This window comes from Cornus florida, unplaced genomic scaffold, assembly GCF_030987335.1.
Source record: "Cornus florida cultivar Cherokee Brave unplaced genomic scaffold, ASM3098733v1 CherokeeBrave_3.0.0_Hap2_Chr10, whole genome shotgun sequence".
Taxonomy (NCBI): Eukaryota; Viridiplantae; Streptophyta; class Magnoliopsida; order Cornales; family Cornaceae; genus Cornus; species Cornus florida.
The window spans coordinates 107902049-107958484 of record NW_026775580.1 but is presented as its reverse complement, the minus strand read 5'-3'; the positions used below and the strand labels follow the sequence as shown (position 1 = coordinate 107958484).

The 56436-nt window shown below is 34.2% G+C and overlaps 2 protein-coding genes across 3 annotated transcripts; both read right to left on the bottom strand.

Moving 5' to 3' along the window:
• Positions 1-10018: 10018 nt before the first annotated feature.
• Positions 10019-47911, bottom strand: LOC132276887 (L-arabinokinase-like). Of its 2 annotated transcripts, XM_059778523.1 has the most exons (30): positions 46818-47911; positions 46540-46671; positions 42633-42740; positions 41955-42023; positions 41684-41767; positions 41410-41486; positions 39342-39408; positions 37781-37838; positions 37519-37586; positions 37371-37433; positions 36828-36881; positions 36618-36720; positions 36420-36529; positions 36202-36321; positions 32721-32777; positions 29926-30086; positions 29642-29792; positions 27663-27746; positions 27053-27178; positions 24502-24632; positions 24341-24422; positions 23620-23707; positions 16330-16373; positions 16121-16216; positions 15954-16030; positions 14107-14325; positions 13689-13854; positions 11949-12020; positions 11367-11570; positions 10019-10317 (listed from the first exon to the last, which is right to left on the bottom strand). In XM_059778523.1, the coding sequence occupies exons 2-30, from the start codon at positions 46645-46647 to the stop codon at positions 10198-10200; spliced, it is 2967 nt and encodes a 988-aa protein (XP_059634506.1). In that variant the 5' UTR covers positions 46648-46671; positions 46818-47911; the 3' UTR covers positions 10019-10197. The 2 variants fall into 2 exon arrangements, with proteins under 2 accessions (XP_059634506.1, XP_059634505.1); XM_059778522.1 differs by lacking the exon at positions 46818-47911 and having other exon boundaries at positions 46540-46811.
• A 3947-nt stretch (positions 47912-51858) lies between these two features.
• On the bottom strand, positions 51859-55861 carry LOC132279760 (methyl-CpG-binding domain-containing protein 2-like). The gene is made up of 4 exons (XM_059781799.1): positions 54941-55861; positions 53850-53903; positions 53316-53503; positions 51859-52500 (listed from the first exon to the last, which is right to left on the bottom strand). Exons 1-4 carry the CDS (start codon positions 55846-55848, stop codon positions 52271-52273), a joined length of 1380 nt encoding a protein of 459 aa, XP_059637782.1. The 5' UTR covers positions 55849-55861; the 3' UTR covers positions 51859-52270.
• Positions 55862-56436: the final 575 nt, after the last annotated feature.

Genomic DNA, 56436 nt, shown 5'->3' with positions numbered 1-56436 from the left:
ACCCTTAAACTTTTTTTTTTTTATTTACAAATTAACGGATGCATTATGTATGAATCCATACGACAAACACGGCTTGAACACAAACACATAAGCACGTGTGGTAGTTATGATATAGAGAATGTATATGCCAGTACAGTAGTATTGATTTCCAGCTTAATTGCTACAAACGTACCATTGATATGGAGTGTCTAGTTGTAATAGACATCTCCGATTGGTATATAGGTGTGCAGTATGCTCAAGATAGCATACCATTCGAATTTTGAAGTACGTACGTGGTGGTCAATGCGATCAGAAAATCAGACAGATTTGCTCTGATAACACACTTTTTTCGGTAGTTGCAGTGATGTCCCCATCAGTATATTATCACACTACCAGTAGTATGTTCAAACTCCAAAGAAAAATTAATGATTTAATTTTAAGGCTGTCAAAGAAAAAAAAATAATATTATTTTAACCACCCATTTGACTAGATGAAGATGCATACTGTATATTTTGGACAAAAAGGTATTTAGCAAATAGATATATTGGTTCTTTTTAAATACTGTACAATAATAAATAATTTACATCAAAAGTGAATAAATTTGATATAGATCTTTTGTTCCTATTATTAACAGGTGATGTTTTTGAAGTATGTCCTTTTACTGAATTTCCAAAAAATGTAAAAAAGGGTCGACTAAAGGATTTTATTTTTTTCTGTAAAACGACAAAAAAAAAAAAATCAGAAAAGTTAACACAAAGATCCATAATTTTACAACAAAAAGCTAACAGCCTAACACAGAGACCAAAATTTCAAATAATTACTATTTGAAATTATAAAATACGAGACTCTCAAATCAATAAATTTTAATAATTTAAACTTGAGCTAATTTATGAAAAAAAAAAAAAAAACTATTGCTCTTCGTTAATATTTTGCATATTTTTTTATATTAAGAAACAACACTTGTATGTGAAAATATAATAAATACAGTAAAAGAATTTACGAAAATAACATTAGTCCGTTCTCTTATGCATCACATAAGTGACTTAAAGATTAAAAAAAGAATAGCTTTCACGATTAAAATAACAACTAATTACTTTTAATGACCCACCAAAGTATATATATATATTTTCAAAAAAAGACACTTTATTAATTTTGTTTATCACTAAAAAGTTACTACTACTTTTTTTCTAGTCAATCAAACTCATTTTTATGTTTCTCTTTTTAAGAAAATGAAGGGCCCATTAATTTTACTTTCCGGAAAAAAATAAAAAATAAAAAATAAAAATATTGAAGGGCCCACCCATTTTCAAACCCATGCGGCCATGACTCATTCACGTACTAAAGTAGAATTCTATCAATCTAAACATTATTTTAGACTACAAAATTTCATTTTAAAATGCAAAATAACATGGTTTAGGTATATATTCATTACTAATTATCATAAAAATAATTTGATAATTGTAAATCATGTCTAAATTACAACATCTTCACAACCATGGGACCAAATTCTCACTTGAAACAACATTTATATAATTTTTAACTCCCCAATCCCTAAAAATAATATTTTTTATTACCTCCATGTGCATTTGAAGCAAAGGTTACAAAGCGTCACACACACACACACACACACATCGGTTGGGCATTATAAATATACAGGGACCTTGAACGTTGTCCATTAGATAATATTCAATTTTATTTTTTTTTAAAGAAGAAAAATCATACCATCTAAGTTAATTATATATATATATATATGAAATTTTATTAAAAAGAAAAGAAATGATATAATTGGTTATGAGGGAAAAGAAAAAATAACAAAACATGTATTTATATTTGGATAAATTATGAAAGAAAAGAAAAGAAAAGAAATAATAATATTTTTGTTTGGAAAAAGTAAAGAAAGAAAAAGAAAGAAAATATTTAAACTAATTTACTATAATTTACTATCATCCCCTTTATTAAGGTGAGACGCTGTCATATAAATAATTTTTTTTTATTAAAATCTTGAGATTTATTTTGATTGTTGTGAAAGTGTTACTTAAGTTGGTATCATTTCTCTTCAAATCTTTGGCTCATAGAAGAATATATAGCAAATAAGAGATTTGGCAAGAGGGATAAACTAACCCTCAAAATTCTTTATTCTCCCATCCCATCCCTCCATTTATTTATTTTATTCTTCTTTCAATTTCATCAATCCAAGCAAAGTTTTAAAAAAATAGCAAAGCCGTCAAATTTCATCAATCCCAACAAAGTATAAAAAAACTAATAAAGTCGTCACCATGATCGACAAAATATTGAAATTAGGGGCTCAGGTTCATGATTCTTATGTCACCAAATCACTAAACTTTTGACATTCCATCATTAAATAAATATAAATTAGAGACAATAATACATCTTAAGTCTCCAAAAACGTCGGAGATTAATTTCATCCCTCTATCTAACTTTTGTAATTCTATAATGGCCATCACATTATCAAAAGAGCTCGACGTAAATATGAATTCCTCATTATTCCGACAAGAGAAAATCGAGCTAGGTGATTAATCATTCAAACGATCATTTTTTTCCAAAACATACCAAACATGTTTGGTAAACAAAATATATAGTACATTTTTACTTTAAACATGGGATGGAAATGCATAGGAATCTTAGAGTACTGTAATGTGGAGTTGTAATAATATTTTGAATGAGTTTAATTGACTTAACCAACAGGCCAGTGGCCTAGCGGTATCAAGTCCCTACTTTTCAAAGAGAAATCAAAGATTCGAGCCTCCGTGAAGACATGTGTGTGTGAGTACTCAACTAAGAAAAAAAAAAGTTTGATTGACTTATTTTAGACTACAAAATTTCATTTTAAAATGCAACATTTTTTTTTTTAAATGCAAAATAACACGGTTAAGGAGGTATAATAATATTTTGTAAACTATATATTCATTAGTTATCTTAAAAATAATTTGATAATTGTAGATCATCTATAAAGTACAACATCTTTACAACCATGGAACTAAATTCTCACTTGAAACAACATTTCTTTCTTTCTTTTTTCTTTTTTTTTTTTATTCCCCAATCCCTAAAAATAATATTTTTTATTACCTCCATGTGCATTTGAAGCAAACGTTACAAAGCGTCACACACATAGATATCAACACTCTCTCTCTCACACACACACACACACAAATATATCAGTTGGGCATTATAAATATACAGGGATGATCAATGTTTCCATGTTATATCCAACAAAGCTTGCAAGGCTGTACTTGTATTAATGCATTGTGTAGATTGAGCCAATCAATTATTTGGACCTCCTTTTAATTACAAGCCATGACGGTGCCTACAAACTAAATTGTTCATTAAATAAAATTAGTCACTATCATATCTTTAATTCATGAAATTATTCGTCCAATCCATGGTCAATAATCATATATTATTACATGGTAAGGCTAATGATGTGTTCGATCAAGAAAAGTGATTATTGAATGTTGAAAGAAAAAAAAAAAAACCATACCAATCACATTAAACGGGTTATCTATATATACATTGTGTACGTGAATAAATTTCATTCTCGCAGCAAGATATCAGTTTTATATATATAATATCACTCACAATGTTGTTCTAGCAAGACTCCTCGATAATATTCAATCTTTTTTTTTTTTAAGAAGATATATCATACTATCTGAGTTGATTATATATATATATATATATATATATATATAAATATAAATTTTTCTTGTAATGAAAGACTGATTATAAGAAGTGCCATGTTAGGATTATAAGGCTTCCTCTGGATAAAATGAGGAAAAAGAAAGGAAATGATATAATAATCGGTTACTAGGGAAAAGAAAAACTAACAATACCATATATTTATGTTTGGATAAATTATGAAAAAAAATAAAAGAAAAAATAACATTGTTGTTTGAAAAAAAAGTAAAGAAGATAAAAAGAAAGAAACTATTTAAACTAATTTACTATCATACCAATTAAAATGTTGTAATTTATTTTGATTGTTGTGAAAGTGTTGCTTACTATCATTTCTCTTCAAAATTTTCAGCTCTTAGAAGAACATATAGCAAAGAAGAGATTTGGCAAGAGGGATGGAGCAACCCTCAAAATCATTTATTCTCTTTTCACGTTAACAAATCAAATATGAAAATCACCATCTTTCCATTTCTTTTATTTTATTGTTCTTTCAGTTTCATCAATCCAAACAAAGTTTAAAAAAACATAATAATAAAGTCGTCAAATTTCATCAATCCCAACAAAGTCTAAAAAAAAGTAATAAAGCGGTCAATTTTCAACAATCACAACAAAGTCTAAACATAACTAATAAAGTCGTTGCCGATAGAAAATATTGAAATTAGGGCCTCAAGTTCCTAATTCTCATGTCACCAAATCACTAACTTTTTGACATTCCTACATAAAATAAGTATAAATTAGAGACAATAATATATCCTAAGTCACCTAAAACGTTTGAGATTAATTTTATCTCTCAATAACTTTTGTAATTCTATAATGGGACGATCACATTATTAAAAGAACTCTATCTAAATATGAATTCCTCATCATTCCGACAAGAAAAAATCGGTGATTAATCATTCAAATGATCATGTTTATCCATAGCATACCAAATATGTTTGGTTAACAAAATATATAGTACATTTTTACTTTAAACATGGGATGGAAATATAAGGTACCAAAAGAAAAAAATATATGCTGTAATGAGGAGTTGTTGTATATATAATGTTAGTATATTGCAAATGTGTTACACTGTCATGTACTAACAATTAGTTTATGGTTTATTCCATTAAACATCTTACATCAACACACTCTTTTCGTTGACCTTTGATTGTCGTTTTCTCTTAAGTAAATTTGTGGAATCAGTTTCTTTTGTTTACTTTTGTTCCGGTTTAATAATCCTTTCACACCTTGCACATTCTTATGCAAAAGTAAAGAGTGGCTAATACAAACATTATATATATATATATATATATATTTTAATGACAAAAATGTTAGTATTGATTAGTGGAAGATGGGCCCGGAAGGACAATCATATCGCTTTTGCTACAATGACGTTTGCACTGATAAGATTTATATTACTGACTACATATTTATGAAGTTTACTGATCTTATCATTAATTTTCACAAAAAAATATAAACTTTTCTTAGCGATATATATATTATTAATTTTACTTTGTCTTGGTGATTTTTTATTTTATTTTAATTAAGGTAAGGTACTCGTTTTTTTTTTTTGAACTATGTTCAAATTTATAAATAACTTTCTTAAATTATATTTTGTGCATAATCCGCTGAACTATCACATTTTGTAAATAACTCTCTTAAATTATATTCTGCGCATAATTATTCTGGACTATCACATTTTATTACAAAATGCCTCAATGTTTAGATTATTTTTCATTAAGACCATAATGTCCTTTCTTACTGAATTACGCTTCAACTATTTTTCTTGTTTAAATAAATTATAAAAAAATTTCATACTAAATTGATGACATATTCTCCATTAAATTTGCATAAATTTACCTTTAATTTTTAAAATAAAAATATTAAGTAGAAAATTTTAAAACAATTTAAGTAATTTTTTAATATTTCATTAATTTATTGCATGAAAAAGAAGGTATTTTATATTTAAGTAATTTATTAATCTTTCATGAATATATTGTATTAAAAAGAAGGGTTTTTTATTTTTATTTTTTATAATATAATAAGTTTTATTACAAATTGTAATTTTTTAATAACAAGTTAATCATTTTAGAAATTGTAGTCTATTTATTTTGTTTCCATTTTTGTGTTAATTGATACTAATAATAAAACAAAGGTAAATAGTATAATTAATATTTATATAAGAGAAAAGATAATAAAAACAATTTAATAAGAAATGATAATTTATTGAGAAAGGGTAAATAGTCTTTTGTGATGGGTTTGTTCTTAATTGTAACAAATTAATAGTTCAGGGGTGCAATTTTTAGTTTCGGGAATTATTTGTAAAAGAATAATAGTTCAAGGAGATTTTTTTACACAATCATTTTAATTATTTTAAGTGATTTTCTTTTTGAAATTTTTTTACCATCTAGTAAAACCAATGACTTTGATACAAAAGGAACTCAAATAATTTACAAGTTCCAAAGCATTATGCATTGAGTTTGAGATAAAGTTGAAAGGAAGAAGCAACACACACATATAGATAAAAATTATTGGAATATTGTACAAAAAAAGATGAATAAAAAATAGGTATTGGACAAGTGAGGACATGAGTACAATCTCCCAGAATAGGTTCATAATTAGTTGGTGTGTCCAATTCAATTGACATCATTTTAGCAACTTGAGTCCAACTTGTGGGTACAGACTGATTGAATACAGCTGAGTTTGGGTACACAAGGGCCCTTTGAAGATCACACACACAGTCTCATACTTCATATATGCCACTACTACTCTATGCCCTCACTTGGCCTTTTATTTCCTGAATTTCCACATTGATATTTGTTGGAACTGGCACTGCCTCAACCACCCATTTAATATATATATAGTTATTTTTATGTAACACTGCACATGCGTAGGTCCATCAACCTTTAAATCTTATTGATATTGACAAACTCAATGTCGCGACGATAGTCTAAGTGATAATACAATTCAAGTTTTGATAAAAAATTCACACACTCATTTTGCTTTTATGAGGATTTACAACTCTCAGGCTTTCATTTTGAATGACGAGAAAGTATTACTAAATTATAAGCCTAGTTTTATATTTTTACAGTGGCTTAGGGGAAAAAAAATACAAAAAAAAGAGTATTGTTATGATTCTGATACAATCACTATAACATGTACTAATAAAACAAGTATGTGTGTGTGTGTGTGTATATATATATATATATATATATATGCATATGTTATCATGAATCCAAGAATTAGGGTTTGAAGAACCAAAGCGAATGATTTTCCTTTGCTTTTGAAACATCTGTTTACTTTGAGTACCTACAGGGGAACACTGTGCTTAAATGTTTCCCTCCAGGAATAATCTAAATTTAAATGGATTTTTAGTTCTTTTGTAGTATTATTTTGCATAAACTAAATAATCAAATAGTAACTTGATGAAACGGAATAAAATTAATGATGCAATACCATCATTTCAATGACGTTTTGGGATATAATGAGGGTATATTCTCAATTTATTGGTTTTATATTCTTAATTAATTGTGTTTTTATCTCCTATATAGAATATTCGGACCGAGTTATTATATAGAAATTGGAGAACAGGGGTCAAGTCCAGTCGTTACTGAAGATCCATTCATGGTTGAACGCGTGTCCATTGTTTTGGCCGACATCTCAATCTCTGAATGGCCCATTAAGATTCTATCCATTTCATTGATGCATTTTACAATGGAAGTAAAAAGGCAAAAGGAAAAAAAAAAAAAACTGAAAAGTAACTTTGTGAAAAGCAAATTCCTTTTGTTTGTGGTTCTAGCAATAGCAGAGAAAGTGGAGGGAAAAGGTAAGAGGAAAAGGAAAATCATTTTCCTCAGAATGAGATTATTCACACACACACACACACACTTTATAATTAGGAAAGCGCATTGAGCAACCTCAATGCATGCTATGTGCAGAACAAAATTCCACCTTTCAATCATGTTCCACCAATGCACTTGGATGATGATGTTCATTCACTCAAATTTTTTTTTTTTTTTTTCTTTTTCTCTCACATATCAGTTAGTGGAGGAATCAAATCCGAGTCAAAGACAATTATTTATTTTTTCAATTTTTTCTTATTAAATTATAGGATTTGAACTCGGCTAATTATTTACTGTAACACTTTTTCGAAAAGAAATTTTACCCGTATCAAATACTGACAAAAATTTTTGTTAGACATTATTATAAGAGGATAGAAATTTTACCTTTATCTAATACAAATAAAAATTCTTGTTGAGTAAATTGCTTCCATCTTCTTCGATACAAAAGATAAGGACTATAATTGTTGTTGGACGATATTTATTACTGTGACAAAAATAGGGATATTTGTAGAATAACTCAAAATAAAAAATGAACAAGCACATTCTAAACCTTAATTTATTTGCAGTGGAGTCAGACCATATATGGTCACCCTGACATGATTGAAAGGAAAGGAAAGGAAGCCACACACATAGAGGAATGTCTTTGGGTTGGCATTTACTAAGAGGATAAGCCAAACAGCATTAAATGCAAAAACACTTTGCCAACTCAAAGTTTATCCTTCGATTCAATGCCACAAGCCAGCTCATTACACCCATCCAATAATGCATGTGCCACTGATCTAGACAACCCCTAATTTAATGATAATGATAATAATAATAATAATAATAATAATTTAGAAAAATGGTGGGGTACCCTATGAATTAAGGGTCCTTGAGAAGTCAGGTCTATTAATTATATGGATTGGGCCTCTGATTTCCTCATTTTGAGATCCAAAACAGGGTGAGTTACATTAACTCTGTCTTGAGTTGTCTCTGTATACAACCTACAATAATGATAATGTGTGATGCAGACACATGGAAAATAACAATAGTCATCCATAATTGGATGGTCCAACTTCAATGCTCGGGCGTTGATCATGTGGAATGTCCTGGTCAAGCAAGCTAAAGTGAGTTTGATGTATCAACATTTATATATATATATATATATATATATAATGTTACGATGGTGGCAAGAATTATCCTTATGCAATGAATCATAAGGATAGAAGAAGTACAGATGTTAAAGCTTTGGAGACCATATAACCTTTTTGGGGAAAGGTATTGGGCCATAGTCTATAGAGCTCTGTAAAGAATAGGATGTTCCTAAAACCTACGTTATCATACCCTATATAAAGTCCCTTTGAAAAAGTGTTTGGATTCTAGGATTAAGTCCCTTTGAAAAAGTGTTTGGATTCTAGGATTTGGGACCAGTGTTTTGTTTGAATAACCACAAATTAGAAGTGGAGTCAACTCAGTGCTTGGGTGATTCTAATAGATATGACAGCAATTTGGATGGTGACAAATTTTAGGGTTTTGGTCATTGTTGTTGTACCATAATGGTTACGCATCTAAAGAGAGGGATGGGATTAAAGTTCGATACCTAACAATGGTCCAAATATATTTTAAAAGAATATATAATGGATTTGAAAATATTCACCATTTTAAAGTAGATAATTTGGAATAAAAACTAGAGCAAATGAAGCAACCCATGTAACAAAATAAAAACACACGCGCACACACGGTGCATATAAATAATTATTTAAAGATCATTTACAAATTGAGTTTAATTAGAATATTAAACAAATTCATGAATAATTCAGGAATTCTAAATTAAACTGTGAATTTGAAGTTCAAACATTTTATGCTAAAAAACAAGGATATTTTGAAATATTTGATAATTTTTGTCAATACAGAGTGACAATTTTGGACCTGTGTCCAACATAAAGACAGACAATTTTTGCAGGCTAGTCTCCCTAAGTTTCAAAGCCTAAATCTATCTATTGTAAGGCCCAAAACTATAAACCTTGTAAGTTATATATATATATATACATACACATATTTTCTGCTGTCTAACATATTGCTACTCAAAGAATAAACCTTAATTGAGAAATAGTGATGCTTCATAAATTACTTGATAGTCACAACTACAAACATGATGTACGTGATATGCTGCATTTAATCCAGGTAAAGGGAAGAATCTTAACAATCAACTTTTGTTCAACACAGTCCATTCTGTTCAGCGGTCGTAGCTATACAAGTTTTGCAAGAATCTTACAGCGTACCTACAAACAAATAAATAAATAAAGGGGAAAAAAAAAAGGAAGCTGAAAAAGAAGAAAAGAGTAAAAAGATGAAGGCAGTCAAGAAGGTTAAATGCAGATGTGTTCAGTGAAGGAGGGGGTTTAAATGGAAAGCCTTCGTTAGGGTTTGGGACAAAGTCGGTATTTTGTTTGGATTAACATCTTTTGGTGGAGTTGGATTTTTGGATATGTTCAACAACATGCTACCAAAATAAATCTCAACTGTTAATGAGTCTCCAAAACACAAAGTAAAAAAAGGAATAAATAGATGATTTTATTGAATGATGCTGAGTAGTGACAAAGAGTTTTGGATTTACATTGGATTTATTCCTCTTTTTCCAACTTGCATATGTTAAGAGCAACAAAAACATTAAATATTTAACATTTTATTACTCTACTTACATCACCTTAAAAGCAAAGATGCAAAATCAGTTTTGAAGCGTCCGCCGACGACGAATTTTTAGATATCCGAACTTTCCAGCACCTGGAGAAGAACCCTCAAATAAAAATGGCAAATAGCCGGTGGCTTCTTTGTATCTCCGCAGAATCTGGAGATCAAAAATCAAAGCTATTTGAGAATTTTGAAACGGAAAATATAATGACAAAAGAAAATTTTATTTAATTATTACTGCTACGTACTAATAGAGATGATGATCATAACTACCTCAAACTATAATATTACAAGAAACATCCTTTATTTAAAAATAATAACAATGTCCCGTTGAATAAGAGTGTCATTTGTCAACATGCTATTTACTTATAAATGAAGAATGCAGACATGCAAATTGCAGCTTCTCAAATCACATTTGGTAATCAGAACGAAGGGTTTTCGTGCATCCCATAGCTATTCGATTTTATAAAAGGTTAACATGGTTTCATTCCTCATGGAGATAACTTGAAATTTGACTAAGAATTCACTACTTTCTATTTCCCATTTCAACATTGAAGATGCATCAATGTCTTACCAACCATCTAACCCTTGTCCAAGTAATAGAGGGAATGCCAATAAAACGCAGATTAAGAACACATGATTAGCTAGATGGATTAATGGTGTAAGAGTCAATGTAATATGCTGCATTTAATCCAGGTAAAGAGAATAATTCTTAAATGGAGGGCAATATAGTGAGATATGAAAATAATTTCCAGTCATTCCAATATACACAACAAAAAGAGTTTTACTGATCATCAGCAACTTCAATCAGGGTTTTTGAAAAGGCAAAAGAGAAAATAAAAAAAATAAAAAACAAAGAAAAAAAGGAGAAGGAAAGGAAAAGTAAAGAGTGCACTAATCCAACGGTTCTAACATATTGTGAATTCATGATTTCAATAAAAGTTAGCATCTGTATGCAAAGAAGAAATCCAATACTAGAAAAAGCAAAATGCTATTTTTTTCCATACAAATATGGTTTATTCATACAAAATTCCATTTTTTAAAATTTAGAATATAAAAAAATATTAGACTACTAAAATTAATAACAGTAATAAAGGGCAAGGGAACCACTATTACTGACCCTGTACACCAAGGGAAAGCAAAAAAAAAAAAAATCTTTTTCTCTCATCTATTTTGACTCGAGTAATTAAAATTTATGAAAGCTACCTCAAAAATTTGTTCACTGCTTTTCAGACAATTCCTTCCAATAACACCAACTGTTCCACCAGAACCGCCACCTGTAATCTTTGCCCCATACAAAGTTCCATTTGCAGCTTTAGACAATTTAGAGTGCTGCATTTCTTGCACCAACTCTACCAACCTATCTGTCCCATCTGAGCCAAGACCACAAGCACTGTAGCTGTAATGACACTGCAAGATAATGGTCACATTAGTGAGAGTTAACATTTAAATGGGTGCTAAATTCAAGAAAACCTTGACCCCAGCTACTTAAGGTGGGCCATATAAATATTATTTCTTTTCTTTCTTTTTATTTTTATTTTTTTAATTAAGAAAATTCCTTTCCCACCAATCAGCTCTACCAATGCCATTAGGTATCAACATATTTAGAAAGTAGTTTATAATCAGTTAGTTTCCACATAAATAGATAAAGCTGAGAACCACACAACTAGATGAACACAAAGTTATGGTGAACAATGGGGATTTACAAAGAGTACTAGTTTCCTTCAGTAACTGCAAGTTTACATGGCATTCTTTCTTCAGAAACACCCGAAGGAAAGTAGCAAATACCTGATACATGAGTTCTCCAAGAGCAGAAAGTTGATCCTCTGAGGAAGAAGCAGTCAATAATGCTTTAAAAGCCTACACAGCAAGTTACTCAGATTTAAGTAAAAGGCTACCAATATCAGAACACATCGCAAGACTCATGACAAAATTCGTGATTAAGGTGGTGTCCTTGCAGGGTATAAGGCAAATACAAAGGCAATGATGTAGAATATAACCACATCTGGAGGACTTGAACTACAGAATGTTCCTTGACTGCCTCGCTAGAGTATAAAATAAATAAATAAATAAAAAATACTTAATGCCTAGCTATAGGTTCTGAAGATGACATTTAGAGTTTCACAAGTACCAATCATTAATGATTTCAACTCATTAGCATGTTTCTGGTTCAATATGGTAGCAATTTATACCTAGTGGCCAGTAAATTTTATCATTGGAGACACTTGATTTGTGAATGTGGTGATTTACAGTTGATTTATAGCAAATTAGCAATATGGCCAGACCTGTCTAACAAGTAAAATGTGAGGCAACAACATACAAACAAAAATGTTTTAGACAAAAGAATGTTCTACGAAACAGTTACAAGGCATAAGTACTAGGAAATAGAAACTATACATGAGCGCATTCAGAAAACTCTGTCAGTAGCCTAGAACAACAGTTTTTCAATAGTGTTCAGTCTGGTCCTGTCAGAGTTGCTACTGATAGAATAGCATGTATTTTGGTCAGAGTTGCTGCAGATAAAAAATGTACAACCCAAACCCATCCTCTTCATAACAAAATAGAAAACCAAATACTGAACCTCACCCATTTGTTAGAGAGGTTACATCAAAGCTAGAGTTTTAGAAACCAGACTTGGTATTATAGATGAAAGGAGCCAGTTTATTGGCCGACCATCAAATTGAGCAGGGACATCACAACAATTGGATTGAAAAACATTGTAAATTTTCCAATGGAACCATAAAACTTCAAACCCAAACCTCTGGTGTGGGGACATTGCTCTGGCTCGTAGGTTCCCTCTGGGACATTGCTCTACCCAAATTCATATTAAAATCGGAATTTCTTTTAAAACTTGAATTTCTAATCCTGAAGAAATTTTATTCTTTGTTCTCATCAATTTATTTTATTTTTTCAAAATAAAAATTCCAAATTAGATCTCGACAAAAATGATATTCCAAATACATCAACAATTTTTGTATTATGTTCGGATGAATGTATATTGTACGAAGTCAAAAATAGATAATGGTCGGATAATTTTTTGACTTGAGAATATGTCAAAAGTGATACCAACTGTATTTCATTTCAATGTTACCAAAACCATCTATTATATTACAAGAAATAAATAATAATTAAACCAAACAAAAAATTAAACAGGACTCTTACAGTGCATAGCACGGATTCATGAAATTGATTACATTTTCTTAATTCACATAAGATGGTGTAGAATGCATTCATTGCAAGAAATGTTTCAAAGGTGCATTGAAATTTCATAAAGCAATTTTTCACAGGAACAAAAGATTAACATCTGAGTTCTGTGCAGCCATTAACAAAAAAGGGTGATGAATTGCATTATTGAAAGTATTTGTGACATATCTATCATATAGAGGTCTGCTTGAAAACCCATAGCTAGACGGAACATTCACACGAGAGAGAGAGAGAGACGCACAAACTCGTGAAGTAGATATATATATTATGTATCAAATAAAAGTTTGAGGCTTCAAACATATTATTGGCTATCGATTTACTAACCTGGACACGGAAGTTCTCATAAATAGGATGCCTAGTGGATGCACTCACTGCATAGTTGCGCTTCTTATCAATTACCGTGACTGAATCATTGTGATCAATATACCTTTCCAAGAATTTTTCGCCAAGAAATGATTCTGGAAGCTTCTTTGCATAACAACCTTCGTATCTGAAATATGAGAAAAAAAAGCAGTAGGAAAATGACCCTTAATTGCATTTATGTTGACAAAACATTAAATTTGATACCAGGTTGGGGAAAAATTAAGATAGGAGAGATTCTGTTGCATCAACCTTTGCAGTTTGACAGTTTTCATTCATCTCACTTCAAATAATTTTACATGTTGATATGAAATCATCCAGAAAGGTGGCAAAATAACTACTGAAAAAAAATAGTTTGCAGACTGGAGAAGAACAACAATACCTATGTGGTGAGAGGTTGCATAAGTAATCTAATGAAGCTTCAGTTTCAAGTAGTTCACGGCCTTCCGCGTCCATTTCGTCAGAGTTTATCGCGTTCACTTGCTGCTGAGAGCTATTATTTGACAATGAGCTGGACAACAGCTCAGATGCGGCAGACTTCATTATCTTCCTACCCATGAAGGCACCTATTCTTACTGATCCATAATCTGCACCGCCAACACTGAAGTGCACCCAGAAGAATGCTTGGATGAGTTAGACGGTATATATATGGAGCATTACTACAGTTTGAACTGCAGAAAGGAAGGGAAACCAAAATAAAACCACTAAGTAACCATAAACCGTATAAGAGTTTAGATGTAGACTTCATGTTCAACCTTCACTAAAGGTTAAGGTTCACAGACAAGCATGGTTTATAAACCTCACGGAAGAGGATTTGTTAGGCAAGGGAAGGTGAAAGATTATAAGGTTCTACTTGAGGGAAGGCCTTAGCGCAACGGTAAGGTACTACTGTGACCTAGAGGTCAGGGGTTCGAAACAGGAAACAGCCTTTCCACATGTAGAGGTAAAAAGGCTGAGTACAGCAAACCCTCCCCAGACTCTGCAGTGGCAGGAGCCTTGTGCACTGGGCTAGCCCTTTTTAGTTTCTTTCGGTGGTTGCAATAGACACTAAAAAAGATGTGAAATCTCAGGACCATGTTTGGCAGGTTACGAGGCAGTCCAGATGTGCTCACTCTGTGTTTGTTTTATTAAATTATTATACTCTTGTTCTTTAAAGGAATTTCCATTCTCTCGCTGCATTGCAGCTCTTTACCCCTTTGATAAAATTGTTTTATAAGAAAGAAGTGTTCATCCAGATTGCAATATCCTCAGATAAGATTTAAGCAAAATGGCACAAAAATTAGAGCTTTATGGGAGCTTCAACCATTAAAAAGGTAAATGATGCTGACTGCTCATTGAATACTATTCAATACTTATGATGGTGTTCATGGATATAAGTGATATGCATTGAAGTATTGGCCCACCCTGGTATATCCAATTGTTATGCTTGCATCTAAGCGTTAGATTTGAACGAGAATTCGGTTCAATATTGTTGATACTCGGCACCAGCTTTCTAACTGAAGTTTCATCTTCCATTTTCTCTGCCAATTGAAAATGTTAAATCACTTTGTAACTAAGGCCCAGAAAGTTAAATTTTCCCCATTTTAAAAGTAAAATTTGACTTCCTTGGTATTGTTAGATAGGAGGCGCAGGATTTAATAATATAGCAATATAGGAGACAATCATAGGAGTGCAAATGTTTGAACAATTTTAATCAATGGAAAGTACAAAACGGAACAATGCTCTCGTCATTTCTTCTTCTACAGTTCTATTGATTGTGACATTTCACTCCTATCAATCTTCCTAGCCCCTCCTTTCCACTTATGACTAATTGAAATGCATAAAGTGTAGTTTCAAAATGCCGGACTCAAATATGCAGTGTTTACTGTTTACTGACTCGCTTACTGTTTGTTGAAAACAACCATATATTGTAAAACTAATTTACAAATTATATAAAAAAGTTTCACACCAACAAAAAATGTAAAATAAGTTCTCTCTCTCTTTATGCTAAACCTAACTAGCAACTTTTATTTTCCTTGTAACATTAGAACATGTAATCTGCATTGCATGCTATAAACTACAACTAACAGCCCATTTTCAAACACCTTTCTAGCTTATTCCCCTTGTAGACACACTGACTCAACTTCCTTAACTATAATATTTAAAGCACGGTAACTTAATGTTGTCACGAGATTTCATAATGAATATCAATAAAAAGCAAAGTCGCAAACAAAAACAGAGAAATCATACCTGTGTCGTATTCCTGAATCAATTCCCCAAAATCGTATGTGGGAAGGGATTTCCACAAGTCCTAATACCTCTGCAGGCTGCACAGAGATACAAGAAAATTGCACCTTTAACCTCATACATGTTAACCTATCTTGAATGGGACCTTCAGGATCTGGGATTATGCTTACCTGGCACACCATTGCAAGAAGTTTATTTGCTTCACCACATGCTGAAGCCATCTGGTCCATCACACCACAAGGAGCTCCAACAATGTGATTCTCTACCTATAGCAAGTTATTGTAAGATAATGCTATTCCAGTAACTGGCACGTGGATTTTAAGAATGAAAACCAAAATCAGGAAAGAGGAAACGGAAAAGGGTGGTTCCAGAAGTATGCCTTTTGGCAAAGCAAAGCAAGATCTCTAGGGGCAATGTTCAACCCTGCAAGTACAGAGGTAAATAATTAGAAGCATAATTGCTTAAAGCAACAGTGAAACATGCTTTTATACTTGGAGAAATTAATCGAGCCATGGTTAATAATTTAATGAGTAAGATTCCAGTGTATCAGAAATGAAGTAAGATTTATTTGACAATGCATAAAAACCAAAATGTAGTGAAATACAAAGTAAAATCAAAAGACAAATCAGTAAAGTGTTATCCTATTCAATTGTGTTTGCTTCAAGCTTTTCAATTTGCCATTCAGCATTGTTAAATTTGCAGTTAAATCATATACTGACTTCTCCCTTTCCAATAGAAGTTACATCACATCATCCACTCATCATTGCATCACCTTAAAATTCAACAATGTCATTTCTCATTGATCTTCATTAGATATTACATAACCATGGTGGCCATCTTCAACAATTTTCTCTCATCTTGTTGTCAAATGACACTACCCCCAACTTCTGAGACATACATTATTATATTAAATATACCTTCCCTTCTCTTTGCTATCATCCATCATAACAATGCTTCATAGCCATCACCTGTTGCTCCATACACATGGCTAGTATTGGTTTTTCATTTTCTGCTCTTGTATAGTCTGCATGTAAAGTGGCTGCACCAACCCTTCTTTAGCACGGCTGGTCTTATACAATAATTATACAGCATACCAAAAGCACTCTTCTACTTCATCCACCAAACTCTAATTTTTTTGGCTAACAACCCACTTAATCTCTCCCTCATCATAGATAACTATACCAAGAATATCACTATCTATATTGTGGTGAAATGAATTCAATTATATTGAATCTGTTAATTTTTACAAGAGCCTCTGTTGGGCTATATATAAGAAATTACAGAGAAAAATCAGCAACAAATTAAATTTTGAAAACCTTATAATCAGGAATCCCTGATTCTCTATCAATCAAATCCCTAAACTCTAGGAAACAAATATTTACACAATTCTAGTGCTAACCTACCACTAATCAAGGAGACTAACTCATATTTTTCCACACTCGTCAACCATTCCCAGCTTGGAAATAATTTCTTGGAAGATAACACGGTTGAGCCCCTTTGTAAGAACATCTGCCATTTGACCTCCCGTGGGAACGTATGGTGTGCAAATTAATCCGCTTTCTAGTTTTTCCTTGATAAAATGCCTGTCTATCTCGATGTGCTTAGTTCGGTCGTGTTGCACTGGATTATGTGCAATGTTGATTGCTGATTTATTGTCACAATAGAGTCTCATTGGCCCACTCCATTTAATCTTCAAGTCTTCCAGTATAATCTTCAGCCATAACAACTCACAGGCACCTTGTGCCATTGCTCTAAACTCGGCTTCTGCACTTGACCGGGCTACAACATTTTGCTTCTTGCTTCGCCATGTTACCAAATTGCCTCCAAGGAATGTATAATAACCTGAAGTAGACCTCCAATCCATAGGGGACCCTGCGTAATCTGCATCTGTGTAGGCTTCAAGGACAAGCTCAGATTTTCTCTTGAACATTATCCCCTTCCCAGGATTAGCTTTCAAGTAATGAAGCACACGGTAGGCAGCTTGAAGATGAATCTCCTTAGGGTCATGCATGAATTGGCTGATGACGCTAACATAATATTCTATGTCCAGCCGGGTGTGGGCAAGATAAATGAGTTTTCCAACTAATCCCTGGTGCATCTCTCTATCTACTGCTTGATCTCCAATAGCCTCTCCAAGTCTATGGATCGGCTCTATAGGTGTTGCAGTTGGTTTGCTTGTGAGCATTCCTATTTCCTTAAGAAGACGGATGACATACTTTTTCTGCGAGATGAAAATACCTTGTCTAGAATGAGCCACTTCTATCCCTAGAAAATACTTCAATCTCCCCAAATCTTTTATCTCGAATTCTTTGATCAAACATTGTTTCAAGGCTTGCTTCTCCTTCTCATATTTCCAGTCATAATTATGTCGACTATTAAGGCCGTGACTTTCCCTGAAAGTGAGTGTTTGATGAAAAGAGTGTGATCTCCCTGACTCTGCTTATATCCTGTAGCTAACGTCACCTTAGTAAATCTCCCAAACCAGGCACGGGGCGATTGTTTTAAACCGTATAAGGCATTCCTTAACTTGCATACCTTGTTCCCTTTAACTCCTCCAAATCCTGGCGGGTCCTGGCGGGATGCTCATATAGATTTCTTCTTCCAGGTCACCATGTAGAAAGGCGTTCTTCACATCGTACTGCTGTAATTCCCAATTAAAATTGGCTGCTAATGACAACAAGATCCTCACAGTGTTCATTTTTTCAACTAGAGCGAAGGTCTCTTGGTAATCAACTCCATATGTCTGAGTGTACCCCTTAGCAACTAGCCTTGCTTTGTAGAGCTCTAATGATCCATCAACCTTATATTTCAAGGCAAAAGCCCACTTACACCCTACTGCCTTCTTTTCTTTAGGTAGATCAACCACCTCCCAAGTCCCATTTTTTTCCAATGCGTCCATCTCAACTCTCATTGCTTTCCTCCATTCTTCATTGGATAATGCCTCAGATAAAGTGTTTGGAATAGAGATTTCATTTAGACTCGTGAGAAAACTTCTATAGGCTGGTGAGAATTTCTTTAAGGATACATAATGAGATAGAGGGTATAATGGTCATTTGGTACACTACAGTTCCTTTCCTCAAGGCTATGGGCAAATCTTGGTCAGTTATTTGAGGTCCAGGAAGCTGGTGTTCTATAAGTGGAGTAGGTTCAGATACCGTTACCCCATTCTCAGGAGTCAGGTTGGAGGTTTGGGCCTACACCGGATCAGGAGCTGGACCTTGCTTCCTGGAGTACACCTTTCCTTTCCTATACCGTACGTGATTGATCAAGAGTCATATTATCCGTCACAGGAGACACAACAGGAGACATAGGTGACAAAACAGGAGATTCAGGCTCAGGTACTGAGTTTGATTGAGTGTTTGATACAGGTAAGAGAGATGGTGAACAAGGCGAAGACGGTAAAACGAGCTGGAAAAAATCCTTATCTTCCATGATAAACGACTCCCCTTGAAGATAAGGTTCAATAAAATACAGTTTCCCTTCCGCAAATGTGACATCAGCTGAGAGATAAAGTTTCCTTGTAGGAGGATGAAAACATTTGTTACCTTTTTGTGTGGACGAGTATCCTACAAACACACACTTAATGGCTCTAGGATCTAATTTGCCCCGGTTGTTGCTATGGACATGAACAAATGAAGTGCACCCAAATATCCTAGGGGTAAGGTTGTTTATGGCACTAAGGTCAGGGTAGAATTTAGAAAGGGCTTCCATTGGACTTCTTGACCCTAAAACCCATGAAGAAAGTCTGTTTATGATATAAGCAGATGTAAGTATTGCTTCCCCCCAATAGTGTTTTGGTACATTTTGATGAAACAAGAGTGCTCTAGTAGTGTTTAGGAGATGACCGTTTTTCCTTTCGGCTACTCCGTTTTGTTGTGGAGTATTAATGCAAGATGACTCATGAATAATTCCTTCCTTTTAAAAGAAGGGTGACCAGACTTGATTGAAGTAATCCCTCGCATTATCAGACCTAAACTTCTTTATTTTGGTACCAAACTGATTGCAGATGGAAATGGAGAAAGATATTACTCACATCTGATTTGTTTTTGAGTAAAAATATCTAAGAGACTCTAGTGCAATCATCGATAAAGGACACAAACCACCGTGAACCAAAAACATTTGGGACTGTGGAGGGTCCCCATATATCACTGTGAAGTAAATAGAAAGGGGAGGAACTTCTTTTATTGCTAATGGGAAAAGCTACACGAGTGTGTTTTGCATACTCACAAATATCACAATGAAATGTCCCAATATTTAATCCCTTAAACAAAGAAGGAAACATGATTTTTAGAATTGCAAAAGAAGGATGTCCGAGACGAAAATGATGCAACCATATGACATCTTTATTGGAAGAAGAGAGAAACGAAGAGGATAAATTTGTCCTTATCATACTCGGAAGGCGCGGTGTCTCAAGGTAGTAAAGTCTTTCCTTTTCCTTAGCACGTCCAATCCTCCTCCCCGAATCTTGCTCCTGAAATTCACAGTAAAAAGGATAAAACGTAACATGACAATGTAAGCCTCTAGTAAGCTCTTGAAAGGACACAAGGTTGGCGGACAATTTAGGAACATGTAGAACATTTTTAAGAACAAGACTAGGGGCGATATGGATATCTCCTACACCAGCAACCGTAGTTGTGGTTCCATCAACAACAGTGATTTTCCTATTGCTAGGACATGGGGTATAAGTGCTGAACTGGTTTGAGGCATGTGTCATGTGGTCTGTGGCTCCCGAGTTTATGATCCACGAATCCACAAACAATTTATCAGAAACATTTAATCCAAAGGAGAATAAAGACTCACCTGAGAGGGCTAAAGAACAAACACCAGAAGATGGTTTCTCAAGGGTTCCCAGCAGGTTTCTTAACTTCTCTATTTCTTCACCGTCGAATCCTCCATATTCTTTTGCCTGGTCCTGACCCACCTGTGAGGTCATATGGGCTTGTCGTTGCTGCTGTCCTCCTTTGTTTCCCCATTCTCGGCTAGATGTGGGTGGTTTCCCGTGTAATTTCCAGCAACGATCCCTGGTATGTCGCAACTTTTTACAGTATGTACACCAAAGATTATCTCGGTTTGCCCCCTTTGATAATTCCGCCTTTCCATGTTCAGCATTTTGCAGTTGTTCTAGAGTGAAACCTCGTTTGTTGTCACCAGAGACTACGAGTGCTGAGCTGTCAATTGAATGAGGTCCAAGCATGATTCCTCTCCGACTCTCTTCAGCCCGAATCAATGAAATCACCTCATTAAGAGATGGTACCTCCTCCTTGCCCAAAATTTGAATTCTGACTTGATCAAATTCAGAGTTTAGGCCAGCGAGAAAATCATAAACTTGATCTTTTTCAATGAATTTTTTGATAATTACAGTGCATTCGCTGCACTTCAAATCAATCATCCGGTAGTAATCCAGTTCTTGCCACTGGTTTTGCAGAAAATTGGCACACTCAGTCACGGACTTGTTCCCCTGTTTTGTAGACGCTGTCTTTGTCTTGATCTTGTATACTTGCGCCGCATCACGAACCTTGGAGTAAGTCTAGTTGAGAGTGTCCCAGATGGCCTTCGCAGTTGGTAGGAACATGCATGTATCGTTGATTTCGGGTGTCATGGAATTCCACAACCAGGACATGACCATTAAGTCCTCCTCGTCCCACGCTTCGAAACCTGCATCACCTTTCTTTGGTCCCATTCCTAGCAAGTGACTTAATTTCCCTTTTCCTTTCAGAAAAGTTCGAACCAATTGAGACCATTTCAAGTAATTTCTTCCATTAAGTCGATATGCCGGTTGAATATTCTACAGTTCACTTGTGGAGCGCTGAACCTGCTCTTCCTCGGGTGTTGGGAAGGTTAAACAGTAGTTTCTGACATTCTTCAACAATCGGCTATGAAGACCGAAAAAAAGGGTTATACGACAATTGGCAAAAGAAATTGCCAAAGAATGACTGCGATGAAGGCAAGTCACAGAGAAAATTGGCTATGAAAGCCTGAATAGAAAAAAAAAAAAAAAAAAAAAAAAAAAGAAGACCGCTGAATTTTTTTTCCACAAAATCCAAGCCTTACGGCTCTTATGCCATGTGGTGAAATGAATTCAATTATATTGAATCTGTTAATTTTTACAAGAGCCTCTGTTGGTCAATATATAAGAAATTACAGTGAGAAAAATTAGCAACAAACTAAATTTTGAAAACCTTATAATCAGGAATCCCTGATTCTCTATCAATCAAATCCCTAAACTCTAGGAAACAAATATTTACACAATTCTAGTGCTAACCTACCACTAATCAAGGAGACTAACTCGTATTTTTCCACATATATCTCTTTGCCGCCGATCTTAACTACTTTCTCAATATTATTTTTTATTTTTACTGGGATTACATTGCATATATTCATTCATAGACCTACCAATTTTAAACCACCTTTGATTCTAAAGCATCTCTTTTTCATACTAATCAACAGGGACTCCTAACTTTAATTCTAGCTATCAAAACTTTATGAATAGCTACACCACAGCATCTCTTCTCAAGACATGTCCAAATATGATTTGTCTTTATTGGAAGGGTGAAAGTTTGGTATTGATCCAAGTAGAGATAGCATTTCTCTTCTGGATGATCAAGGAGTTCTCAAGAATCCAAAAATTCAGAGATATAGGTAGGAATTTATGAAACAAACAACAATTATTCAAATGTTTCAGGAGTCCATTGCTGAGAAAAGGCTAAGGAAACCTTGAACTAAACACCTACAGTGATGAATATGAGTGCAACTGAAATCCCTGGGGAATACATGCATATTGATAAAAACATTCACTAAAGCTCAATCACTGCCCGGATGAAACCACATGGCCAAAAGAAACCATAACCGGGAATAGGAGAGCTTGTCCCACTCATGAGTAAATTAGTGGCAGCTTCATTACACCGTAAATCCTTCTAGTCATATCCTGATAATAGGCAGAGAATAAACTGAACAGTCTTGAGCTATAAAGACAGTTATTCAAGCATTAGCACCGTATAAAAAAATTCATCCTAGAGTGACATCCCCACCCAAAAGTTAAGGCAATAATGTGAACAAGAGATGGTGCACGCGCATATTGGTAGCTGTAAAATATTCAATTTTACATTTAGTATAATTTTTTATTTATTTATAAATAATGGATAAGAATGAAATTTCAATACACAAAATTAAAAATTTGAGATGATGATGATATTATTGTGTCCCTTTTCCATTTGAAAATAATTTGTTCCTACCACTGCTGTCTCTAAGGATCTATTACTCAAAAAATTTCAATTGTCTTTCCAGGTTCTGCAACTTATTATTTGATTGTGTTTCTGCTAACTGATGTTGTGAGACTTTTTAACTTCATTGCCAATCCTTTTATTCTTTCAAGCTAAAGCCAAGTGTATTAGGCTTCTGTGATGGATGTTCAATCATAAATATAATCAAATGCCATTATCATACTATGTACTATTTATACTGCAGATGCAAAGCACACAAATTGTACATCAGTGAATAATTGACCTAAACTACAAAGATAAACTAAAGAAATCAAATTACGAGCTTGAAGGTTATACATCCATGAATTAACATTTAGAAGAGAAGTATGGCGATAGTGAACAGCTAAAGCTGACATATCGAGAATGTAAAATTTAAATGGATAGAAATTTAACATCTGAAAAATGTGTACCATGAGCAGAAGCAATGGCAGACATGGTGGCAACTTCAATTGCTGCAGAAGAAGATACACCTTTCCCCTCTGGAACCGCAGAAGAAACCTGGATGTTCAAGTTAATACATTGCATTAAGATGTTGCTAATCAATATTGAAAACCTTTGTGGAGGTTACACATTCATTCACTACGCTGGAAATCATAAAATTTCAAAGAGACAAAAATCATAGAGGTATCCAATACAAGGCAGCAGGTGGTGAAAATGATAGGGAGGTCTGAAGTGCCAAGAAAAAAAATAGTCGAGCTTTGTATTTCATGGTCTATGCTCCAACTGCCAGGTAAAAGATTCAGCGTATGTGCTAAGGAAAATTTTTGAACCTCCGAATCATACTGAAGACTCTACACAATCAACCATCATAAGGAATAATCTATTAATTATGTAACAGGCCAAGGGCACTAAAACATACAATGTTTTTTTAACTAAAACAAAATTTCAAAATAACTTCTACAGGAGAAGTTCGACTTGTATAAAGCTCTCTATTTAATCTCATGGAAACATATACAACAACAACAACAAACAAGCCTTTTTCCCAACTACTCGGGGATGGCTACATGAATCCTATGTTTGCATTCCACTCTATCTAAGGCCATATCCTAGTCAATCTCATGGAAACATATAAATGAGAAATTTTACATAAAGAAAGCATAAGATAAAATGAGAAAATAAAGAGAACCATACCAGTATGCTGATGCTATCCTCAAAATGGAATCCTAACTCAGTCATTAATACTAGAATCGTTCCAGCAATATATGCTGCCCACCTAAGAATGAGCCATATATATAACAACTTGTATATGTCACACTGAGAACCAAGAAATCCAAAAATAGGAAAAAGCTTACTTCTGGGATGGGTCTCGGGCAAAGTACTCTTGTGCCATCTTATATGATATTGGATGACCACCATCCATTAAATCTGACAAATCCATGTCAAATGTTGGTGCGCGATTACCTAACTCGGACCCAAATGATACCTGAGATGACCGAGTTGAAAATAACTTAGGTTGGAATTTGGTAATATAACGAGTACTATTTATGAGTATATGTGAATATATATGACAAATATAAATGAGTTCATGTGTGCTAAAGTCCAAGATCATAGATTAAGCCACAGAGTCATACTTGAAGCAGAAATAGAACAATCTTGTGGAGTATAGAACGAATTAGGAGTTCTTATAGTCCTCTATATCTTTATTTCTATAGCTCTACATCCTTCATTAATATGCTACAAAAAATTGTGTTTTCAAAAAGAAAATACTAAAAGCAATAAAAAAACTGTAATCTATTAAACCAATACATCCAGCATGTAAAATTTTCTCATATCAGAACAAAAGCAAGGAGAATGACGATGATGACGCTGAAGCCGTTGATGATGATCTGAACAAGCCGTGTAGAAGAGGAGTTCACTAGTTTGAGAAGTGGTAGATATGCAGTTACTATGAACCCTATAAATGTGATAATATTCTATGTATGAACTAATTTGAATTAGTTGAGCACAAACAGAGTGATATAAGATACACAATTATAAAAAATGTCTATAACTTTTAGAATTTCTGGCCATTTTCTCAAGCCTGTATTTTAATGGGAACAAAATTCAACTTTTTGGAAAGATTAAATACGAGTGAGGAAGAAGTAAAGAGAGAGACAACTAAAACCTCAATAGTGGAAAGCAAAAACCAAACTATCTAAATTAATTGGCAGCAATTCACTTTTGAGCTTGAAGATCTAGGTACCAAATCAGAGTAACAACCCAAGAACTTCGACCTTTCAAAAAAAAAAAAAAAAACCCAAGAACTTCGAAACATCGGTGATATAATTTTGACTTCTCTGTTCTAAAGCTATTCTAAAACACAACAACATAGCAACTTCGCCTCATCAGCCCTCTCAAAAATAGTCTTTGAGAAGACAAATGAGACTTGCTTCATGCTTTATGCCTTTATGGTAATCCCACAACCACTAAGTTGATTTCAGTTTACTTGAGACCATCAAAATGAAGCTTCACAAGGTCTGGGGAAGGAGTTTCTCGAGGGAGTGAATGAAAAGAGTGATGAGGACAGCCTCCCATTCTCTGGCAGTACATTTAAAAGATATATGTCAATAGATATTAGAAACTGAAGGTCAACAAGGGATTGACAATGTGATCTTGTTCTTGATGGTAACTACAAATTGAAGTTCCTCTACCCCTAGAAGATCAGATTGGTAGCACTACTCTAGAACCACAAAAGCCCAAAAACTAACTCAGAAAGGTCAATGTATACTCAAGTAATCCATCCCATGTTTTAAAGATGATTGCCTACAAGGCATAGCCACAATGTTACTAGAAGGGTCATAAAAGTTGCTAGTCAGTGTGAATACAAATGCAAGAACAAAGAGAATTCAGAGTTGTGGAACATAGTTCTTGTCTTCCCTACATTTGCGAACTTCCTTCAGATGAAGTTCTGACCATAGAAAAAAGAAAGAATGGATCTTGTGGAAGAATTTCTTGCAGAAGCAGATGATTGTATGGGTTTATTAGTTCAGGAAACCTGCCGCATCCAATAACATAAAGTGACCATGGACATGATAGCTCAGTTAATTTAGTACAGACTAATACAATTCTGTAAAAGCTTCTACTAATAGGATAATATGATAATGAAACCCTACTAACCAACAATTTGAGAGCTCAATTTAATATAATCTCAGCAGTTTATCAAAAACATTAATAAAACAAAAGAAAAATACTATATACTCCAAATGGTTATGTATAAAGTACCAAGAATGGTAATTTATGGCACTTTCTCGTAGTAAATTCAACACTGATGCTACACATACTGCAGCCCTCAAAGCTCCAGCAACCAATAACGCCGCAGCAGGCAAAAAAGCGTAAATAGGATGGGATAGTGTCCTTAATTTTGCAACTAACTAGGTATTAATCCTTTTATTTAAAGGAGTGCAGATTGAGAATATTAACCAAATCACGAAAAGAAAAAAAGTTAGCATATTATATCTAAAGAGTTATGGGGCAAAAAAAATTTTGTTTAAGCATCGGTTCAAACATAGCATTCCAACTATTGAGTGATAAAGCTGTCAGCTAGTCAGACCCTGGCCACCATTTTAGATTCCTTTAAGAATTTTACTCATTCTTCTTTGATTTCAACATTACAGTGTAAATCTCATAGTATAAGCTTCATTCTATTATTGTTGAATTCACAACATGCTCTTCATATTATCAAGTTTATGAAAAGTAAAACAGGCTTAACACCAAACCAAAGATAACAACAGTACGATGACAAATTATGCTAAAGAACCTACTTCAAGATCATGCTCTTCGCACTTTGCAACTAGGCACTAAAACTTAATAAGAAATTCCGTCAATAGGGAATACTATCAAATGAAATCCATGAACTTTACATACAATTTGAAGAACAGGAGTTGGTCCTTGTGCTTCAGTATGCTGCCTAGCCTTTGCATGCTTCCACAACTTCTGCTTGCTTGGATGAGTCCTCTGAACAGCAACATGGCACGCTTCTCTGATGGGCATCTTTGGAGGGAAAAAAGGAATGCACAAAAATGATCAGAATAGTGCAAAGGAAGTACATATAGTGCTTCATGAAATAACAAATGCTCTGTTTGGAACTAAGGATGAAAATTGTAAGGAAAGGTTGGAAGGATGGGATTCCTAGTGAAAGAAAGGGGCTTTCCTTTTTTTTGTTTATGGTTGAGTATCATCGACCTTTACATATTAAAAGAATTGTTTTCTTTGAAAGGCATATATACAGGAAAAGGTTTAACCCTTTGCTTCCTCCTTTCCTCTCCTTCTGGGAGGACAGAATACATAACTCAGAAGGGAAGGGCCTACACTGCTACCTTCCCTTCCCCATGCCTTTCCATCTTACCAAACCAGGAAATTCTATCCCACCTTCATCCCACTCGATTCTCCTACTGAACCAGCCACCAAGGGAAAGCGCAGTTGAAGAAAGCACCTATATGGACAAAAAAAATGAACCAGGAAAGAAAAGAAAAACCTGCAGAACAAGACTTCCTGAATAGTCTGCAATCCCTCCCATTACATCTAACCTCCCCGGTGCTCTTGCTATGAAAATCTCCTCCTGCAAAACCAGGTATGACAAGAAATGAATATTGAGAGCGCAAAAATTAATTAAATGCAGTAGTAAGGAGACTAAATAAGATCATGACGAAACATCCAAAGGAGAATCATGTTGAAATTTTGCATAGATCCCATATAACAAAATACTTTTCTCTAAGCAAAATGTATTCTACAGTAGGCCACGTTTTCATTTTGCATTCTCGAAAGGAAGCAATATATTAAATTCCTTTTTTCTTCACTTTTTGTTCAATCAAATCAAGGACCACCCTCACCAATCCCCTATTGGTGTGGCTATTGAAATTTAATTTTTTTAGTAGAGGCAGATTTGGAAAAATAAAATCTAAAACCCAATTCAGATTGAGGAAGAGGACAAGGTTCATCAGAACCTGCCACCACCTTAATTGGTGGACCAAGAACATGTTGTGAACTTCCCAACTCTTACACCCTTTGTCACACAGCGAAAACAAATAGAGGGTAAACCCTCAAACATCTGTCAAAGGAGTACAACTGAGAGTCTGGGGCCATGTTATTTCACTTTAAAACTCCTTTTGGTTTGACATATGATGGAGCCATATGAAAGAAGTATGATGTCAGGTGTTCACTTTTAGGATAAACAAATCTAAAAGAATACTATCATAAATTGTGTGTGTGACGAAGGCAAGGATGATGATGATAATATGTGTGTGTATTTACGTATACAAATACATAAATACATTATATATATATATATATATATATATATATATATATATATATGGGACAGGTATCTTACAACTAATCGGGATTAGGGATGGGTTGGGACCCTATTGTGGTGGAAGGGGGATCAGGGTGGGGGTTCAGCTACATGTGGTGGGTCAGGATGGGAACATTTGGTATCAAACCTGGCCTCCAGACATTCCTACTTGTGTGGCTGGAGGACTGGGAAAAAGTTCCATAACAGTTTTGATAATCATTATTGAAAATTTCCGCAAATTTTGATCAGGAAAAAAACCACTCCTCGTATCAGCCAATAATGGAACACTTGATAATTCCACCATGCTATATTTTTAAAAAAGTTTGAGACAAAATAGATATAATACATGGACTCAAATACATGTATCAGGTATGTATATATTATATCCCCAAATCCAAGAACATAATGATATGGCTAAAGGTTCACTTATTTTATAGGATAAAATGGTATATCCCATAGTCATATCCAAGTGTGCATCTAACACAGCTGCATGTTACATTTTCAAACATTTGATTATTTTATGTGAGTGTAGCTTTCAAATTGTAAACATCAGACAGTAATAGAATCTAGAAGTGCGTGCAAGCTCCCTTCCCCATTATGATTATTTCTCATTTTTAAGAATTGACTCGAATTTACTAAAACTTTAATTGTTTAAGAATGACAATAAGTTTTCCTTCAGCAAAGAAGGATAGTATACTTCCTGAGATCAATTGAGATGTGGCAAGAAATTCACATCGAAAGGTTTGAGAAAATCGCATTAACAAAATAGAGATTCAGATGGTTTCCATATGTAAAAATCGCTATAACAAAGTAGAAGTACACAGGATAGTGCTGTTGTAAAAAATGCTATGTGGTGCGGTTCTATATTATAACTTATACAATGACAGGTGTCTGTAATGGAATTTAACAACATTTTCACTATAGTTAAATGAATCTTCACATTTAAAAAGAAAACCTTTTAAAGTGTAAGAGATCTCCAGCTTATCTACGCATACTCATTCCATCTCCATTATAGTTCTAAGGCAAGCAAACCGTGGATATATTGGAATTTAAACATGAAAATTCAAATCATTTGATCTGATCTTTTCATTTAAACAGGCCTTGTATAATGAGTAAGACCCATTCAATAACATATCTTATTTAACTAGTTCAACTAAAAATACCTCCCAGTTGAACAGCGCACCAGCAGCCATGTGCTCCCGCATTTGGTGCTTACTGTGGTCAGAATCTAGTTCTGCCAAGCTCTTTAAGAAACTCATTGTATCTGAGAGACCCTGAAGATCTCCATGAAGAATTTCAAAGTCTACAGTGCATCTGCAAAAATAATTAAATAAAAAAGAAACAGAGAATGAGAATTTTCACACAACTTTGAATGAATATAGAAAACAGAAACAAAACAATAGCCCATAAGAAGAGCAAAGAATATAAATAGAAATAAAGAACTCACTCTTCTGTAAGAGTGCTTTTTCCAATTGTTTCATCAGTATGAAAACCAAGTTCATTTTGTGCAAGACTATACCAATCCGGCACAAAAGCATCTCTACCAGGAGCTCTTTGCAGTTGATAACCAAGTATGATTGCATCCCGCAACCTCCTTGCTCCACTAATCTACATCCAGAAAGAGATATGCAAATGAAACCTTAACTGAATAACCTATTTTCAAGAATGCAGTGTTTAGAACTTGATATAGATGACATCACGATGTTTCCTTATAGGTAGCAAAATTAGTGTCAACTGATTTATCAAGTAAATGCTAAGACTTATAAACAAAGAAGGGGCAGTGAATTGCTTAAATATTGATTATGTAAAATAACACCAGGCTACCATCTACTTTAGTGGCAGCACATCAGAAGTCTTATAATTTTTCAATAAAAAGCTGTGAACAAAGGAGATGCAAAATCTTTTCCATGTATCATGTTTGATACACACCCCCACAAAAATTAGACAGCATTTGGATAAAACCTTGGAAGTTATTTTATTACTTTCTGAAGAGAAAGTAAAAGAAGGCATATCGTTGTTTTTCTTGATGCAGAAAATGATAGCCACTAACAACTGAAATTTTTACTTTCCCTTGCACTAGTTGCAGCACTGTCAACGACAAATCAACTTTCAGGCCATAAAAAATAAAAAATAAAACCTGATACCAGAACAATAAATAGTGACATCACCAGGACAAACTCCACCAGCAATCTATCAATGGCAAAACATAATTACAGAAACCATTTCCTCCACCAAACACAATCCTACCCCTTCCAGTGCCCATTGACGCCACTACAGCTGCATTATCCACCACCTCCATTACAACCAGCCTTACCTGCTACAAAACCCAACAAGGCCATGAATAACACCTTCACCACTCTCCATTTCCGCGGCAGCATATCATCTATCACCAATATTATATCATCATCATCATCCTTGCCATAATCCCATATGAATGGGGCCGGCCACATGAATTTTCTCTGTCCAAGCTACTCTATTACATGCCATTGCACCTACCAGATTTAACTTTTTAAAGTCATTTTGAATAAACCTCATCCCATGTTATTTTAGGTCACCCTCCCTGTCTTTTACCTTCTATTACAACTAGTCTTCCTTGTTTGACAGGCGCGTCTCTAGGTCTCCGATGTGTGTCCAAACCATTAATAAGCCTACTATCTCGGAATTTCTCACCAATGGGCGCTACACCTAATTTTTCTCGCACACTTTCTATAGTGCCCCTACCTTTCCTAGTTGCTCCACTCAGCCACCTTAACATTCTCATTTCTACTACATGAAGACGTTGTTCGTGTTTCTTTTTTAGGGCCCAACACTCCACGCCATACAACATAGTTGGTCTAATAACGGTCCTATAATTGTCCTTTCTAACTTATGTGTAATTCTCTTATCACATAAAATCCCACTAGCTTGTCTCCGTGTTGTCCAACCCGCTCCAATTCTACTAGTTACATCACTATCTATCTCGCCAACTTTTTGTATTATCAATTCTAGATAAGGAAAGTGGTTATTTTGAGTAATATTTTGGTTTTGGAGTGCTATCATTATATTCTCAATGTCCAATTTTTTTTTATCAAATTTACAGTCCATATAATCAATTTTAGTTCGACTAATTCTCAAATCTTTTGAATCTAGAGCATTTCTCCACGTTTCTAGCTTTATTTCTAAGTTCTTTTTGGATGTATCCAAGAGCACTACATCATCGGCAAACATCATGCACCATGGAATCTCGTTTTTGGAGTTCAATTGTCATTTCATCTAAAGATTATTGCAAATAAATATGGGCTTAACACCGATCCTTGGCACAATCCTACATGTATGGAAAACTTGCTAGTGTCACCACACGTAGTATGTACTTTAGTTTTTTCTTCATATACAAATCTTGGATACTTTTAATGGTTTGTAAGGGAATTTGTTTTCTTTGTAAGCCCACCAAATTATATCTCTTGGATCCTTATTGTACCCTTTTTCTAAGTCTATAAAAACCATATGTAAGTCTTGTTGCTTACTCCTACATCCTTCAACTAATTGTTTAAGAAGGTATATAGCCCACATTGTTGATCTCCTTGGCATGAATCCGAATTGGTTATCAAACATTGTGGATTCTTTCCTTAGTCTTTGTTCTATTACAGTTTCCTTCCTTAGTTGCCACAAGTTTTGTAGCACCACTATTATATCCCAATCATTATATTATGCTCATGCCAGCTTCCCAATTTTTATTGACATGGTATTTCATAGGGGCACTTTACTAACATGTTAAATAAGTTCTAGACAAATTTGATCTAAACAAAAAGGAGTATATATACTTTCTTGCTGATAAGAGTTTCAAAAGTTGATAGGCACACAATATGGTTGAGACTTCTATAAATTTGAAATTTACATCATAGTGGCATGTTGACAAGCAGAATCCCATGTCCAAAATTGGGGATGTGAGTTAATATTTGAAATAAAGCTTCTCTAATAGCAATATGGACTTATAATAAAATGCTAACCAAAAATTATAAACACTTCATGGTTCACAGATAGATGATAAGCAAAAATACTTGACAAGTCACAAATAGTTACTAAAATTTTTCATCTCAATCATGAGAGCAAATTTGCAGTTTTAACTTGGCTAATAAGAGAACCCGAATGAGTACCTTATGAAAAGTTTTGTAGGAGAGATAAACCACCGACAAAGACACAAGCACATGCACACAATGAAGATTATGAAATATTTAATGAGTTAGTAGTACAAAAAATATTCACCTGATCGAAGCCATGATTTTTTCCACTGGCTGTATCCTGAAGTACGCGAGCAGCCATCTGAAATTTAAAGAGTTAGCAAAAAGCGTATTTTATCAATAAAGACATGGATGGAAATAGATAGGCGGAGGACTTATTATCAATCTATAATGCAATGAGAAACAAAATGCTGAAGACCACAGGAACATCAGAAATACAAGTTTTAAGAGAGAGAAAATTAAGGGCTTCAATTTTCTGATAACAGGGCAGAAGGGATTCTAGAATTTTTTTTTGTGTGTGAATGTAGTAGCTTCAGTTTCCGTTGTACTTAGATGAGGACAACCGAAAGAAACAGCCAAATCAATGTATAAGCAAAAGCCCTAAAAAATCTCTTAGGACATTAAATAAGAGATCCTATCAACAGCAATTGCTAAAGGAATTATAGAAATGGATCTAAATGTCATTTGGCACATTATTCAAAACATAAGCTCTAATGGTTGTTGTCTAAATATCAAGTGCAGCAAGGCATTGAGGATTTTTTTCGGTGCAAGATAATATTTATCTCCAATCTGATTGGAAAGTCATTGATAAGCCAAATATGCATCTCTCATTCAACGAAGAATGATTCCTTTGCATCAAAAGCACAGAGAGAAGTTGCAATGCATTGACGGGATCAGGAAATTTGAAAGCCTATTGATACTGACATAATTCATTTCAATTTATCTGGTCCTTCAGGATATTGACACATTAGCATATTAAATCCCAAAAGTGCCAAGGAGAATACAAAGCAATTAAAGGAAGACTAAGTTCAATATACCATCTGCCTTCATAGAGAAGATTTCATATCTACTTCAGAAATTACCCTTCTAGAATTGAAAAAGGGAAAGAAAAACAAACTGAAGTTTTTGGCAAGCCAAAACAAGGCTTTATATAAAGATAACAGCTGCCATATTTAGGGTTTTAGGTTTTAGAGGCCAGAAATGCTGTGACCAAATTATGTTCAATACTACATTTGGAGTAATAGACTATGGGATTAGGTAAACTCAAAGTCAAAGTATTCAATAATTTAAATCAAAACCAACAACAAATTCCAGAATAGTGAAATAGGGAACATTAAAACTACCGATTTGCTCATTTATATCATATGAATTGCATAGTAATTTTTCACCAATCAAATTGTAAAATTTCACCTACCAAAAAAAGAAGTAAAATTTCCCAATATCTAAAAACCTAAATAAGGAAGAGGAATATAAGAAAGATGGAGGAGAAGAAGAAATGAAAAGAAATATGAAAATAACAAGAGAAAAGAAGAAGAGGGTGGGTTTGGGTTTGTTGAGTAGGAGCTTTCGTTGCAAGTAGTCCGTTAAATGAGTTTAGGGGTTTTGAAGGGCTTTGCTGTCCTCATAACCAAACAAGCAATAATGGATGGAATGGAGCAATGCTATCCATCCACGTAAGCTCTAATGTCTTATGATAGATAGATATGCTATGGTTTGATTCCGTGACACATTGTCTGTCATGTATTAGTATTATACACTCTCACTCGTCTTATGAGAATTGTCACTTGTGGGTTTTGCCTTCCTCTCTATCCATATCCATATACATATCCATATGGTCAGTACGATTATGTAGTACCCAATAAAGCTTTCCACTGTTTGTTTGGAATGAAAGTGTTTGTTTATGGAGGCTCCTCTATTTCCTTAGAATAGGAGGAATTTACATTTTCATTCTTAATCAAAGCAAGGTTAAATTTTCAGTCCGCAAACTCAATTAGATTGGGAACATCAAAACCAAATCCGAAATAAGAAAATCAGCATCTTCACTGGGTTTCTTTTTCTTTATCAGCATCTTCTCCAGAGAAAATCGGCAGTCCATTAGTACAACAGGAAGGAAGAATAAGGAGGAGAAAGGGGCTTACTAGTGAGTCAGACTCATCCAGTGGGTTCCTCTCCTCTGCCACAAGAATGGTTTGTTTACACAAGTAAGAAAATGAGCGGAATATAAGGGAAACCCCATAATGAGATGCAGCTCCAGGGAATAAGTGAGTGGTTATTCCTCAACGCATATAGACCATCACAGTGTAATCCACAAAGGGACATGCTATGTCCTTCCAAGTAACAGCTGAAAGTACACTCCAATCGGCAACATGACTTGTGCAAAAGAAAAGGTTGTAACCCAGTAGCCTGCAATTCCGATCGCGACATGATTGCAACCCGTCCCAACATAACATAGGTGAGGATTACTTTGTAATACATGTCTTCTGTACGACGCGCAAAACGTCAAAATGAAAAGAAGTAATAGAAAGAACCCCACTTATCGCACTTCAAGATATCATGATATGATGTTGCATGCACAATGTAATATCCATTGCAACCTTCTTGTGACCACAAGATTTCGCATCATGGTCCAAAATAGATGCATGATGGGTTTGGTTAAACACTCATTCAGGTCGGATAAGTGAAGGTGTCTATGTTGCAATCCCAAAAGTGTGGTCTCTGCTCACTTTACTACTATAACTGCTTTAACTGAAATGTCATAGAGAAGAATGTGTGGCAAGCTCAATGTGCCTAACGGTGGTGTCGGGCCTCTTAGAGCACCCCATAATCCACCATTGGGCATATAAAGTGCCCTTGTCCCACATCCACCAGGCAATTACTGGAAAAAATATCCCGGAAGTGACCCCAAGGGTATTCGAATTCCAACTCCAGGATGTGAGGTGAGAGCCTTACCATTAAGCTATTGCCTTGGGGTTTGTATTCCAACTATCGATATGTGAAAAAATGGTTATATGTGTTAAGTAGTGCGTCCACCTGAAAGGAGGTTAGAGAGTGAAGGAAAATGCATGCCACAGCTGATAGCCTAATAAACTGCCACTATTTTTATTCTACATTTTAGCCCTCACCCGCTCCCATCTCTCACTATCTCCTTTCTTCCCACCTTTTGTTAAAGTGACTTGCCTTATTTCATCTTTTGGAAGAAAACCCAGGCAGTTTATTTTGAGTTTTTACTTCTTACCCATAACACATGGAATAAGATGACACCAGATCACCAGATCTTTGCATTGTTTTGTCTCAAACTTATTGGATATAACGACATATCAATCAATTGGATTGACTTATCAGCCCATTCTGACGAGACCAAATAGATATTGACTTATCAAGCCATTCTGACAAGACCAAATAGAGATTGACTTATCGGGCCATTCTGACAAGACCAAATGCTGAATACGATGTGACATCCTATCAGGCTGAACAAACACGACCATAGGATAATAGCGATCCATTGAAAAGACAAATATTTGTTTAATATATCAAAATTTGGTTCATGCCATAGTCATTTCGAAATTCGATTTCTTACTGTTTTGCTTTTATCTGCAGCATATTCAATCAATTTACAGAAAGCTATCACATCATTTTCGGTATATCAGAACCATTATAAGTAAGATATCCAAGAGAAACAATGCTTTAGAACAATAAAATATGAATTAATACGAGAAGTCAGATACCTCACTGCCATTGATGCCTCCCTCATAGCATGGTTTCAAACTAACAGCACGCATGAGATAGGGTGCCCAGTTTCCAGTGAGAAAGTCCCTCCGAATCATCTCAACACCACCTTCGTAGTACTGTTCAAACAAACAATATTATATTAGCATGATTCAAAAGGCTCATTTACTGCCTTCAATATAGAGCAAGTGAACAACAAATGAAGCAAGTCTACTACCTCAAGCATATTCCTCAGGAATGGTTCTTCATTAAAGTAATCTCTGCGTACAAAGACAAATGGCAATCTGTATGCCAGAGCTTCACTGAATGTGCCATATCCAATTTTTCCTGTAATAGCAAATACAGACCACATACAAAATTTAACTCTGTATTGAGAAAAAAAAATTCCGGCTTCAAAACTTGGAAGTCACATTACCCAGCATGCAGTCTGAAGCTGCAGCCAAGTCAGGCGTGTAAACATCTTTTGGAAGCTTTACAAAATTTGGTGGAATCTCCTGTTTGTCTGAAGCACCACAAACCTATATCAGACAACAATAAGCACTTTACACCAACATGAACAGCAGGCTCCAAATGCAGTAGTGCAACACAGGATAACTTCAGAAAAGATACGACCAATAAAGCTTACCAAGCAGACCCAACCAGCAGGTAGATAATCCTCCTTTAGCTTCCATCCAGCTGCCTGTCAGAGAAATTATAGAGTAAAAGTAAAAAAAGAAAAAGGTCTTTTAATCCCTAAGAGTGTATCATCATATTGCTAATACATAAAGGGAACTTCATTGATTTTGTAGGAGTCAATGATCCTTTACATGTTGATAATTTATTCCAACAGTATGGGACAAAAGTTTTAAACATGTAACATAATCAACTGGCAAAAATTATTAAAAAAAAAAACAAACATAAACGATTTTTTTTTTTAAAAGAAGACATTTCATGTTAATAGTAAATATTAAAGGAAACCCGAGCTTTAAATCTAGGGGAAATACAGAAAAATTTGGGGGGGGGGGGGGGGGTGTGTGTGGCTGTTCTCCGAATATATCAGCGTCAGAAGGACATGTCTGAAAATCTTGACATGCTAAGATCTAGGAAGGTTCGTGTAATTACTTTTGTTGTGAGAACTGAAAAGATTTGTGCAGATCAAATACTGAACTAACAATATGACTCTTCTCACCTGCCCACCAAAATTGAAAAGAAGAAGCTTCACATCATCCCCGATTCCAAGATCTTTCCTAACCTGCAACACTAGGAAAATATTGGAGACAATACATGGAATTAACATAACTCAATTATTAACAATAGTGAAGTCTCATGACCCAGACCTCTTCTCTAGATTTGTGTGACCGCCTCACAACAAGGGGTACATCAACAACGTCACGGAAAGCAGGCACTGCAAAGTCAAGATGTATGTTTTAAAACACGAAAAGAACTCCACCAAGGACACGAAAACAAAAGGAGTTAAAATACAAACAGGAGAACACCCATATACCGATAAAACATAAGCCTCAGCTCAACATTGTATCATGGAGTAAGAAGAATCAGAAAATAAATAAAATGGTCATGGGGGTGCTTTATCCAACATACTTGGGCTGTATCCTGGAAGACGAATTAGTAGCTCACAATGAGAATAGTCCTCAGCAATCTGCATAGATTGTCATAAAATCAAATACAATTTCAAGAGTCGGATACCAATATCGCAGGTCAAACTTATCAGATTAACAAACTGTTTAAAAGAAAGATATACGAGCTATCATAAAGAGCCAAAGATACACATGGTATGGGAAATTGCAAAATCTAAATAATACAGAGTTTAGCATACAGTAAAAACAATATTCTTACTGTTTGGTTCTGAGATCAACATGTGTTAATAAATAGCAAGTAACAAAAGGATTTACAAAGAAAACGGACCCCTATAAAATTTACAAGAATAATTAGACCAAGGAATAGTTTTAGATGAAATAACAAAAAGACAAACAAGGAGACATTCTATGGTGGATGTTGTTTTCGATGACAGTACTATTATATACTTCTAAGTTTGCCATAGCAATAAAATTAGAAACATGGGAAAAAAAAAAAGGGTTAAATATTAGAAAGACTAAAAAAAAATTATGAAATGTAAATTTAATAGTAACAGAGAATTCAACATAGCTATAACAACTCAAGACCAAAGGTTTGCTCAAAATAATCACTTCGATAATAATATAAAAGGATGAGAAGATATATGACGCTGTATTTAGTATGATTGGAGCAGGGTGAACAAAATGGAAACAAACTAGCAGCGTCCTATGTGATAAACAAATATATATATATATATAAAAAGGAAAATTCTAAGGACAGTTATTAGGCCAGCTATCTTATATAGTGCAGAGTACTGTGCATTAAAAAATATATATAAAAGAACAACTCGTTCCTGTGTCAACACGTTCTGGTAACTTTGCCCATATTTAAGGCTCCTAGTGATGAAGTAAAAGTTAGTAGATAGAAAAAGGATCTTATGGTTTGAAGAAAACCCTCTAGAATTTGGTTTGAGAAGTTCAGTATTATCCTTCTCCAAATCGGATAATACATAGCCAAGCTGACCATAATATTCTTTCATTCGACATCAAGAAGTTTAAGAGTACAACCTTGATTGTGTATGTTGAAACTATAATTATGACAGGTGACGAAATGATTCGAAATGAAATTACTAAGCCTAAAAAGAAATTGGAGCAAGGAGTTAGAGATCAAGGACTTGGGCCAATTACAATATGTACTTACTACAACAATTTTATGAGTTAGCAAAATAATATTTGAGATTGTGATTCCTCTAAGACCAGTTAGAACAGTATCAGTTGCATGAAACCATATTCCCAAGTAGGCTGTAAGAATATAATGGTATCAGTAAAACAAAGGGAAATCTATGGACTTGAAAAAGAAGAAAAAAAAAGTAATATGGCAGAGGTTAAAATACAAGTGGGAACAAGCTCATATGGAAGACAATGGAATGATATTATAAAAATAAACTTAGAAAGATTCCTCACTACCACATAAAATTTGTGAAGTGAACCTTGAACTTCAAAAGAAATTATTTTGAATTGTTAAAATATCAGATATTAATGACCAAAATTAATTGGAATTTAAGCTTTGATATTGTCTAAAGTCTCACCTGCCAAACAATTGAGCGATTATGAATTCCAGCAGCCATCACATACTCTGCATAAATAAAGTCCCAACTGCCAATGTTGAACAAAAAGACAAGGAAAAGGGAAAAGGTATGAGATACATTCAACTATTTTCCAATTTGCACCTAATAAAGTTGAACAAGTATATCAATCTAGCACTAACTAAAATTAAAAACCAGAGAACTACATCAATGTTTGAAAACTAACCATAATCTAGAGGCTAAAACAGCAGAGGCAAATAGCATGAATATCCTCAAGCAGACAGACTACGAACCCTTAAAATGACCTATGAGTAGTATGGATCTATCCATTTCACAATGACAGAATGTGTCCAAATAAAACCCTGAGTAGAGGCCTTAAAGATTCGTATGGTAAGTAAGATAAGACATTTCATTGGGTTACAGTATGAAAATTAAGATTTATTTCTTTAAATTCTAGCATAGATAATTGGGTGAATTTTATGCTCTTTGAAACATATTGTGAGCTTATAAACTTCTTGTTGTTTACCATTGAAACCTATTATGTATGTTGAATAAGGGAAGTAAAGTATCCTTTTAAATTTACAGCTCTCTATCATAATTTGTTATTTTACTGTTGCTATTAGTTTATTGAATGTTTAATATTCTCTATCTACAAACTTGGCTAACTTATTAACTAGTTAATATTCTTCATTAAATTTGTCATGCATTTTAGGTTATAGATTTTAGAATAAAATTATTTCCCTACGGAGCTGTGTAAGCCCACCCCTATATCTTTACTCTCAAGAAGGAGCTTAAGAAGAGTTGGAGTGTTCAAAATAGGGTGTCTCCACCATGCTTGTTTACCTGAGTTGCAGTAAATCTAGTCCTTTTTTTTTTTTTTTTTTTTTTTGGCATTTGCACTTGTAATTGGGCATGTAATAGTTTGGTGATGTAAATAAAAAGGTTTGAAGTTTGAAACTTTATAGTACAATAGACCTTGGAACCATGCCAGTCAGAATGTTTTTGGTTGTAACAAGTTATGAATGGAATTTCCTTTAGTCTTGAAATTCTGGATACAAGATTAAAATATGTCGGGATCAATACCTTATGAAATGTCAGAATAATTGAAAACATGTTTACTATTACCAAAAGTTCAAAGTTTTAAGTAGACATACTGCTGAAATTTTTTTTTTTTTTTTGGATAAGTCATACTGCTGAAATTTTCATTCAATAAATGCACTCAATTGAAATAAACTTGTGGGATATTTGAGTTTAGCTGAAATTTCAATAGAACTGTATTTAGACTCTACAAATCACACCATGGGTTTTGGGTTTTGAAATCTGGGACATGACAGCCTAGATCCCCGAATCAGATTTGGCTATTGCCAAAGCAAGGTAAAAGCCTGGAAGCAGGCAGCTGCTAAAACTATGCACACCTCACTATCTTTGCCAATAGCTAACACTACTTTGCAGTAGCAGCAGCTAATACAAACAAATAATTTAAAATGGGATTTATATATGAAAATAATCACCTGATGTAGTGTTGCATCAGACAAAATATATACATGAGAAGACACAACGCAGAGAGATAAAATAGACCAACCAGTGAAACTTCCCTCACAAGCATATCAATTTCTAGATTGATATAGCAAAGGCCAACTAACAGCATCTCCATCATCACATCACTCATTGGCATCCAAATACACTCTAACTTGGAAACATTACATAAACCCAACCACCCTAAGCCTTCCATCTTTAATTTTTAAATCATATGGAGAGTTCTATTACTTCCCAAATGAATGGTATAACAAAAATCATACTCAATAACCAACAGTTTACTCACATAAATAATCTACATACTTCCTCCTTAGAAACCTCAACAACTCTAGTACCCAAATACAATACATCATTATTGCCTGAATTTAGAATGAGGCACCAACTAAATTTTAAGTACAATGCGGCAACAACTTTCAAAAGTAAGTTCAGAATGCTGCGTAAGATACTCCGCTTTCTATAAAGGGTACACTCCTCAAACTACAAAATGAAAAGCTACAACAACAAATTGTCATAACATTACGAGTCTAAAAGTTACCTGAAGTTGGTGACACAAACAGAACGAATTCCAGCATCCGCTGCTGCTCGGCATGCAACAGGAACAACATCTGAAACCTATTTTAGAAAGATCAGGGGTGTCAGAAAAGGTTATCAAGAAGTAGAAAATTAAGAAAATAACTCTTAATATATATATGCTCTACACATCAGAAAAATTCTATCAATATAACTTCAACATATTATGAATGACCCTACTGAAAGTATGCCACGCGTTATAATATTAATAAGAAAAAAGCCAATGTGTATTCAAGTACCACTAAGTCCGCTTTGATAGATTTTAGCCACTCAACTTCTGTTGCCAAAATTGAAGTCCGAGGGACTACAGCTGTTTGGGAATACTAGATTCACCACAATGAACAAAACAAGAGTCAATGGACGTGCTAAAAAATATTAATGAAATATAGGAAAGATTATGCACGTGTTATATAGACATGAAAATGATCTCTGGCATTCTATGAATCATGCTGAGAAAATTTCAGAATATAAAACCCCATATAACTATTTCACTTAGAATTGAAGTTCTACCTTTTCCAATGAGGCAAGACGGTCAACTGTCAAAGCATCAGCTTGAACAGCTCCACAGTCCAACAGCACCTGCTACGACAAAAAAAAAAAATACCATCATTACAACCCAAGAACCACGCCAATTATAGTTTTGGACCAGCAAAAGTGATGTACATCCTTCATGCTTTTCAAATTTAGGGATGTTTTTCATTTTCTCAGTACAGGATCTCATACACTCAACACAGAGATCCAAAGTTCCATTTTTCACCTAAAATTTTTTCTCCACAAAAACATTACTCCCGTTTTGCCGAAAATAGCACATAACTCACCATATATATGTCAAAATTCAAACAATTTATTCAAAAATAATAATAAGGAAAATCTGAATATCTAGTAAAACGGAAAAAATTTATTTTGTTTCCAGTAGCATTTGAAGGCAAACCAAACAAAGAAATGGGTTGTCTAGCACAAATATCAAATATAAAGATGAGGAAGGGAAAGAAAGAACTGGCTTTACAAAACCTGATAAAGATCCTATTAACAAAACAAAGCAAACTCTTCTTTAATGATTTAAAAACAATTGAGTTATGTCATTACTGTAAGTAGTTCGATGCTCCCTAAGTGTTTCAGCTTCGCATTTATGTGATCTGTTATATTCAGGGTATGTAACTAACAATAGAGAAATTCAAACTAACAAACCTTGCGGATGAAGAATCTTGGTGATTGTATTTCAGTTGTAAAAACAAAATCAGGAGCACCAGTAACCACGTGAACATCATGCCCAGCTAAAATGAGCTGACGTGCAACCTGCACATGAGACAGAGCTTTTCAACTTGAAGTCCACATAGAATACACAATTCGGAAAAGGAAAATGGATTTGTAAATTATGAGTTTGTTCGTGGGGCGGAAAACAACACAATTCCACACCTATCAAAGCAATACTGCTGAATCAAAAAAACCTGGACAACTTCTCACGTGACAACTAAAAGAAATTATAGTCATTTGACAATTAGGTAGCCTTATTTAGTGTAGTCACCATTTTTTTTTTCTTCAGGTGAAAATTTGGCGGCTTCCACCAAGATGCAAAATAAATCAAACATGAACCACTTGACCATTAAATTAACATATGTCATAATACAAACAGGAAGTTCAAGATAAAATATAATAACTATATATGCCCAGCACACACTATTAACGATGAAGAATCAAACTGCCACAATTTGAAAATATCACAATCAAAAAGATATATAAAATAAAAAAATAATAAATTAATCACAATTATATTTCAAAATAAATGGAAAAACAGTCCAAGAAAACCACGAAATAAACTTTTCCATCCAAAAACCAGGTACAACCTTTTCAACCTAAGCCACAGGTTGCAGGTAATTCGTAGAAGACATGGATTTTGGCAGTATTTGGATATTTACCCAGTAGACAAAGATTAAGGAGAGGAACCCACAAAGTCCGAAATAGTCAACTCAAAGACTCCAAACCTTACATTCATTAGCTTCTTTTTTTTTTCATTATTTTCTCTCTACAAGTCTCGAACCTAGAATTAAGGTTTGGGAGTTATGACCAAAGCCACTGGGACAAATGTAGACCAGTATTCATTAGCTCTTCGTCCTTACATAATTTATATTCTCCTTCAATTTAAGCAAAACTAGGCTAGCCAGATATTTAAAATGAGAAAAAAAAAATTGAAAAATTTGTTTTAGTTTTAGTGACCAAACCTAAACAAAATTATTTTAAAGGCACCACAAAGTTAAGAAAAGTTGAATAGTCACAAAATTTAAAACTTAAATGCCAATAAGTGACCATTTAATGGTTTATTAGGTAAATGTCCTTATAATATGGCAGCTGATATTCGCCCTCCACTAATATCCTAAGGCGCTCCACCCTCCATCATTTCTAAAATAAAATTACAAAATAGTCTTTACACCCTACAATGTTTGATTCTTATATTTTTAATTCCATAATTTCCCTACAAAGTTTGATTCTTATATTTTTAATTCCATAATTGCCTTCTCTAGAGTGACTGACTTTCCATTTTAAAAAAAAATTCATTCACGTTTTATTCTATCCCTCCCAAACTCTTTTTGACTATTTTTGGTGAAGGGACAAGAAGAAATAGTCTAAGATAAGAAAAATCCTACTCACATTCACATTTTAATTTTCTCAACATCTCAAATTTCAAATTTCTGGATAGTATCCCCAATGAAGTCTCATCCTAGCTTTATCAATACTTAACTTCTATCTACTATCAGTAATAAAATAATCCTATAATCACAAAATAATGAAAGTCACACCACCGTCATTTAAAAATGATTCAATTTAGTTACAAAATCACTAAGAGAAAGAGGCAAAATATTCTTTATGGTAAGATTGTCTAAACAAATATTTCTTCAAAACTTTGATTTTGAATAGTAAAAAATGTCATGTATACTCCAATTTTATACCATTACAGTCTACTTTTGTTTCAAAAATTCCCACAACTATCTAGTACCTTCCTTTCTCCCTTTAATACTCACTTCTTCCGAGAGACTAAGTGTAATGACCCACTCCACCCCATGGTATGATGTTTTCCGCTTTGGGCCCGAGCCCGCACGGTTTTGCTCTTAAATTTTACCCTAAAAGACCTCATACCAATTGAAGTGTACAAATCCTACATATATAGCACTTCCCCTTTCCACACCTAGGCGATGTGAGATTGTGCACCTGTAACTCGCCCAGTGTGGTAGCCTGTCAGTGCCTCTTGCATCCACCCACGGCACACCCACCAATAAGGTCTCCACAATCACCCCCTTTGAGGTCCAACATCCTCGTTAGCCACACTTCCGGCTGGGTCAGGCTTTGATACCATTTGTAACAACCCATTCCACAACATGGTATGATATTGTCCACTTTGGGACCGAGTCTGCACGGTTTTGTTCTTGGACTTTACTCCAAAAGGCCTCATACCAATTGGAGTATACAAATCCTACATATATAGCACTTCCCCATTTCACAGCCACGCGATGTGGGATTGTGCACCTATAGCCCACCCAGTGTGGTAGCCTGTCAGTGCCTCTGGCACTTGCCCACGACACACCTTTTGCACCCGCCCATGGCACATCCGCCCACAAGGTCAAAGAATGTCATAATATAAAATCGGAGTATAGATGACATTTTTGGCTATTGAGTATGAGAGTTTTGAAGGAATATTTGTTTTAGACATGCAACATTGTTATCACATATGCAACATTGTTATCACATAAGTATGTATATTATACATACCAGTCTTATCTAAACAATACATTGTGGAGTATAGGGCTCTTTTATATTTGATATAGTGAAGAGAAGATACAGAGCTTCTGAAATTACAAAGTTTAGTAAACAAAATCAAGTGACGTTAACATGAAGTATTTGTTGTGCTTAAGCTGGAAAATCAGATGTAATCACTCGATACTGGAGCGGTTGGCAGGTGTTGTCGCAGAAGGCAGGGTTGTGCGCCACCATGTCAGAAATTGAACCCATTCTAGGGTTCGAGAAGATAGAAGAACAAGAGAGAGGTCAATTTTTTTAAGTAAACAATGGTTTGACAAAATTATTCTTGAGAGGTCACTTGTAAGTTTTTTTTTTTTTTTTTTTTTTTTTTTTTTTTTTTTTTTTTAATATATTAGAAAGGCATTCAAAAGGGTAACGCGACCCTAATACAAGAAGAAAAAATCTAAGGACCAATAGCATCCAAAAGATCAAAGAAATCATCAATCGAGGAGCATGAGCTTCCTCTTACATAAGAGAACAGAGAACGAAGAATATGAATTTTCAGATTAGCTAAAGACGATTCTTTTCCTTCAAAGGTTCTGTTATTCCTCTCACGCCAAAGACACCACCAAACACAATGTGGAACGATCCTCCAATAATCACAAGCATGTTCTATAACAGGACATCTTCTCCAAGCGTTAATCAATTGTGAGGAGTGCTTATGCATTACCCAAAAAACGTCAAACATTTTAAAAAAATAAAACTCCAACAATCATACGCCATGGTCTACGGATTCACTATCTGCTTTACATAAACAACACCAATTGACAGTGATGTTACCTCTCTTTCTCAAGTTGTCCAATGTCAAAATCTTTCCCAAAGTGGCAGTCCAAACGAAGAATGCGATTCTAAGAGAAGCTTTAGAACGCCAAACAGACTTCCGGAAATCATGACCAACGAAGTTGGACAAACACAAGAACATGGAAAGCATTTCAGTTTTATATTTGGTGACTATTTATCTTTTTTTAACTTTGTGTCTATAAAAAAAATTATTCCCAAAGTTGATATATAAAAACACATATAAAAACACAAACACTACTGTGAATAATAAACATACAATCTATTTATACATTAATTATAATTCGTTACTAATTAATTGGTTGAACAAATTCTAGGGAGAGATTGTTGATTCAATCCCATCGCAATTAGCCCTCCTCCCATTGCCCGTATTCATAAATATATACACATATATATACATACATACATATATTAGGGAAGAAAGTACACACATATATATACACACACGAACACAAGTATGATTGTAAGAATATATAAAATGAAATGAGATGAAGAAAATCGTTACCTCTACAACGCGAGTGGCGTGGCCAAATCCATGACCAGTAACATAATAAGCGAATACGAGGTTCTTCTTTGCTGATCCAGAGCTCTGATCTCCTTCGGCTGTCCGCATCTCCTTTCTCCTTGAATGAAAACCCTAGAGAATAACAATTGTGAGGGCTTTGGTCCAAGATATATGTGTTCATAGATTCACACAAATATAAGTTCCTCTTAACAAGGAAAAAAAGTAATGCAATAGTTATCCAAACTCTACAAATATTTAGAGAGAGAAAGAGATTCAACTGAGCGGGAGTTTTGAGTCCGATTGTTACGTTACAAGTCCTTTTCACGCGCTTCTTTTTTTTTTCTTCCTATTTTTGCCCTCAAGTTTTGCGTAGTTCCTTCCGAGTCCTTCCCTGTATTTACTGAAAGAAATAAAAAATTATTTAAATTTGAAATTATTATTTTTGACCTTTTCGATATATTGGAAGTTCGTTATAAGGATTAAACAAAGCTTTCTTACAATAATTTCTCCTGATTATTTTAATTAAATTTAAAAAACAAAAAACATTGGCTGATCACATTAATCTTAAAAATCAATTATGAAATATTTTTTTGGGAGAATATTTTATGACTTTTGAAATCATACATTCTAAAAGGGGTTATGTGCAAAGTACGTCTTTCATAGCATTTTTACTTTTTATTTTAAAAAATGTATAAAAAACACTCTTATTATTTTTAATTAGTGCAAAAATACTCTTGATTAATATAATACCCATTTTATCTTTTTACTCTCCAAAAACATCCCTGGAAATTTACTGTTGGTTCTCTGATGGAGAAACGGCTGCTGGCTGTGCGCGGGAGATGATGGAGCAACGAAACGGCGACTGATAAATGGGAATAGTGGGAATGATCGTCGGCCGCATGGCGGAGTGTTCGAGCGTGTTGACACGCGATCTGGATGAAGAGGACGAGGGGCGCAGGTTGAGGAGGCCGGAGTGTAACCGGCGCGTGATACTGAACAGAGGTTTGAGACCGGTGAAGCGGCAGAGGACAGCGATGCGGCAGAGGGCAGTGGTGGCGGCAGAGGGCAGCGGAGTGCTCTGTACAGCGCGTGCTCGCCGTTATTTGCCGTCACTTGGGAACAGAGCTCTGAATTGAAAGTGCTCTGTACGTGGATGACCATGATGCTTTGCCGGTGGGTCTAGATGCGCCGGTGATGAACTGGGTCTCGAAGCTCCAAACTTGAGCGACAACAGAGCTCCGAACCGTGGTGTAGACGGCTATCTTGTTGATGCCGAGGTCGCGCAGCTCGGAACCGTGGTTTTTGTCTTATTACCCAAATTATTCAGTTACTGTTTCTTCGTGGGTTCTGGTTGTCTTGCTAAGCCTCAGCAGCAAGAATCTCATTCCTCTCTCTCTCCATTAGTTCAACTTTCCTCTATTAAATAATAGTGCCATCAATTATCAACCCATTCATTGACATGGGTCTCTTTCATTCTCATAATCTTATATACGAATTCAATGCCCAATAACCCCCTCTCTCTCCTGTTGAGAAATATTCCCCTCTTCTTCAAGCAAAGAAGCTAGAACTCACTCTCTAAATTTATTTCTCTTTTGCTCTCTATCTCTCCTTTTGCTTTCTGAGTTTCTCTTGATGCTTTCATATACTTGTACTTCATAATGGGGTTTTCTCATAACAATTGCAATAACTCTAGAAAACCTCTAAATGACCCAATTTCTTCAGATACTTCTTGTTCAGCTACTGATCAGAAGAGTGACTATAATGAGCTAAGAATCAAGAACATATGGAATCAGATGATTTGGGATTTTGGGTTGGCCTGTGTTGGTCCACCTCGTCGGCGGCGAAGCGCCACCGGCGAAGATGAGAGAGAAGAGTCCCTCTAATTTAGCTACCCTTTTTAGTAATTTCACAAAATATTATTTTTTTATATATATTATTAAATGTGTTTCTAAGTGTATTTTAATCTAATTTTATAGATATGAACTATTTGTACAAATATCATAATTTCAGAGTGTTATTTTATATTAATAAGGTGTAATATGCACTGTAAACATACTGTAAAAACGTTTTTTACATTTCACCCATTTTAAAAACTCATGTGAAATCTATATTTCAAAAACTTTTGCATTTACCTTATCTATTTCATACGAAGGGTATGGAATTTTTATTTATTTATTTATTGAATATATTTTTTTGCATTGTTTACTCCCCATACAATGTATTAAATTACGTGGATGTTAATCAAAAGGGTGTATAGAAATATCTATAAGCTATTTTAGAATTTTAAATGAATAAGATAGAAAATTTATAATGGGTTGTTATTTGTTCTCAGGGAATGATATTTATGACTTGTGACATCATGCATATCAAAAAAATCCTCAACTTTAATATGAAGGTGCATTTGCCTTTTTAGTTTCATATGAAGAGTATGTAATTTTTATTTTTATTAGGTAAATCATATTGCCCTACATGTTTATATATTGATTCTACTTGTAGTAGAAGTTAATTATAATTTACTAATTTATACTCACATTTAGATTTACAATTTAATTCACTTATTAATATTTATGAAAAAATCAATTATAATACCAAAATTCACAATGTCATATAAATGTCTCGTATTTACAGAATTTATTAGAGCGAGAAATCGATCAAGTGAGAAAATGGGGCAATTGGATTTTTCTCCATATATATATATAATAGCTATGAGTTATATTATGACTCAATTTCCCAAGAAAAGAATAATAATAATTAAATAAATAAATAAAAATAGTGGTTTGTACCTAATTGAATAGAAAACCAAATAAACAACTTCATATGACTTGATTGCGAACACTTTTGCTTTGTGTTTTTAATTTTATATGAAGCACTATTGTGAAAGAAAAAAAATTTACATTGCATTAGTTTTTTTTTATATATAATAATGATAACAGCTGTTCTGATATAGTAGCAAGAATAAGTGAAAATCACTCCTTTTCAAAATTGAGCCCTTTTCTTTAAAGGGATAGATTTGTATTTTACCACATGACTCTACTTTTTTTTTCCTTATCATATCCTATTTACTGGAAAACATTTCTAACTCTCAAATCTTAATTATCTGTAGCTATTGTTCTAATAAATTTTTTTACATTAAATTTTTAAGAGTTGCTTGCATAGATTGTTGAAGTACTACTAAGTATTTTTTTTTTCTTTCCCCAATAATGGTGAAATACGGTGTAACTTAATTTATCAAAACATGGTATAAATACAAATTAGCCAACATTTAACGCATTATTAAAAATAATACGATACGGAAAACATTTATTATCCTAATTAATTTTTTACATGAAATTTAAGAGTTAGCTTGCGTGTTAGTATAGAATACTGTTGAAGTACTATTAAGTATTTTTTTTTCTTTGCCCAATAATGACGAAATACTGTATATCTTAATTTATCAAAACATGGTATAAATACAGATTAGCCAACATTTAAAGCATTAATTATTAAAAATAATCTACTATAAAACCAAAATAATTGAGTTCATTGTTTGTCTAAATTAAGAGAAGGCCACACAAGTGCAATAAGTGTGCTCACTGGTCACATGGTGATGTGGATGGCAAAAAACAATTGGTGATGTGGATGGTCACATGGTGACTTTCTGATACTACTGAAGCTCCTGATTCCCATTCCTCCTGATGATCTAGGAAGAGTAGTCTTGTCCCAGGCTAAGAGCTCTCTTTCAAGTTCATTTTCGACTCCTACTGGAATAGGTAACAATTGATTGAACAAGAGAGAACCATGCAATCAGGATTTACAATCATAATAGATGTTCTTAATTTTATAGCTATTTTTCTTTAATAATTATCTATTCTTAATTTTATAAATATTTTTCTTCAATAATTACTGTCTATTTTTCATCAATGGAGGTTGTAGTGTCTACGATGTATCCTATTTAGAAAATCTTCAAACATTTTTCACTCTCTGCATAAGTAAATGCTACTAATAACTAAGTGATTGATAGTTCATCATCACTTCATCCCAAAACATCGTTGCAACTTCTCCAAATTATTCGCTTACACCACGGCATGCAAAAATGTATTTTACAATTTATAGAAACGTTTAGGTAACACTTTTTCATTAGGTATTACAAGTACCATATTGCCTACGTAATTTCAAGTCTTGCACATTCCCCCTCATCTCTGACCATTAACTTATAATATTCTTACGAGTAACAATTTAAATTTTCAATACTAATACTAGATATAATTGTATATAAGCTATATTTTATTATTGGGTAATCTGATTGAATATAAGCTATATATTATTATTGGGTAATCTGGAGTATAATTTTTTTTTTTGGTAATCCGATTGGATTTGATTACTTTGTTGGGATTGTATAATCCGTTTGCTTTTGGTATGGAGGGGAAATGCAGTTTTGGAAAGAAAAACCCAAATCGTGAATTTTACTCTAAACGGCGACTTGGCTGAAAATTTGGAATGCTTTTGGTTTGGTGTAGTGTTTTTGAAAATAATTTTTTTCATCTTTCGCCATTTTTATCTGTCATCTGCTGCAAGCACAGTATCATTATGGTTAAAATAGAGGTGCCACATGTGGCATAACATAAAACTGACCTATATTATTAATATTATTCTTATTTAATTGTAACTCTAAAAATAATTTTTTATTGAACTGAAAATATAAAAAAAATAGAACAAAAACTCTGTTTGATTCAATTTTTGAATATATTTTGCCTTTTTATTATTTTCTAAAAAGAGTTTTTTATTTTTTGAACTTTCAAGAACTATTTTCAAAATTACAAAGTAGTACGTAATAATTCAATAAGTTGAGCTTGAACGCATCTCAAGACAACCTAACCCAAATAAGCTCTGACTCGTATATGATTGAGCTTGTAGGTAGAAAGGTAAGTTGGCTAATTGAACATTTTTTACCTTGCAATGTGTTTCAAGTAAGCTTTCTAGGAAAGAAAAAAAGCTATTGCATGATTTCTAATTTTCTTCCACTCCTGCATTATATATGATGACCGTTTTCAACCATGTGAGAAACTTTAAAACACATAATGACCGTGAAACTATCATATTCTGATCTCTAATCTACCTGACGAAATACAATGAAGATGAGGTTAAACTATGCAAATCACTCATAATGATTCAGTAGGTGAAAAGCAACAAAAGAGTTGATGCAATGAAGAAAAGGATTGAGGCACATCAGAAGCTTAGATGCAGAAGTACGTGTTCAAAATTAGATGTAAAGCAACAGAGATGGATGCAATAAACACCATAAAGAAAATGTCAACTATGTAGTATCAAATGTCTGCTAACTCAAGTTTAAATTACCGTCTCCAGACTCTAGCTCTCACGTGAACCAACACTGTGCAACGCCAACGCCAGAGCAAAGCTAATCATATCATTTAAGAGATGCTGAAGCAATACAATCCTCTTCTCCCATTCACTTTGGGTTATCATAATCCAAAATATAGAAAGGAAATGGACACATAAAATGTGGGAAACACCAGATTCAATATAAACTATTTTTTTTTTTGTATATTGTATTTCTTTTGTATATTGTTTTAACGCATTACTCACTCAACAGCATCTTTATCCCTCAACAGGACACCTTTCGCCTCTCACCTTTCTTCGAGTTCACCTGAAAGACAATCTAAAAAAAAAAACAGATAATCCGTGTATAACATTTTGAATCTCAGATTCGAAAAGGGGGGTTTCCGACTAAAACTTAAAGATCATAGGCGCCACGCCTAGCAAAATGAGGTTCTAAATTCACGTCCTGCTGATAATACACCCAGTTGCTCTTACACGTCGGTTTAGGTCGTGAGCTTCTTGCCTTCTTTGGTGGTTGATATACAGGATCAAAAACAGGTGCCTCAAAGTATGGATTATAAAGCCCTGGCCCACCAAACTGCAAGTCTGCACTTTCATCTGGACCTGCCCATGCTATGGAATTGACTGCAGAAAACATGAACATTATCCTTATTAGGGCTGTAAATAAGCTGTAGCTGTTTATGAATAGCTTGAGCTTGTTTATTAAGAAAGATACATGTAGGACTTTTCTTTCATTTGCCTAAAACTCACTACAGATAGTTTTTGATCATTTTTTTTTATTAAGTTCATGTATTTAGAACATCTACCATAAACATACCTATTTGATAAAGCTCAATCACCTTCCTCCTTGAAATACTCAACCTAGCACCCTAAACAAGACAAATCAAACACAATCACGGGTACCGTTCACAACACCCATAATAGCGGCCAAATTTCCCCTTTTCTTGCCAAAACACAACTCTTAACCTTTTCTTACATCCTTCACAATCCTGAAATCCTCTTTCTCCACAAACCTTTAAGCCACAGAAAATAACTGCAAACCTTCTTGCAGAAAAGTCATTACTAAATAATCCCAGAAGACCCCCTTTGCTGCTGCCTATATCAATGTTGGTATTACAGCTTACAGAGTGTTCACCACACTTGTCCAACATATATAGTACAGTGATACATTTGTCTTTTTTCTGTGTGTTTACATGTCCATGCTAATTGGTCTAGGAGATATGCCTCCTTGAGTTAGGAATTTCTGTTTGGGCTTCGAAGCAAAATGTTTCAAATTGACATTATACTTTTTAGATTGGACCCATCCCGAATGTCAGAAAATACCATAGACTTAATCCAAATGCTATGTAATCAATAGGTAAATAAACCCACTTTTAGCTAATAATCAAAATTAAATATTCTCATTCCAGAATATACTGCTAAGTTTGTTTTATACATACCTTCAGAAGTTTCAAGAGGTTCCGGCAGCCCCATATTAGTGCCACCATATGGAGCTGCAAAACGGGCAGGATGCTTCTTCCCATAGTTTTTTCTCACATAGTTTTCCTGCAAAGGTCTTGGGATCTGAAATGAAAATTGTGACACGGTCGCACCTTCTGCCATGTACTCTGGATGTTCCAGCAAGTACCTGGTAATAATCAAGAGCATTATGTAGAACCATAAAAGAAATATTAGAAAACCATGTATTGCCAATGTAATAGTAAACCACCCTCTAGTAATTTGTTTAAGAACTTTATTTGATATGAAAACTAAATAGAATGTTGCCCAATGGAGGTGCTAGGCGTAAATGATTGGAGACCGATATAATCTCTGGCATTATTTTGCACAAAGTAACCACTCTTGGACTTTCATCATATTTGTTTGTTCAAACTTTCATCATTGCACCAAGCAATGACCCATTGATGTGAAATAAAAATGACCATTGAAAAAGGGGTCACTACAACATAGAAAGGACCGATAAGGATGAAACATACTTTTGAATTTCAACCATAGAACGAAGACTCTTGCCTGACGGTGCAACGTAATACCTGAAATCATAAAAAAAAAGCATATCACAGTGGTGATAATTTCGAGCTACCAATAAATGTAGTTAGGCCAAATATACCAACATAATAGCATAGTAGCATCAAGTTTCACATAATCCACTAATGACCTGCGTATAAGCAAGCATTCAGGAATAGATGAGAGCACCGGGAAAAAAAGAATGTAAAGAAGAAAACAATTAATGAAACATTGAAGTACAGCCATACTTATTTAAAGGTCAAAGCACACTAAGACGCCAAGCTATCGTGGAGCCAAAGAGCAAGGCAAAACATAAGGAGTGGGCCTGATTAAAGCAAGGCCCATACGTGATAAAAATAATAATAATAATAATAAAATAAAAATGAATAAATAAATAATAAAATAAAAACAATTTAAAGAAAAAAATAAAAAAATGAAACACAAACTAGTCAATATCATGATAAAGGAAAATTTCAACATATCAATTCAATGGATTATCTAAATCAACATACATAGATCTTTCTAATTAGCAATATGAATTCAATTAAATCAATGAACAATCAGATCAATTCAAGATATGCAACAGAACTAAACAAAAAAATATTAAAATGGAATATTTGACATATCAAGCAAATCATTGTGTGTATTTAATTTACACACACATTAGCTAAATCAAATTCGATTGATACTGAGCAACAACAAAAATGTAAGTACAACAATAAAAAAGCAAAAATTCATCAGGATTCAAAATCAATCACCATACAAAATTAATGTAAGTAGTCAACCATAATCTCATGAATCCCATCAAATATATATAAGATTAAGCAATATGATCCATGAACTGTGACTAGATGTTATGTAGAGCATGTAACTAAATGATCATTTATAAAGAATAGAAAACGACAAGAGCTTTATGTGAATCTGGTCCATAACACATCAATATGTCTGAATCCTCAATAACCCAAAAGAAGGAAGGGAAGAGGGGGGGGGGGGGGGGGGGGCGTGGGTTGGTTGTAGGGGAGAGAAGAGGGAGAGAGAAAAACAAATGGTAAAGGATGCATACACATCTGCAAACTTGGTGCTTCCTTCACTTCTAATCCTTAAAAGCCTTTGCCACCCAGGAGGAGGCTGAGCAATATTTGGCTTATCTATTGCCCAAAGCCTGCTGCCATCTTGAGTAATATCAGCTGGATGTTCACAAGATATATCAGGCTGCCACTCTCGAGCTGTTTCGCAGACAAAATACTGCTCTAAAATGTGTTCACGGATTTCTTCATATTTTTCCTTTGTTGGGATGAGCCTCCATTTGAAACATCTCGCACACTGGACGGTGAAAGCCCCAACAGAAGGCAAAATTCTGGAAGGCTGATTTGGAATACAGTATCTGGGGAAAGGCGGAGGTTGGTACCAGATAGGATCAGGGATTGCTTCGATTTCACCTGTATAATTAACAGCAGGATCAAATACCAATAATTGATTTTGAGCATTTTCATAACATTGACTATTTTCATCCTCTGCGCCATGATCATCCTCTTCCAAAGAAATAACATTGGTGGGCTGCTGAAGAGTGTCATCCAGGTCATTAAGGAAAGTAGAACCATTGAAGCCATTTTCTTCTGTTTTCACCCTAGAGGTACCAGTTTCTACTCTTCTCACCCTAACAGTAAGTTTTGTGGGCCGCGGAGGGGGGTACCAGATAGGATCAGGGATTGCTTCAGTTTGACCTCTATAATTAGAGGCAGGATCATATACCACTAAATGATTTTGACCATTTTCATACGACTGACTATTTTCATCCTTCGGGCCATGATCATCCTCTTCCAAAGAAATAACATTTGTGGGCTGGTGAAGAGTGCTATCTAGGTGATCAGAGAAAGTAGAACCACTGAAGCCATCTTCTGTTTTCACCCTAAAGGTACCAGTTTCTACTCTTTTAAACCTAATGGTAAGTTTTGTAGGACGTGACTGCATCTGAATTGATCTCAATCACCTGAAATAACAAAAACTAATGAGCAAACTGTAAATCAGATCTGGGGTATCTTCTAGAGTTGCCAAAATATAGAAAATCCAAATTATTAACATCTTATTTAATGATGGCATCTTCCCAATATTCTAAAGGAACTATACCTACATATCAAAATTAATTTAGGAACAGAAAAGGGTCCTTGAAAATGCACTAAAAATATAATAATGGACACCCACAACATGAAATGAGGTGGTAGAACAAAAGATTTACAAATGCGAAAAAAAAAAAGGTAAGAAATTTTTGAACTGAAAAAGCAACTTTATACCAATAAAGAGAGAGAGAATCTTCGAGAGGTACGCAAGGAATTAGAATAACTTAAAATGATATCAGTTGACAATGAAGATCTATAATGTTGAATAAAAGTTAAAAAGTAACATTGGAGAGGAAATAAATATAACTATGGTTTTTTCTTTTCTTCCCCTTCCAATAACAAAAAGAGGACAGACACAATACTGAAAGACCTAAAACAAAACATTCTACATTTGTTACACCTCAAGAGTGAAAACTCAATAATCATTCATGCTTTCCATCCA

Bases quoted from the DNA above. Each gene is read 5' to 3' on its own strand.
- LOC132276887 (XM_059778523.1), bottom strand. From the start codon at position 46,647: ATGCGGACAGCCGAAGGAGATCAGAGCTCTGGATCAGCAAAGAAGAAC. The intron at 41,768-41,954 runs GTAGAACTTCAA...TGGTGAATCTAG, and splicing joins GTCTTGCCTCATTGGAAAAG to TATTCCCAAACAGCTGTAGT. The intron at 32,778-36,201 runs GTATCTGACTTC...TTTAAATTTCAG, and splicing joins GAGGCATCAATGGCAGTGAG to ATGGCTGCTCGCGTACTTCA.
- LOC132279760 (XM_059781799.1), bottom strand. From the start codon at position 55,848: ATGCAGTCACGTCCTACAAAACTTACCATTAGGTTTAAAAGAGTAGAA. The intron at 53,504-53,849 runs GTATGTTTCATC...GATTATTACCAG, and splicing joins TCTATGGTTGAAATTCAAAA to GTACTTGCTGGAACATCCAG. The intron at 52,501-53,315 runs GTATGTATAAAA...TGTTTTCTGCAG, and splicing joins ACCTCTTGAAACTTCTGAAG to TCAATTCCATAGCATGGGCA.